Source organism: Mirounga angustirostris, unplaced genomic scaffold, assembly GCF_029215605.1.
Source record: "Mirounga angustirostris isolate CCGP_5_RB_7025 unplaced genomic scaffold, mMirAng1.0.hap1 SCAF_15, whole genome shotgun sequence".
Lineage (NCBI taxonomy): Eukaryota > Metazoa > Chordata > Mammalia > Carnivora > Phocidae > Mirounga > Mirounga angustirostris.
Window position 1 is genome coordinate 51033564 of NW_026991723.1, and position 60948 is coordinate 51094511.

General features: G+C 35.7%; 1 protein-coding gene across 1 annotated transcript; it reads right to left on the minus strand.

The window, feature by feature from the left end:
* Positions 1-13174: 13174 nt before the first annotated feature.
* On the minus strand, positions 13175-58981 carry CAAP1 (caspase activity and apoptosis inhibitor 1). Its single transcript, XM_045882495.3, has 6 exons — positions 58328-58981; positions 53842-54042; positions 52533-52617; positions 51174-51249; positions 32056-32129; positions 13175-16367 (listed from the first exon to the last, which is right to left on the minus strand). Exons 1-6 carry the CDS (start codon positions 58631-58633, stop codon positions 16021-16023), a joined length of 1089 nt encoding a protein of 362 aa, XP_045738451.1. The 5' UTR covers positions 58634-58981; the 3' UTR covers positions 13175-16020.
* Positions 58982-60948: the final 1967 nt, after the last annotated feature.

Sequence of the window (60948 nt, forward strand, 5' to 3'; positions counted from 1 at the left end):
CCTGCTTCTGCCTCTGACCCTCCCCCCTCTCATGTGCTCTCTGTCTCTCTCATTCAGTCTCAGATAAATAAATAAAATCTAAAAAAAGAACACAGTGAAGCAACATCTTCAAAATAGTAAAAGAAAAAAGGCAAACGATACCAAGTGTTGCGAAGGAAATGGAATCCTTATACATTGCTGGTAGGAATGCCAAATGGTGCAGTCATTTGGGAAAAAGTTTGCAAGTTCTTCAAAAACTTAAACATAAAGTTCCCATATGACCTAGTAATCCCACTCCTAGGCATATATCCAAGAGAAATGAAAACATATGTCCACATAAAAACTTGTGCATAAATGTTCATAGCAGCATTATTCATAATAGCCCCAAACAGAAACAACCCAACAGTCAACCACCTGAAGAACAGATGGACAAAATGTGATGTATCCATACAAAAGAAAATTATTTGGCTGTAAAAAGAAATCAAGCACTGACCTATGCTATAACATGGATGAACCCTGAAAACAAAGAAGCCAGATACAAAAAGTTACGTATTGTACGATTCCATTTATATGAAATGTCTAGAATAGGCGAATCCCTAGACAGAAAGTATATTAATGGTTATCAGAGGCCGAGGAAAGGTGGGCATGGGGAGTACTGCTAATGGGTTTTACATTTCTTTTTGAAGTGATAAAAATGTTCTGGAATTAAGATAGTGTTAATGGATGTATAATTCTAAAAACCTCCAAACTGTATGCTTTAAAAGAGCAAGCTTTGGGGTGCCTGGGTGGTTGAGCATCCAACTCCTGATTTCAGCTCAGGTCATGAGCTCAGGGTTGTGGGACTGAGCCCTGCATTGGGCTCTGCACTGAGCGTGGAGCCTGCTTGAGGTTCTCTCTCCCTCACTCTCTGCCCCTCTGGCCCCCCACTCAAGTGCTCTGTATCAACAAAGCTGTCAAAAGAAGTGACAGAAATATTGTGGAAGATACCTCAAAGGTGCAAGAGTATTGCAAATGATATGCTATGTACAAATATTATGCTTAAAAAATAAACTGTAAACAAATTTTTAAAAATGTAAATGGCCAGAATAAAAAGTAGAGACTACAATACTGGAAGAAGACCCAACCATATGCTGCCTCCAAGGTTGGAAAAGATACACTATACTAACACTAATCCGAAGAAAGCAGAAGTGGTTATCTACTACCAGAAAAAATAGATTTCAGAGCAAAGAGCACTACACCAGGGACAATAATGTTATTTCATAATGATAAAGAGATGAATTTTTAAAGAGGATATAATAATCCTAAACATTTATCTACCTAATAACAGCTTCAAAATATTTAAAGCAAAAATTATAGAATTACAGGGAGAAATAGACTAATCCACAGTACTGTGGAGATTTTAATATCTCTCTGTGGTGGACAGGATTCTAAGTGCATCCCCAAGATTCTCACCCCCTGCTACACATGCCCTGTATAATCCCTGGCAGAGACTTGTAAATAAAATGGAATTTCACTCCCATGATTAAGTTATGTTATACAGCAACAGTGATGAGATTTTAGAGATATAATTAAGGTCATTTATCATTAACTTTGAGTTTATTAGAGCAGAGATTATCCTGGGTGGGTCTGACCTCATCAGAGTCTAGAGACTAGAGATGGAAGTCAGAGACCTCGACCCTATTGGACTTAAAAAAACAGGCTACCACAAGCTCTACAGCTGCAAGGAAGTGAATTTTGCCAACAACCACATAAGTTTGGAACAGGTCCCCAAGCCTCAGACAATGCCACACCTGCAGCCAACACTTTGATGGCTGTCTCCTGAGACCCTGAGCAAAGAAGCCAGCTAAGCTGCCCCCAGATTCCCCACTCACGAAAACTGTGAGCTAATAAATGCATGCTGCCTTAAGCCCAATTGGTGGTAATTTGTTATGCAGCACTACAAAACTAATGTGACCTCTCTCAATAAATAAAGAAGATACAGATGAAAAATCAGTCAGAATATAGAAGGTTTAGCATTGGATTAACTAATCAGAATTTAAATAAAAACTTGGGGAAAAAAGATTATAGAAGGTTTGAACAACACTATTAACCAACTTGACCTAACTGACATTTATATAACACCCCACCATACAATAAGCAGAATATGCATTTTAACTGTGCAAGGAATACTTACCAACATAGACCATATATTAGGCCATAATACAAATCTCAATAAGTATCAAAGGATTCAAGTCACACAAAAATATGTCCTATGAACACAAAAGAATTAAATTAAAAATCAATAATAAGAAAGATCTTTAGAAAATCCTCTAATATTAGCAAACTAAGTAACACATTTCTAAATAACTCATGAGTCAAAGAAAAAATTAAGAGGTAAACAAACCTATCAGAATATTGTAAAACACCACAAAGACTGAGCAATTACAGCTTCACAAAGTTTTAGGTAAATGAACAACCAAATGTGAACTTAATTATTGTCTTTAAATACTTTAAAATGCAACTACTATAGAAAACCATGAGCTTCTATTGTATAAACAGAAATAGGATTGTTATACTATCAAATATTTTTCCTATAAGCTGACAAAAAGAAGCTGTCTCTTAGCCTGATGGCAATGAAAGACAGAAGATGAATCATTGCTTGTGGAAACCAATTTACTTAGTCACTTCCAACGGCTGTTATTTATTACTTGTCAGCACATGCTGTTAGTTCAATTAAATATAAAACCTGAAGTTCTCTTTTCTTCCCCACCCCCATCTTTTAAAACAAAAAAGGAAGAAAAGACATAGATTTAAAACATTAAAAGGACATTTTAAGTTTATTGTGTTTCTATTATTTTACTTAGGCTTTGTTTATTAAACATTCTGCAACAAAGATTATTCATTTCTTTGGCTAGTTAAATTTAAAAATTTATAGGGACTAGATATGAAAATATAATTTGGAAGCTCTCCTTTCAGGATATTACAAACACAAAAATTTAAAACAAGGCACCAGAGAAAGTGTTCATCACAATACTGCACTGAATTGTGAGGAAGCCCGAGACAGTGAACCCCCAGCTAATAAAAAGTTTGATTTTTTTTTTTTTTTTACTGTGGTGTAACTGAATTGTTTCAGATAAGTTATAATACTCATACTTGTTACATACAAAGTATAAGTCACTTTGACCATACCACAGGAGTCTCATCATTTAATTGCAATCAACCATAAAAAAAAAAAATCTTGTTCATATTAAGCACCAGATATAGGAGCACATGTTGCCATGGGGAAAAAAAAAGATATTTGGAGAATCTGTCAAGAGAGTAACATTAGGCAATGTATGTTAAGTAAATGTGCCGCTTACCCCTGTCAGGCATAAAAGCCCGTTATCTCTAATTATGTTCCTCATTGAGTTTACATCTTTAAAGTGTCAAACACAGCCCACTAGTTCTGGGGCTAATTTCAACTTTCAGTGATAAACATATCTTATCTTCAAATGACATTAACTGGCCACCCACCACAAAGTACACAAGTACATTTTCTTTATTCTATTGTTTCAGTGAACAGAAATTATATATTTTCCAGCAATCTTAAAAATTCTGACTGTAGATAAGACTCAAAGCGAATGTATGTGGATATTATAGGGTGTTTTCAAATAGTTGCCCGAGGATGACACCTCATTTAACCAGTAAATCAAGAAAAGAAGTTGCCTATCTAGTGTTCTTACACCAAAACATTTTTTATACATTTTTCCAACAAAACTTATTCGCACACAATTGCACAAGAAGCTCTGTCTTGCAGACTGAGATTCATTAGAAACATCAATTATTGTATTGTAAAGCAGTACTTACACAAAAACGGAGTGGGATACCATCTGCCCCTGCGCTAAATGGTATCCAAAGATCACACTCCCTCAGCTCCTTTCATTGGGTGCCGCCTTGCCCCATTGTATATGCCAGCCTCCACACATCTCCCAGCACTCACCCCTGCCTTCTCTGAGCCTGACGAATCAGCAACCATAGTTAATACACAATTCTAGGATACCGACACTTTGTGATTTCTTGATTATGTGTCTTAGATCTTGATATCTGAAGGGTATCAAATTTCATATTTGTACAAATCCTTTTCCTTCAGACTGTGTGCCTTTTAACTCCTTATACTCTTGCCAACCCGGAGTATCTCATGTAGTGTGTGTATGTGTGTGTTTACTGCTAATTTGATCAACACATGATTTTAAATTTTGGAGAACAAAGCAAAACGGCTAACAGATTACATCTAGAAAGATTTATGCAATCTGAAGAGAAACCAGAATACTATAGATTACATCTAGATAGTAGAGTTCCTCTCTATACTTTCCTCTTTTATGTAAGTTATTTGCATTCAATCTACAAATGCAATAAACCTGAAAATGAGAAATAAGAAATTAGGAAACAAAATTAAAAAAAAAAAAAGGCTTTGTTCCAAATCTCCTACTGTTCATGTACTTTTTTTAAAAAAAGATTTTATTTTTAAGTAATTGCTACACCCAATGTGGGGCTCGAACTTACAACCCCAAGATCAAGAGTCGCATGTTCTACCAGCTGAGCCAGCCAGGCACCCCAAGTGTTTAGGTACTTTTGATGATTTAAACTGAAGTTGTGAGAGAAAGGTAGGAGGAAGAGAATTAATATTTTAGTGACATATGCATTGAAATTATTGTGGGAAATGAAGGAAGGAAGTGGCATGACCAAAAATTTTAATCTTTTTTTGTAAGAGAAAAACACTAAAAAAGAAATTTTTTTTGACAATCATATGTAATAAACATTCAATTTCTTGGTATTTAAAAAAATATATTTTAGAGACCGAGTGCATGTGCGCACAAGTTGGCGGGGAGGAGCTGGGGAGAGGGAGAGAGAATCCTTAAGCCGACTCCCCACTGAGTGTGGAGCCCCACATGGGGCTCAATCCCAGGGGGACCCTGAGATCATAACCTGAGCCGAAACCAAGAGTTGGGCTCTTAACCAATTGAGCCATCCAGGTGCCCCTCAATTTCTTGGTATTTTGAAATAGATCTTTAATATCCCATCCAATTGGAAATTCTGTTTCTCTGGTTTTCTATGATTATACAGTTCTCAATTATCTACTCTAAAAATGAAAAACATGGGCCGCCTGGGTGGCTCAGTTGGTTGAGCGACTGCCTTTGGCTCAGGTCATGATCCTGGAGTCCCTGGATCGAGTCCCGCATCGGGCTCCCTGCTCGGCGGGGAGTCTGCTTCTCCCTCTGACCCTCCCCCCTCTCATGTACTCTCTCTCTCTCTCTCTCTCATTCTCGCTCTCTCAAATAAATAAAAAAATAATAATAATAAATAAAATAAAAATGAAAAACAGGTTATTAAGCAAAGTTTTTTGACATGTATTTTTATTTCTTTAAAGTGTATAGGTTGAGAAGAAAACAAAGAATAAAAAAAGCTTTTGTCTCAAATACTGATTAAGGAAGAAAGTATAGGATAGGAAAATGGCAGAAGAGCAAAGGAAAGAGTTAATAGTGAGATGGAAGAGCAAAGGGGGAAGAAAGGACAAAAAAAGATTTAATAAGAGGGTTGGTCAGGTAGGGCTGGTTTCAAGGCAGGCGTATCAACAAAGCTAATGTGGGTAAACTATACCCCTCCACCTCCTCTCCATAAGCTTGTCAACTCCATTTTTCTACCAACCAAAACTCTATTTTCTATTACCATCCAGCTATTAAAGGCACATAATTTCATAAATTTCATAATAAAATGCGCTTGAGATTGAAAACTCATGATGTTTAAATACTTCGAGGAAGAGCTACAATTCAAAGGTTCCTGAATTCCAAATTAATGTACCTAATAAAGGCTCATTTTGGGTATTAAAAAAAATATCAATGAAATGCTTATCTTTCACTAAAGGCTGGCAGACTTTTTTTTTTAATCAATTAACATTAATTAATATAGAAAGAGAAATGTGAAAACCAAGTTCTTATAGCTGTCTTATGTTGATACAAACATGTTCTACAAATGGAACTGATTTCACGTATTCAGCATGGAAAACACTAAGTTATCTAAGACTGATTTTTGCCGTAAGCTAAAATTCACATTAGGTTCCGACTAATGAGTCTACAGATTAGGTGGAAAAAGATATCTTAGGGTATATTTAAAAGAAAATACTAGGGTGCCTGTGTGGCTCAACTGGTTGAACAACCAACTCTTGATTTTGGCTCAGGTCATGATCTCAGGGTCATGAGATCGAGCTCCGCACTGAGTGCTGGTGCTCAGCAGGATCTGCTTGAGATTCTCTCTCTGTCCCTCTCCCTTTGCCCCTCCCCCTCCTCTGTCTCTCAAATAAATAAATCTTAAAAAAGAGAGAGAATAGCTGATAGTAGGAATATACTTAAAAAATAAAACAAAACAAAAAACCAGGGATAATTACTTGTCTTCCACAGTCTCACAACCGTGCTGTATATATCGTGATCATCTCAGTTCCTTCTCCTGTGACTACAGCAGCAGTCTGATTAACCAGTGTGCAGCAAAAACCTTTTTGTAGGCTTCAGAATGCAAAACTATTCCCTTTACATATTTTAATGTTAATGGCAAGAAAGACCTATAAAACATGAAACTTGACCAGGAAAAAAAAATGTGGCATTTTAACATTTAAGTTTGGCTGTAAATAAGATAAACAAATGTAACACACTTTTTTCTCTTTTTACACACTGCAGATTTGCCCTAGAAATAAACATGAAGGCTGAAATAATCATGAGTAAGCCAAAGGGTTGCATAATCAGATTTTAATTTGGTATCTTAGGGTTCTTGATATTATACTCTCCTCTTCCATATTTACTAATAAAAAAAATCCCAGAATAAATAAGCTATTTACCACAGGTGTTCAATACCAAAATTGTTTTATAGCTCTCAACTACATCAAGCTTTCGTTTTCACTAAGGGACAGACACAAAAACTTTATATGACTGGGTACTCATCCTTTCTGAATCTCATCTTGGGCAGAGTGCTTTTTGTTTGTGTCCCTGTTATGATAGACTGATAAACATGACAGGCAATAATACCAAATTTTCATTAATCTGGTGATTTTAAATATCACAATTAAAGATAGAATCTTATTAAAAATCTTACATCAAATATATTTGGAGGGGAAAAAAAATCAGTTGTCAAAACATGCAGTTCTCTTTTGGACTTTGAGAAAATATGTTCCAGGCAGAGAAAATATATTAAAACAGAAGAGTAATGAATAAATATCAATTGTTCAAAGGAAGAAACAATTTATCTTTTAAAAAGTGACACAGTGAATTCAATTCTTCTATTCCCCAAATTTTAAAACATTGAAATATTGGTCCTTTAACTCTATCATGTCATCTTTTTATTTTTATATAAATGACTTTTAATCTTAACAGATTAAAAAAATCTTTCAACTGGCAATAACTATCAATTTTGAAAATATACCTAATAAAGCCAAATTCCTTTGCTATTAGGGAGCAATATTAACTTGTTTTTCCTTAGGCTGACAACTGCTTCTACCCAATAAGATAAACAGGCTTTGTTTTTAGAATAACTTTAAAAACTTAAGGAAAAAAAAAAAAGACTTGTCAAACCTAATTCATTTTTTTAAAGTTTTTATTTACTATATTATACACCTGAAATATAACACTATATGTTAACTAACTGGAATTTAAATAAAAACTCTCATATCACTTTATATTTAAAAAAAAAAAGACTCGTCAAAATTCACCAAATAATTTTAAGAATACTTTGTAAATAATTCAGTAAGCTATTTTACATATAAATTAGTTTTCCTTAATATGAAATACAGAGTTCCTTAATCTCTTCAAGTCCCTACATAATACCAGGCTGATCAACAGAAAGAAAACCAAAAACCATAAAACAAAAGTATAGGTATCCTCACAACACCAAAATATAAGTAGGTTAGAACAAACCACTAACAAGTCATAAAACCATAGTATCAACACTTCTGTGGGAGAAAGAGAAGGGAAACCATTTGGGAATCTAATAAACCTGACAGTAGGAAAAACTAAGTAGAAATCATGGCAAATCAACTTGAGACAGGAACTGAAACTGGAAGGTGAAAATATCAGGTGAATGCAAGGTATAAGGTCTGAAGAAGCTGGGAAAGTCTCACCCCTAAGAACTCTTAAAACTGATCAGCCAGGGCTCCCTTCTAGGACAGAGTTCCACACCAAGAAGAATGAATCAACTGGTTATGGAATCAAATTGAGCAAGCTAGAGAAAAATAACAGGATGAAAAGAAAAGTCCAGGTAAAAATGGAGGAGGGGAACAGAGCCAGGAAATCTCAGAAAGAAAGCCACCATAATTTGAATATTAGGGAAAAAGAAACAGTCAAAGGGCCATGACAGTAGAAAAGCTAATCTGAACCAGGTTCCTTCTAAATAAAGTTCCAAAAAATGAGCTTCACATAAAAAATGGGAAATAAAAATATCAAGGTCAAATCCTATGCAATACTGTTATAAATTAAAAGAGAATAAATAAGGGGCAGAATAAGATCCCTATAGACAATAAAAAGTTCACCAGAAAGACAGACACACAGAACACATCAAAACTATTACTTGCATTTAAAATGGCAGTCATTTAAAAACTGATAAAAGCCATAAAAGAATAACCATGAATCAGAATTAGATATGAGGTGACAGAATTCAGGGAAGAATTAGAAATTAAAAAAAAAAAACATTTTGGACATGAAAACTAAACTAGAAGGAGCACAGGTGTGAATAAACACAAAAGATAACGCCTTAAATAGGTGAAAAGGGAAAAAAATTTAACTCAAAATGAAGATAACAATTCACAAAAAAGTGACATATATTGATGATAGACAAGAAGACCCAGTGCAAATAATAGAAAATCCAGAAGAAAACCAAAGCAAGGCAAAAGAACAAACAATAATTCAAGTAAATGTTCTTGAAATTAAAAAGAAAAGGGGGGCACCTAGGTAGTTCAGTCTGCTAAGTGTCCTTTCAGCTCAGGTCATGATCTCAGGGTTGTTAGATAAAGCCCTGCATCAGGCTCCACGCTCAGCACGGAGTCTGCTCGAGATTCTCTCCCTGTCCCTCTGGCCCTCCCTCCCCACCCTCACAAATAAATCTTTTTAAAAAAATAAAAGAGGGCGCCTGGGTGGCTCAGTTGGTTAAACGACTGCCTTCGGCTCAGGTCATGATCCCGGAGTCCTGGGATCGAGTCCTGCATCGGGCTCTCTGCTCAGCAAGGGGTCTGCTTCTCCCTTTGACCCTCTTCCCTCTCATGCTCTCTGTCTCTCATTCTCTCTCTCTCAAATAAATAAATAAAATCTTAAAAAAAAAATAGCCATTGAGGGGTGAAAAGAATGGCGTGATCTTATAAAAAAATAAAAGAAAAAGAAAAAAAGAAAAGGATGTGAAATTACATAATGGAAGAGTACATTGCATGTCTGAGAACATGAATACTGAATAACACCAACACATACTCTAGTAAAAATTACTGGAGTGAAAGAAAGAAGGAAATATGGCCACCTTTAAGCAACAGTGTTCTTGCCAGCCTCAGGTTATCACTGATTCTAATCAACTGTCATCCTTGTATATTCTCTTTCTTACACCTTTCCACTTATAATCAGTTAAGATTCTACATTAATCTAAACATGGAATTTAGAAAAGAAAAAAAATTTACAGTCGACAAAGGTAAAAACATTAAAAAACCAAGCAGTATCTGCTTAAAGCATACTAAACAGATTTGTCATTGTGCCTTTATGAAAGTCCACTAAAATGACAAGTAGAGATTAAAAGCAGTAATCTATTCAGATAGTGGCAGAAAAGACAGAGATGGGTCAAGAAAATTTGGGAAGCTGGAATACAAATACATGAGTGGGATGGATTTAGCTGGTGAAGGTTGCAACCTATGGGCCTATAGACAAATGAAACTAAGAAGCCACTTGATTCTAAACACAAACCCAAGTAAAGCTCAGTAACAAAGAGAACAGCAGATGAAACATGAAAGTTGGTTTCCTCAGGACGTCCAGGTGGCTCAGTCGGTTTGGTGTCTGACTCTTGGTTTCCATTCAGGTCATGATCTCATGGGTCAACGGACTGAGCACTGCATCACGCTCTGCGCTCAGCAGGGAGTCTGCTTGAAGATTCTCCCTCTGCCCCTCCTCCCAACCACACGTCTTCTGTCTCTAAAATAAGTAAATCTTAAAAAAAAAAAGAAAGTTGGTCTCCTCACAAAAGTCAACCATTCATTCACCAACTTCACAAAAGACCTGAGCAAAGTTGAAGCATGAAATGATAAACTTGGGCATACCAAGTGGTTAACAGCAGGGTTAGCCTATCGAAATTGGGGGTTTAAGTAAAAAGTCTTGAGAGTGAACTGTGGATATCCTTAGCCAACCCAAGAGAAAAGTGAACTACACCCATTAAAGTGCCTCATCCATAAACAGAACTCCCAATCAGCTTTTTAGTGTCTTACTCTTACACATGAAAGCAGCCAAATATTACTAAAGATTTAAGGAAATCTGAGAAAACAGAGAACAAAACAAGAAAAACATTAACTTGAAGAAAACAGAAGACAAAAAGAAGAAAACTTGAAAACAACCACTAAAATTAATGAACATCTTCAGAGAGGTAAAATGTTACATCCACCAAAGGCCAACCTAGGGGTTCCCAAATTTAGTTGGTTAAAAAAAAAACAATGAGCTCTTTTTAGATTCAGGCAGGTTATTACTTACGTAACAGTGAGAAAACAGTAGTCAAAGGTGCCAAGTCCTCATGGCCCTTGTGCAGGGAGACACCAAAGTAAAAGGGACCAGATGGTTTCAAAGAAACCAAGGTGGAGATGGGAAGACTGATTCAAGACATCTTTCTGCAAGACAGGGAGCCTCCCTCAAGAAAGAAAGGTAAATTAAATGTTCTTGTGAGACTCTTCACAAGACTACCTGTCTGGCCATGTTCCTAGGAGGACTGCAGGTTGTCGCACCAAGACGTAGGCTGGCTGGAGGTTCAAGCTCTGCCTGCATGGCCTACCAGGATATGAGCAAGGTCACCTGGACACCAGGGTGCAGCCACTGCCCTACAGACACAAGAGCATAATGCTACTTTTAGGAGGGAATATTCAAAAAAATAAATAAAAAATAAACTGGAATATTCAGAGAGTAAAAAATAAAAAGATCTTTGAGATATTAAAAATATGATAGAAATTTTTTAAAAAATCAGTGGAAGAACTGGAAGAGAATACTGAGAAAATATACAAGAAAGTAGAAGAAAAAGATGAAAAACAGAAAATATGAGATAAAAAAATGTAATAACCAGGCTAGGTACCGGTATCTTAATAAAAGGAGCTCCAAAAATAGATTTTAGAAAAAAAAAAAAGAGGGAAGGAACTTACCTAAAGTAATATTTAAAAATTTCCCAGACCTGGGGCGCCTGGGTGGCTCAGTCGTTAAGCGTCTGCCTTCGGCTCAGGTCATGATCCCAGGGTCCCGCGATCGAGTCCCACATCGGGCTCCCTGCTCGGCGGGAAGCCTGCTTCTCCCTCTCCCACTCCCCCTGCTTGTGTTCCCTCTCTCGCTGTGTCTCTCTGTCAAATAAATAAAATCTTGAAAAAAAAAAAAAATTTCCCAGACCTGAATGACATTGAATTTTCCCATTAAAAAAGTTCACCAGTGATTAACTCAATGGATGAAAAAGATCCATTCTCTGACACATCACCAAGAAATTTCAGAAGATCCTAATAGCTTCTGAAGAGAAACAAACAGAAGACACATTTAAGTATCAAGAATCAAAATGACAAATGACTTCTCAATAGCTTCAGTGGAAGTTGGAAGGCATGGGAGTAATCCTATAAAATTCAGGACAATGATTTCAGCCTAGACATCAACACTCACATAATCTTTCAATGCAGTGTATAGATAGAACCGAGCCATGCGGAGTCACACCAATGAATCAAAACAATTTACTCTTCCTGCATTCTTTCACAGGAAGCTGCTAGAAAAGGTACACCACCAAAATGAGGGAATAAACTAAAAGATGAAGACAGAAGATTCAGGAAATTGGGATATCCAACATGAAAGAGGTGAAGAATAACCAGTCCAGATTAGCATAGAACAGAGTTCCAGGAGGAATGTCTTTAGAGAAAAAAAAAAAAAAAAGATAGGTTATATAATGTATTTGAGCCTACTGAGAAAAGATTTTTAATCCTGGAGGACAGTTAGGGTATAAGTTAATGTGTGCTACATAGAACACTGAGCTATTGAAATAATAAGGTAATTACATTAATTCCCCAAAACTTAAAACATAACTGGACCCAAAAAGAAAATGTAATTACAGATACCACACAACCCAGTTGTGAATAGTACTTACATAGTCAAAATAGTGTTAATATTGAATGTTATCAAAAAGTGTGATGTAACTGCACCATTTTGAAAGGATGGAGGAGGAAGGTATGTGTTTAGGGAAGAGGTAGAAGGAATAGATCTTCATCTTCATATTCCAAAATAGATCAATAAAACCTAAAACTGAACTATCAAGAAAGAGCATAATAATCATGTTACTTAGAAATACAGAGATAAATAGAAAAATCACTAAAAGATTTGAAAGTGGTTATCTCTTAGTAGCAAAAGCTGGTATAAAAAGAATGGGGGGGGGGCGCCTGGGTGGCTCAGTTGGTTAAGCGACTGCCTTCAGCTCAGGTCATGATCCTGGAGTCCTGGGATCGAGTCCCGCATCAGGCTCCCTGCTCGGCAGGGAGTCTGCTTCTCCCTCTGACCCTCCTCCCTCTCATGCTCTCTGTCTCTCATTCTCTCTCTCTCAAATAAATAAATAAAATCTTAAAAAAAAAAAAAAAAGAATAGGGAAGGAGAGTTTTCATTTTAAGCCTTGGGGAAAAAACCCTTTACTAACTTAAAATTATATACTTATTATCTTGAAATTAAATAAAACAGTAAATTAAAGATAACTTACATTTATGGGCCAATGTGAATAATTCTAGACAGTGTACTTACCAAAAAATCCTGACAATAAAGACTCTAACAGGCAAAAGGAAAAAAGTAAAAATCCAAAAACTGGATTGTTCATAGCCAGCAACACCGTAGTACAAAAAAGGATTAAACAGATTGCTTCAGGAGCACCTGGGTGGCTCAGTTGGTTAACAGGCTGCCTTAGGCTCAGGTCATAATCCCAGGGTCTTCGGATCTCAGGCTCCCTTCTCAGTGGGGAGTCTGCTTCTCACTCTCCCTGTGCCCCTCCCCCCATGCTTGAGCGTGCGTGCGCTCTCTCTCAAATAAATAAAATCTCTAAAAAAAATAAACAGGCTGCTTCATTTTTGAATCAGGGAAAAGGGGAAGGGAAGTAAGAAATAAGTTTACCAAATTGTACAGCATTCTGTACTGAAATCACACAGTATTATAGCAGAAACAAATCTGATATATTATTGGCTAACAATTTATTTCATTTTACAGTTACTTTCCAGGGTAACACAGCTGGTTTGTGCAGAATCGAACCCTCTGCTCTTAACTCAAAGGCTTTTCACTTCATCACAATGCATTTTTAAAATGATTATCAAACAAATATATTTGCATTCCTATTGATAATATTCATTAGCTTTTTTTTGCTTTAAAAAGGGAATCTACTTGAAAGAAAACGTAGAGAGGCAATTGCAAATCCAACAAGGGCATCACATAGACAGGCTACATATGCCATTATGCCTTATTTCACTGACTGGAAATGTTCAAGAAAGGCATTTGATAGGGAAAAGATTAACATTAAAACAAGCAAATAACCTGTCCCCCCACCAAGTGTGTGAATTAGCAGGATCATCAAAAAGTGGCCCAAGGCCGAACGCAGAGGACCTGTTATTATCAGTTACCACCTATCATTCAAGTTCCTGATCAAATACCAGAATTACTTCAATTTGAATAAAAAATAAGGCTGTCAAAACCTTTTTTGATCTTCTAATTTACTAATTACACATTTCATAAAAATTCTCCTTACTTTGGCAAAAGGGAGAAGCATAAAAAGCAGTAGCACCTGTATCTTTACTATTACTCAGTCTATTCTGTGCTAAAATCTATACTGTAACATCCCTGAGTTTGAGATTCTGAACAAGACTAAACACCTCAGAGGTATTTAATAAATACCTAAGAGCTGACGATTTAAATGGCAACATTAGATCAATATATGGTATTCTCCCATTTACGTAGGCTTCCCTAAAACAAACATATTCCTATTCTCCAAAGCCATTCATTTTTCAAAAAGCTCTTGTGTCTTTCAACATTAAAAAAAAAAAGAGAGAGAAGAAGAGCTGATTTTCCAAGGTAGGAAACTAAGTGGCTTCTAATTTGTTAAGCTCATTCTACCTCACACATACCACTCTAGTCAAATGTCCTCTAGACCATTCTGCACAATGAACAGAGCAGACACACAATGCTTCATGAAGGTGGTAACTAGGCAGCTACAAAGCACTCAGACCCTTATCTACTGCTATATGTTTAATCACACAACTGTCATCTACTGCATTTTATAATTAGTAAGCAGCAATAGAGTTTGTTCCGTACTACTTTGTTATTATTTTAACTTCCAGTTGGAATAAAAAATTATTTTGCCATAATCAATGCTTTTTCATCTTGAAGCAGTACTCACTATTCGAATCCTACCCACATTCACCAGCCTAACAGAAGTACCCCAGATGACATAGGCCTGTGCTACATTAGAAAGATTCCCAGGGGGGTAGAAATATGACAGGATTATTTAAAGGCGTATTCAGAAACAACAAAAAAATAAATTTGTAACTTTGCAACTCTATGTTTCATAAACACTCTCTATTTCCACAAGAAACTCTCTAAAATTTACATATAATTAAGCCAGCTAATATAACACAATTCCAACAAGTTTTATGTATGAGGAAAATCCTCATACATTAGTAGAGCATGGTTTACAAATAAAATATAGTAATTTGTTAGCAAGTATAAAAACAGTGGTTTCAGATTTATATTTTAGAAAAAAATTAATTTATTTTAAGAGTCTCTACCTAAATTTCAGTATCAAACAACTACAATTAGTGATGGGGCAAAAAGCATCCATTATTGTGCAGGATGTTAATTTATTTACAAAAACTATACAAAATTAGATTAATTATAACATCGACTTATCAAAGCTTCCTGAAATTAATTTTACTTTTGGAAATGTATCAAAAGTCTTCAGATCCAGGATGATAGTCTTTATTATTTTTAATTCATGGAATTATAGCACATCAGATCTTCAAGCAAAAACATGAGATAAAAGCCTGTACAATAAAATATTCTTTTCCTAATAGCTTGGAATGTAAATGCAAATATGTTCCCTTTTTACTGAAGAAAAAAACTTGAACCAAGTGTCCAATAATATCAAATACCTGTTAGAATGGCTTGTCTGCTGGAATTAAAGTTGGGCAATTACTTCTACATTTTTAAAAATGGCCTTAAGTCCTTTTTTTTCTTTTATAAAAAACATTTTTCTCAGCCATTTCAGACCTCTAAGCCTTACAACAAAAAATGTTCTTCTGTTTTTACCAGTAAATTCACACCCACAGAAGGTGTCTCCAAGACAGACTTATTTTAAAAGTGCATATAAGCATGACTAAATTTCTTAAATTGTTAACAAATCTAAAAGCAATAATTTAATATTCTACCACAAAATATAGGTAACCTTAATAGCAACATGCTTGGTCAATCTTTCTTAAGCTTTTAGGTTTGATGCCAAAACATTTAAAAATGAAGGAAAAAATACAGTGACTCTTTGCTAATCGCTTTTCAGATATTAATTTGCAGACATAGCTAAATGCTCATCTAACAAAGTATCCAGGTTATCCAATGATATCTGCCATGAGTTCATAAAGCAATAACACATATATAAAAGTAACAACAGTAAAAAAAAAAAAAAACCACAGGTATTTTAGGCCTAAAATGAGTTTATCTAATAAGGATTACATGAGAAATATCACATAAGACTCAAAATAAACTTCATATACAAAATTATATGATGGGGCTTTGCTCAAACACACCTAGAACTCAGATTCAAGTCAAATAACTAGGCTGGTTTTTTTATATCACCAGCCTTCATTAGGGCTTTAATAGCTCTCGCCCTCATCTCAAGTTCTAGCAGCTCCAGCTGCTGTGCGGAAGGCTGAACATCTTCTGGTGGAGGAACAGTCAGGGTGGCTGCTTTGGGTTCCTTTGGGCTAGACTCTGCCAGTCCCAGAATCTCATTCACACTTTTCTCAATGTCTTTCTCCAGGTCATCTATCTGACCAGCTTCACTTTGGACTGTATTTTCTGGGACCTCAGGAGCAGCAGCTTCTTCGTTGCATGGGCCTTCTATGTCGCTGTCATAAGCATCTGCATTTATACTGAGTACATCACTATCTTCCCCTTTGCCTGTAACAAACAAAAAAGGGGGAAAGAACCATGTAACCTAAATGCCCTCGTCAAAATTTCCTTTCTACTTATGATTAAAAGGCTTCTTTGACCCCACCTCCCACCATGGAGTCCCAAACACATTCCACAATCTCTATCCCATCCCCTTTTCCCCTGACTCCTCAACTTTGAAAACAGATATAATTTAATGTAAATTTTAATGTATTTTCATTCCAATTTAGTAGAATATGGAAGCATTGGAAAATTTAATACCATCACATGGAGTTCCATGATCTCTTTCCCTAATTAAATTGTCCCAACACTTTATACCACAGGGAAGCTTCTACATTACAAAACGAAAGCTAATGTTGGAAACCCTGAGTAAAACACTGCTTATTAATGAAAAAGTAAAATTCCATCGTAGGAGGAATTTAAAATACTTTGCTTTATAAACTACAAAAAAGGAAAAATACCATTGGCAAGCTGGACACTATGTGCATTGCAATTATCCTAAATCTTTTCATATGCTTTTTCAAACACTTTGTTCTAAATCAATAAATTAAAGGAGAATGCCTAAGGCCAAGTTTTCATCAAGAGGATTTTAATTAATAAAGTTAGTACACTATAATTTTTAAAAATGCATTTGTTATAAAACCTCTGTAACTGATGCTAAAACCTTGAATATAGACAGATTATAGCCCCAACTACCTTGGCTTTGGACATTACTTAAGTCCAGATGTCATTTAAACTTTGGGTACTCACACCTCCAATGTATTTATCTTTTGAATTCTTAATTTCTTTTTAAAGTCATGAACCCCCAAATGTTAGCTTTGCTAGTCTTATATAAGAAAAAACTGACTGACTGACAGATGGAAAATTCAGATAATACAATGTATAGGGGAGGCCATAAACAATTCTACTCCACTGGTTTTATAATAACAATTTACTGAGCCTGACTGACCCTCCTACATCCTAATAATTAAAAAACTACTCCCTATTCCAAAATTAATGTGGAAAAATGAATCAATAAATTATATTTGTGCCTACAAAGAGAACTGGTAAAAAAAAAAAAAAAAAAAAAGGTTGCAATTTTAATTATTTGATGCCAAAGAATATTTTACATATCTCCCCCAAAGCAACACATATCTCCAAACAGCTTAAAAAAAAAAAAAAAAAAAAAGAATATAGCCTTTTGTGTAAAGAAATAATGCTTTACATAAGTATTGCAATTTGAGACAAAAACAAATTAAGAAATAAAAGGCTAAGTTGTTCATAGTCTCAAAAAGTTCATTTTCATGCTTAGCCATCTTTAATTTAAAATTCTAAATCTGTACTCACTGATTCTGAGCGAAAATCTGCAGTCTGTTTAAAAGATTTTAAAACATAAATTTTTGAAAAACGGTGATTTGTTTTCCAACTAGAAGTCATTGCCTGATCATGAAGTAAGAGCAGAAGAATATAATGATAGGTGGGGAGAGAGGTGGTCTGAAAGTTGGGATACCTGAGTTCTAAACCTTACTCTGCTATTAAGTATGTGATTTTGGGCAAATCCCTTACCTTCCCAGAATTTCTCTCCTGTAAAAGTTAAGGCAAATTGTCCTAGGATATCTCTGAAGTACAAGGTCTAGTATTACAGTAAGTTAAGTCTATATAAAAGTTTATAAAATGCAATACTTTATTTTTCTTTTTCCCAAGATATGTTTGCCACTTATCTTTCACTTGATACATTCATCACTTGAATAATAATCCAAAAGAATTTCTTATTGATAGCAGTAGCCAATGAAAGATAAGTAACACATGTCAGTAAATCACATTCTACTTAAAATTTTTTCACTCAACAACCTTTTTTTATTTAAGATTTTATTTTAAGCAATCTCTATACCCAACATGGGGTTCAAACTCACAACCCTGAGATCAAGAGTCATACTCTACTTGACTGAGTCAGCCAGGTACCCCCGACCTTTTTGATACCAGATTTTCTAGAAAAAAGAAGTACATTTACAACATCCAGGCAATATAATCGAAGCTCACTTATTATCCTCGGTCCAGGGTTCAGTGTGTAATGATACAACTCTGGAATCCCTTATATGCTAAATCACAGTTTTTGAAGTAGCTGTACTTTTATGAAATTAATTTGTTTTGAATTTATATGTGAGTAAATAAACAGTAATAGAAAATCTTAGAGATATTTTTATTAAATAAGTGGAGAATCTACACTAGTAGATCCTTAAGTCATACACGGCAAATCTTCTAGCTAATTATCACTGTCATATACCATTAGCCTATATTTCTTACTGAAAGACTACAGGAATATCTATGAATGTGTACAAATATTTTTTAATGGAATGTACCTTATGTTCATATTATTTTTGTGTGTTTTTCCAAACACTTCAAATGGCCAAGAACCACTGAGCTACATATATTGTCACCTAATTTTTTAAGCCTATAAGCTTAAGAAGCAACCACACAGCTACAGAGCTCTTCTGCCCTGAGCTTGTAATAGTAAAATCCTTATTTTATAAGGTTACCAGCACCAAAGATTCAGAATCAAAGTGTTTATACACACTCCCCATGTTTCAAAAGAGGTAAATCTTGACAAGAATTTTTTTTCATCTATATATTCTTTGGGTCTGTTTCCATCTTTTTAGTGGGCAGAAGGTGGGCTTTGCTTTATTTCTTTATTTTAAACAGCTATACATATCCTGTGAGTGAAGAAATGGTGCTTCATAAATTTGGCATTCTCTGTTTTACATGTAAAATTATTGAAGGTTGGGGTGCTTGGCTGGCTTAGTTGGTAGAGCACACAGCTCTTGATCTCAGAGTTGTAAGCTCAAGCCCCATGTTGGATGTAAAGATTACTTAAAAATAAAAACTTAAAAAAAATTATCCAAAGTCTAAGTGATTGAGTTCTCCATAACACAGTATTGGTGAATGTATTCAGAGATTCCATCTGCCCATTATACCTGCACCATGGATGCCAAAGCTTTGTACAATTTGTATCTGAAATAACTTAGCATAAGCACTTCATTTCACAAATGTGAAAACAAGTCAAGTGACTCATACAATGTAACATGACAAATTATTTGAAGATCAAGGATCAAACTTCAAGTCTTTTCACTATTCCTTAATTTTCATCACCCTACTGACTTGTTTTTTAAAGCATCATTTGCAAAGAACACCTGACTATACTTCCAAAGATAATTACCTCATCCTTAGTATTAGGAAATTATAAAGTTTTTTCTCATCGATTATGATCCTCAAGGTGAAAGGGGTGACATTTGTACATTCTTTCTGAAAAAGTAACTTTACCCCAAAATGCCTCACTCAAAATCCTTAAAATATCAGTGTTGTCATGTTCTGTCCTTCACACCCCCATTCTGCATGCATGCATGTGTGTTTGCTTTTTGTTAAAATAAAAGTTTTAAATACCGGGCGCCTGGGTGGCTCAGTTGGTTAAGCGACTGCCTTCGGCTCAGGTCATGATCCTGGAGTCCCTGGATCGAGTCCCGCATCGGGCTCCCTGCTCTGCAGGGAGTCTGCTTCTCCCTCCGACCCTCCCCCCTCTCATGTGCTCTCTCTCATTCTCTCTCTCTCAAATAAATAAAAATCTTTAAAAAAAAAAAAAAAGTTTTAAATACCCAACTGGAAGTACACAAACGTACAAGAATTATTAATCACAAAGATTTTTTTTTATCACAAAGGTTTTGAGGGATAAAATTGTAAAAGGATTTTTAAGTTATGCTAGTATATTTAAGCCTCAATAGAGCCTACATTCTACTTGCTAATAATTCAACTTAGAATAGTTTTAATGCGTAAAGTGGAAGTGTATCTAATGTTATGAGTGACTACATTCTTGTGAAACTTCTTGATACTGAATTATTAAATTAAACCAGGACACAAACCCTAGAACATGAAATAATTAAATATCTGTCTGAATTCCTGCTGAAGACAGCAAATTGAGCACACATACCTAATTCCCTTCCCTACCAAGAACCCACTGAAGTGACAGAAGACAGATACTTAAAAATACAATAATAGCACATAAAAACTGTAAAGTAACTGAGGATAAAACTAACACCAGTCCTACCTAAGTAAAACATAAAATGGAGAATCCATAAAGGAAAAAAAAATCAACAAATTTAGCTAAATAAATAGTAAGACCTCTGAGGAAAAAAAAAAAAGAAACATAAATAAAATAAGACAGAGGTACTCTACAAGCAACTATTAATGAAATACATTTTTTCATGGCAAATGTAAGAATACATACAATGTCTAGGTATCATTAAGAAATAACTAAAAACATGGGCAAAGGTAGAAACAAGTCAAGCATATCATAAAACATGAAATACAAATCATCAAAAAATACATTAAAAAATGCTCAACTAGGGACACATGGGTGGCTCAGTTGGTTAAGCATCTGCCTTTAGCTCAGGTCATGATCTCAGGGTCCTGGGATCGAGCCCCGCATCAGGCTCCCTGATCAGTGGGGAGCCTGCTTCTCCCTCTGCCTGCTACTCCCCCTGCTTGTGCTCTCTCTCTGACATAAATAAAATCTTTAAAAAAAAATGTTCAACTTAATTTCTAATCAAGAAATGCAAATTAAAACAATAAAATATTACTTTTAACTCATTAGTAAAAAGAGAAATTGTATACATCTGGAAAAAATTTAATAGATTCATAAGATGGAAAAATGATCAAGACATGATTAAGTCAACAAAGTAAGCTAACGAGTAATGATCATATTTATGTTAAAAATAACATAAGTAAATTATTAATAGTGGTTACTTCCAGAGAGGGAAGTTAAAGTTGTAGGGGAAGAGAAGAAAATGAGTGTTCCAATTTTGCTCTATGAACATATGTATATTTCTTCAACCATTTCCAAGAACGTAACCTTGTAAAAAGTTAAAAAAGAAATGAAACCATAATACTAGATGACAAAAAAGGGTATCATCTAAAAAGACATTTTGCCAGAGTCCTACAAAATGTAAACAAGCAGGATGAAATTGATAGAAAAATAAAAGCAAAGCAAAACCATAGCCAAAAGACACCACAAATAAACAGAATTCTTTCTTTGAGAGTCTTGGAAGCAAGGAAGAGTTGGCTGTGAAACACACAGCAAGATAATTAAATTAAATCCATTCAGAATAGTTGGGCCAACTGAACACTTCCTTCTTACCCTTCCGCTCCATGCCACAGGTCCAAGCACTCTACTGGGAGGCCCACTTCATCCACTTAAATGAAAGAGCTCTCCTAGAGAAATATATCTAAACAGTTACTGATGAAACCCAAACCAGCTTCCAGAAAGACCCAGCTACAATAAATAAAGAACCAAGATGAACAAAGGAAGAATAAAGAAAATTTAGGGATCAGAAGATAATCTAATGGGGGAGAAGGAAGGGTGGAGGAGTCTACTTAGTATCCCTAGACTGAAGTGGACCCTGCAGCCATTAAGTACATGGTGTAGTGAAAGAAGACCAGAGAACAAGAAATGTTAGAATTTAAACATACAGTTATCAAAAGCAAACATTCAGTGGTTGCTGGAAGATAGTGAAAGAAAAGAAACACTCTAAATGTAGAGAAGAAATAAAATATATTTAAAATATACTATAAAAGGGGCGCCTGGGTGGCTCAGTCGGTTAAGTGTCTGCCTTCGCTCAGGTCATGATCCCAGGGTCCTGGGATCGAGTCCCACATCAGGCTCCCTGCTCAGCAGAGCGGGGAGCCTGCTTCTTTCTCCCTCTGCCTCTGCCACTCCCCCTGCTTGTGTTCTCTCTCTTGCTCACTCTCTCTCTCAAATAAATAAATAAAATCTTTAAAAAATATATACTATAAAAGTTAAGAGATCAAGATGAATGACCCATGAGTCCAACAACCTAATATAATTAATTCAGCAAATATTACTGAGCACCTACTATGTAGAAGACAGTATTTTAAACATTAAGGAAACAGCAGTGAATTAAAAAAAGTCCCTGCATTTATTTAAGTCATAGGAGACTCGATAAATACATATCAGGTGTTATAAAGAAAAATAAAACTAGAATAAGAAGACAGTAGCAGGATGCTTTCACAGAGATTGATCAATGTGATTTGATAAGGTAACATTTGAGCAGAAAATTGAATAAAGTGATAGAGTAAGTCACAAAACAAAAAAAGAGACAGTGGAGAGGGAAAATAAAGAAATACAAGGAAAAAAGTGATCTGAGGTGACGGTCTTCGCGTTGAAAAGGCTTGCCAACTGCAGTGTCTCATACCTGAGACACATCCTGTAAAAAATCAGAACTCAGGGGTAAAAAAAAAGTTACTAAGAATTCCCAGAGGAAAAAAACTAGATTACTAAACAACAGCTAGCCTCAAGATATCAAGAGCATTCCTATCAGCCACTGTGGACAAGATATCACAATGGCTATGAACGTGATCACAAAAAAGAGAAGTAATGGTGTATTATGTGCCTCAAGGACACAACATTGCTTCTAAAATATTGTCAAAAACTTGAACATGAATCTGAGTAAGCCTCTATACCTAACTACCAATTTACAGAATATTAAATAAAACAATGGGATGCAATCAGCAAAATTCAAACTGAGAAACTCTGACAACCCGGTTTCTTCAAGAAATAAACTGCAAAGAGAGGGAGGTAAAGGAGGATGGGATGAGAAGGACAAGCATACAGATGAAAAAGAAACTTAGTGTCAACCAATTGTAATGTAGGGAACTTATCTGGATCTCCATTCATACAAATAGAGTTTTAAAAATATTCTAAGACAGGGGTGCCTGGGTGGCTCAATTAGTTAAGCATCCGACTCTTGATTATCAGCTCAGGTTATGATCTCAGGATCCTGAGATCAATCGAGACCCACATCAGGCTACATGCTGGGCATGGAGCCTGCTGGGATCCTCTCCCTCTGTCCCTCAGCCCCCCACCCATCCCTCTCTCTCTCTCAAAAAAAAAAAAAAAAAAAAAAAAAAAAAAATATATATATATATATATATATATGAGAGAGAGAGAGAGAGACAACCAGAGAAATTTGAACACTGGATATCTAGGGATTAAAAATATCACTATTCTGTAACCCTTAATGAAATATTGGATCTCAACAATAATTAATAGCTACTAAAACCATTAGGTGGTAGGGTGAGAATTCTTGTACCAATCCATCAATCTTAATATCACAATACTAACCAATGAGTAGTAGGTTAAATCTGAACACTTTCTGAATATCTGATATTAAGCAATGTTAACTTTTTAAGGCATTATGATCATGCTTAAAAAGAAATCTCTAGGGCGCCTGGGTGGCTCCGATGGTTGAGCGTCTGCCTTCGGCTCAGGTCGTGATCCCAGGGTCCTGGGATCGAGTCCCACATCGGGCTCCCTGCTCCTTGGGAGCCTGCTTCTCCCTCTGCTTCTCTCTCTCTCTCTCTGTCTCTCATGAATAAATAAAATCTTTAAAAAAAAAAAAAAGAAATCTCTAATTTTTGAGATACAAACATATTTAAATATTTACAGATGAACTGAAAATGCTTAGAATTTGCTTTAAAACAATCTAGCAATATGAAGCGGGTAGTAGTATGGATGAAAAATTAGTCAGAGGGGGATAACTGAAGATGGAGAGGGGGTACATAGGAGTTAATGCTCCTGTTTTTTTGTTATTTTTGTTTGAAAATTTCCAAGATAAGAAGTTTTTTTTAAAGAGTTGATTACTATTCAGAAACCTAAAGTAACATTTTTGAAATTATGTAAAAATATATATCCTGGAGGAGAACACAAGAAAATCAAAATCCAATATTCCTATTAGGCAACCCTATAGCTGGTTATCAAAAGGGTTAAACTATTTTGCTTTGTTTTCTCTTTCAGTTTTTTCCCATCTAATTTTAAGTTAATCACATTCAGTGGTTATGCCATTTAGAACAGCACATTTCACCATCCTTCCCTCTAGGTCCTTCCCTCTAGAATCTCAACTCTCCAAGGCTTCTAGTGTTATCAACCTGCTAGAATCTCATTAGTAACAAAGTCCATAGCTCACTGAACAGCAATGCTATGCCTCCATGGATTTCTTTCCTGAGACAACAAAAAACCTTGGTTTTACTAAATTTTAAGTGATAAGGAACACAATTCAGGGACAGAGAAAAAAACACCTACAGGTACCAAAAGAGAATGTGTCCACTATACAAATAGAGGGGCTGGTCTCAGTAACACAGAGTTCACCCATTTTGAGAGAAGAGACAGGGACTATATAATTTAAGGTCAGACACAGGTAGGTAGGAAAAATTAATTTACACATCTCTTTTCCTTTACTAGCGAAGTTCTTTCCAAGCCAGGCCATATTTTATTTAACTTTCTGGTGCCTAGCACAAAACTACAATTCATTTGTTGGAAGAAGGGATCAGCTTCAAAATCTGAACAAACATCATTTAGAAAAAGTATTAAATTCATTTTCCATAATCCAAAGGACACACAAGGACAAATGAGCAGAAGTTACATAATAGCAGCCTATGACTCAATATAGAGACCCTATTACCAATTAGAGACAGCAAGTAGGATATTGAGGGGATGAAGCAGAAAATTCTAATGACAACAATAACCATGGCAGAAATAATTATAACAAGAGCTGATATTTACTGTGCATCTACTAGGTACTGTTCACTTCTCTAAAGCGCTTTACATGTGTTAACTCATTTAATCCTTATGCCAACATATTGGAATAGGCATTCATATTTATTTATTTTTATTTTTTTTAAAGATTTTATTTATTTATTCATGAGAGACAGAAAGAGAGAGAGGCAGAGGGAGAAGCAGGCTCCCAAAGAGCAGGGAGCCTGATGCGGGACTCGATCCCAGGACGCTGGGATCATGACCTGAGCTGAAGGCAGATGCTTAACCATCTGAGCCACCCAGTTGCCCCAGGCATTCATATTTATTATCCCCATTTTACAAATGATGAAACTGAGGAACAGAGTTTAATCAATTGGCCCTATAGTTCACACAACTGAAGTGGCAGAACCAAAATCCAAACCCAAGTATATTTCAAAAATCTATGCATTTAAATATTCTATAGTGCCTCCCAGATCTTAACAGAACCAGAATGACCACTGAAGAAGCATCACGGATGAAAATGTTGGCTCAGACTGAATTTAACTTCTTCTCGTAGGTCCCTTAAGCCCACCTGAATAAATAAAATATATAAGAGACATGGAGCTAAAAAGTATGTATTATGAGAAATCATTAAGAGAAGGAAAAGACAAGACACAGACTGGGAGAAAATATTCACAAAACACACCTGGTTAAAGAACTCTTAAAACTCAAAAATTAGAAAACAACCCAAATAAAAAACGGGCAAAAGATCTGAAGAGACCAGTCACCAAAGAAGATACATGCATGGCAAAGAAGCACCTGAAAAGATACTCAACATCATATGTCATTAGGGTATTGCACAGTAAAACAATACGATGCCACTTACACATCCATGAGAATAGTCAAAATCCAAGTCACTGACAGCACCAAATGCTAGCAAGGATATGAAACAACAGAAATTCTCATTCACTGATGGCAGGATGTAAAATGATACAGCATTTTGAAGGACAGCTTGGCAGTTTCTTAAAAAATTGAACTTGGTGTTTATCCAGAGTTGAAAGCTTATATCCATACAAAAAACCTGCATACAAATGACGACAGCAGCTTTATTCATGATTGCTAAAATCTGGAAGCAACTAAGATGTCCTTTAATAGGTGAATGGATAAGCAAACTGCAGTAAATCTATACAATGGAAGATTATTCAGCAATAAAAAGAAATGAGTTATCAAGCCACAAAAAGATATGAAAGAACCTCAAATGCATACTGCTAAGTGAAAGAAATCAATTTGAAAAAACTACATATTACGTTATGGTGTTGTAACCAAAACTTCTAATTAAAAGACTGTGGTATAGGATGTGCAAAAAGTTCAGAAACTGGTAACAAAATCTGATTTCAAGCCTAATATTTACTATCTTTCCTTTGGTAGGAGTACTTCTATATAAGGAGATACTTTCGCTAATCAGTTGGACAAGAACATAATTACTGAAAAGCACAGTGAATCCAAAGGGGATCCAAACATCCGTTGAAGGCCTGGACTACGTAACCTCCAAAGCAGACTATGTGTAGGATCCTGTGAAATACATCACAAGATAGAACGGGTATAATTTAAAGAAACATGGAAACCAACATTTTCCTCATATACTAAATCAAATTCTTCATAATGTCATTCTTGATAAAACACACACAAAGCATTATGCATTCGAAAACCTTGCCAGTTTACTTTTTTTTTTTAATCCAGAAAAGTTGCACAATTAAATGTAACAGAGGGGTCTTCAAAAGGAAAAAAGAAACAGTATGGGCTAATCTGCCACATAAAATGTAATTTTCACCCTTTCATTCAACTACTTCACACAGAAAGAGACAGATGAAAAGGTGGGAGGATCCTGTTTGGTGTCACTGCTGGTAATAACTTGTGAAAAAGCTCAAAGGAATGAAAAGAGAAATGTAAATTCTTAAGTCGCACTGATGTTTACACCATAAATCTCTTTTTACTTCACCAATTGCTGAACTGGACGTCATTTCTCCAGAATGAGTTTCTAAAAATCCTTTAAAGAAGTTAACTCTTGTTAAGAAGCTGCATTCTGTGAATACTTATTTGTTAGAGCCAGTCAAGGAGATAATCAAGGGCTAGGAAAAAAGAAATTAGACTCAAACTTTGAGAACAAATCAGTTGTACATCTGCTTCTCTGTCTCCAACTCCAAACGACCTAAAACACTTTCTATCAGTTTCCCCTCAGCTCTCTCAGGCTCGTGCCTGCGATTTTGGTCTTGAAAGGAAGAGGCAACACAGAGTTCACTTGCCAATCCAGAGGTTTCTACAGCAATATGTACATATAAAACTCCTCCAAATGCTGCTTAATTAACTGATGATATTCATTCTCTCTTCCTTCACAAAGCAACAGAAGTCTCTGAGGGCATTTTTCTCATTATCTTCTTAACTTCTTATAACTTGTATGTATTCCTTCAGCTATGGTGAGGAAGTTCTTTTCAGCAAAACTCAACTCCATTTTAACTGCCAATTAAGTTCCTCATTCTTTTTTATTCTAGTCCCTCTACTTACCTCTGCTTCTCCTGGTACAGTACTACCTTAGAACAACAGTAACAATAACAGCAATAAGAGCACAAATCAGTTGAGGTTTTCCATTTATCCTTCACCTTAAGGACTCAAATGGTCTCATATTTTTAGAAGTAATAAGTGTGACCATCATCGATTCTTTATTATAGTCTATTCATTACTTATATAAACATATCAGTGAAAATGTTTTTAAGTACCTGTTCCAGTATGTATTTTTATTTACTTATAATATGTAGTATTATAAGTTAGTATATACTAATACAATTATATGGAATCAGAAATTTTTAAGTGGAGAGACAAATACATAAGTTTATATATATTTATTTACTTCAGAAGTATTGGTATTCTTTTTCTTGCATTCTCTGGAAGTGTGTATAATTACACTTCGGTGACCACTAGTCTAAAAGGCTTAAAAAAAAAGCCCACAGAAAATATCTAAACTTCCATCATACAATTTAACCACTGATAAACATTTTTCCCCTATAAAAGTCTACCTTTCAACTTTTTGAAGCTCTTGTTAACAGGAGAATTCTTAAAGCTGTCCATCCTACACTAATTTGTGAACTGGAAGGTCAAGACATAGTTACATAAGGCAATTACATTATTTATTCGTTTTTTTACATTATTTTTTAAAAAACACAACAACAATGGCAGAATTTGAGCCTAACCACAGCAAAATTTGGTGTGTATTTTATGCGTGGTTGCATGCATGTCTTTCTCTAATAGCAAGGAAGAATAATTTTCTAATAGAATAAAAAATACAGAGAAAGATAAAGTGCAGACACTGCACTAAGCCCTGGTCTTTACAAAATCTAACAGAAACCAACTTCAAGATCAAGGCCAAAGATCCAAACAAACACTGCTTCAATCTGCTCTACAACAGAGCCACCAAGTGGTGGTTTACGTAACCTGTGTTCAAACACCCTTCAGCAAAAGGAAAGCAGCCCACTCATTTTCTGGTACTTCTGATTATTTGAGATAAATAAATTGAACCAAAATCTATCTAATGATAACTCTATCTACTGGCCCTATTTTTATTCTCAGAGGTAATACAGAACAAGCCTAATCACTCTTCCACTTGACAGCTCTTCAAATATTTTAAAGTGAGTGCTAAAAACCTCACGTCCTCTTCAACCTAAGTATCCAAATCTGACTTAGCTATTTCTCATGTATAGTTAAAAAAATTTCTCACGACCACTTCCAAGAAGAAATGCAAAACTAAGAGCTAAATTTTTAAGTTACAAAGGAGAATAATTTGCAAAATTAAACATAGCCCTGGTTGTAAACCTTAAAGCAATAATTTAAATATAGACCATTACTTAAATATTACTGAACGTCTGAAGCAAATTTATTTATAGATATATATAAAGTGAATTCATTAATATTAGCAGAGATCCGATATTTTAAAAAAAATTTTACCAATTAAATACCTCTAACAAACAGCAGTTTTCATTTTTTTAAACTACTGCACAAACGACCAATTTAGAAAATTTACATAAATAATTATTATTTTAGGAGCACCTGCGTGGCTCAGTTGGTTGAGCGACAGACTCTTGATTTCAGCTGGGTTGTGATCTCAGGGTTGGGGGATCCAGCCCCGCAGCAGGTTCTGCGCTCAGCAGTCTGCCTGAGATTCTCTCCTCCTCTCCTTTTGCCCCTCTCCCCACTCCCACCCTGCTCACACGCTATCACACTCTCTCTCTCTCTCAAATAAAGAAATCTTAAATAGAATGATTATTATTTTAAAAACTTAGCTAAACCTTTTCAATAATACAAGCCCTGAGATCCTCCAGGAAATTAATCAAAGATCTCAGGCTTGTACATGTATATGTGCTCATGTACACAAACATAGCTGTGTTGAAGATAAAGAGCCAAACTATAACTGATGTTTCTTATACAGCTGCCCTCTTGCTAAAAATGAGTTAGGAAACTAATCCCAACAGAAGAGTTCCTATTTTACTATAGTACCAATCAATCAACCAGTAGATTTTATTTACATTTAAATAATGTTTGCACAATGAAGGAAGATCTTCAGCTATTAGTCCATCATTAAAGTATGGTAGAAGTTAGCCCACAATCTGATACTCATCTTCAGCACAGCTTGTTTCATAAATGATATTTCCTATCAATAAGAGAGATGACATGGGAACTAGACAAAAAAAAGTAAATTTCAATTAACTAATTCACCATTAATATTTCTCAATATTTGAGTATTTTAGAAGCTGAGAAGCTGAAAAAATTGAAAGTGTAATTTAAATAACATGTCAGTATCATACACTATGAATAGGTCATATAATAAGACTTACTTTATTCAGAAAGAGCAAAGAGAAAATTCAATGTTGCTTTATATTTTGGTCTACTGAACAAAGGGTTACTTTAATTCTAAATAAGCTTCCATGAATTTTCTTAAATGGTCAAGCCATTAAACAAAACGACAATATATTCACGAGGAGCATTCTATTCTGTTTTTATTGAGCTCACTGTGAGCAAGAACAGCTAGCTATGCAAGAAAAGTTAGAGATAATATTAAATCAGTTTTGCAAGTTTTGCATATTAAAAATAGGCAACATTAGTTTATTCAGAAAAAAAGACACCAATCTTTATTGAGACTACTAGGATTTCTATTTCCTGGTGTACCTCAGCTTCTTGGGGAATTCCAACCAAGTTACTTACTATCTGGTTCAGATTTTAGCTATACTAATATTTAGTAGAAGATGTTCTACATAATTGAATATTTTAGAAAACTTATGTTCATTCCACTATGCAACAAAACATTTTATATTTTAACTATTTTTATAGACATTTTTCTGGAAGATTTTACCTATTTCCCTCTTTTCTTAAAAAAAAAAGTGCAACTTAATTTAACCATTTCCTACAGATTTAGTCACAACATGCACATGAACGGTACTGCATGATGGTACTGCTGTGCTGTGATGTTATGTTTACTCACCTCTGCTTGCTGTCCCTTACTGATGACAGTGTGTTCTTGGATGTTTCTGATGCCTACGTGAGAACCTCAGAGTGGTCTATATAGGCTCCTGAGCATAAAAGACTTGGGCTTTGTGGTATCTGGCTACTCTGAGTTCTTTTTCTCTCCCTCTTTGCCTCTATGGCTGGTTTTTAAATGACTGAAGTTACTATATAAAATCACAGCAAAATAGGTTTTTGACACTGGGAAGTGAGTTCTAAAGAGTTCCAAGTACCTGAACATGAGAGCAGAAAAAACCTCTTCCCTTAGAAGGCAGCACTGGCTAATTTGTACAATGAGGTCTCCATTCCTTTCTCCCTAGGAATCAACCATGTCAATTACATGACATTCTTCTCTCCATAGATGATCTAATAGCATACCCTCCACAATGTCTGCTCATTAGATGCGAAGAATAGAAACAAAGACAGAAAGAATAGCACAGTTGTCCAATTACCCACGGGGTACAAGAGTTATGTGAAAATGATGTGTGCTTAGCATTTATTTATATATGACAAATAAATGTAAATGAAACTATGACTCTGACTTTATGTCTTTGGTGGGTGCTCAGAAGTAGTCAGAATATAAAGATGTAATTTTTTTTTGTCTATTTAAGAGGCTAACACAAAAGGACTTCTGAAAAACAATGGAATTCTTGAAACCATCAGAAATATTTATAAAACCCCAGAATACATAAATTGGAACTACAAGAAATCTTGATTTTGTTCTCTCTCCACATACATTGAATGAATCACAAAATTAGTTACCCAATTTTTTTCACTGTCAATTAAGCATTAATAACACAGACCACAAGTAAAAAAAGAAATTCTGCCTAAATAAACTGATGACCTACTTCTCTGTACCAAGTTATGACTCAAGTTTTAGAGAAACTATTCTAAGCCAATCAAAGATTAGTTGCTTACATAATAAATAAAACAATCATTTTGGCTACAGCAGATTCTCATTGCTCTGAAGTAATTTTATCAGGAGAAAGGAAAAATGTGAGGTGGTCTTTGAGTAACTAATAAAAATTTATTTTATTTTCAATTTTCCCTACAAGAATGAGAAGAAACAAAAAAAAGACATGTGAAAGATCAAACCCATTGATCTACTTGGCCTGAATAAATTACAAATTACCACTTCAGTTCTGCTGGCTGGTAATGTCAAAAACTACTGATTTACAGAAAATAAATAAAGAAGAGAATAATAACAAAGTATCTCTGCGGAAAAGACAAAGTCACCCCATAAAGCTTTTTTTGTTTTGTTTTTCCACATATAACCCAAAGCTATCCAGTTAATGTATCTCCAGTATCTGCAGCTGATGACATACAGTAGAGATTACTAAATTAACACTATTCAAGATGACTGCTTTCTGGTGACACTGTAACCATGTATCACTAACACAGAACTACTCCAGGGGCTAAAGGAGTCATGAAATAAAGAATATGTTCTTTACTCTTGTAATCTTGGACCAAATAAATTATTCTGTTCCCTTATCTGTAAAATGGGGGCAACCTGGAGCACTGAAAATTTATTACTGGTAAAATGTTTATAATCTTCAGGTAACGATATATAAAAATTAACTACTTGATTCATACCTTGTTTTAATTCTAAACCTTCAGGTTGCTTGTTCTCTCTCACAGTTGAAGTAGAATCTACACAGATGTCTTGTCTGAGGAATAAAAATAAATAAAACAATTTTTAAAACTATATTTGATCAAGTAATACTTACTGCTCAGGTTCCCAGAATTAAGTCACATACTTGGGAAGACACACTGAATTCTGAGCCCCCAGGACACCACTTAGTACACTTTGGAAACTCAGAAGCATGTATACAAGTGTCAAAAACAGTAGCTATAAACCACTACCAATTTAAGCAGTATATATCTTTGTAAAAATCAAGGAGCAAAAATGGAAGGAATATGGAGGTAACTTTTTCTCCTTTCCAATATCCTGCAGGATAGCTGGTGGGAGAAATCATAACTTACAGAGGAATCCAGTAACTTTTCAACTGTTAAATTTAATGAGCACTTTGGCATTCAAATTATTTTATATTCATCTAATTTCATACCCCAAATGCTTTGATGTCTACAGTGTATGCGAAATACATATTTTATATGTAATATACATATGTAATCAAAGTAAATGGATTAAAGTATAAGATCATAAAAAAGTTTTGTTTCACCATGTTCTCTAACAGAGCCGCAAACTAATGTTGTTTCTTAGAGGGCATTATACCATCTAAATATTAATGTTACAAATACTTTTCAGCAAAAGAAATTAATTAGTTGCAAATATTCAAAATGACTACCTTCTTTATAAGTAAGTATACCTTCTGGAGAATTTCTATACACACCCTAAAACTAACATATGAGAAACATTTCAGGAATTTTCCTACTCACAAAATTATTTCTATCCACTTAATAACAAATCCTTCAAATAACCAAAGGATAAAGACTTTTTATCATTTCTTTGAGTTTACTATATTCTTTCCCATCAACATATTGGCACTCATGTGTTTGTTTTGTATTAAAATCTGACTAATGCAAGCACAAACTCAAATAGAGACTATAAAATTATTTGGATCTGATATTAGGACCTATAAAAAATTAAAATTGAGATATGTTTTATTCTTCTAATATCACCGACTTAGATTTTATTCTTTCACCAGAATGACTGGCAGATCCCAAGAAGATATCAACAAATATTCTTTGGCAATCCAGGGACAGATAAAATGCCAATATAGTATATTAAGAGCTTTGCAAGGAATAAAGTTAAAATGTGCTACCTCAAGCGTTACAGTCAAATTAGATTTTACCTACTGGGAGCATTAATCTATTTCTAAGTATCTTCCTTTAGAGAAAATGTTTGTTTGCTCTTACACATCCTTGAATGGGCACCTAATTCTTCTTCTAAGCACATATACCTAAATGACTTGAACAAAAACATAATGTAACATCACCATTAAAAGGGCCATGGGCGGGGTACCTGGCTGGCTCAGTCGAAAGAGTGTGCGACTCTTGATCTCAGGGTCATGAGTTCGAGCCCCATGTTGGGTGGAAAGATTACTTAAATAAACTTTGAAAGCGGTGGGGCGCGGGGGGGGGGGGGGTAGTCATGGGCATATGTAATACCCTAAAGATACAACATCACCTATGCAATATTATAGCTGAGAATGTATGACCTATATCATGAAGAAATCATCAGTTAAACCCAAAATGGAAAAAAGTAATGTTCTATTAAAAGGGGGTGGGGAGTTAAATGTCAATGTTATAAAAGACCAAGAAGAGGTTGTGAAAATATTCCAGGTTAAAGGAGGCTAAAGAGCCATGACAATTAAATGTGATACTTGACATGACACTGTTGAACTGGAAGGGAAAAAATGTTATAAAGGACATTACTGAGTCCCAAATGACAAACTGAAATACCGATGGTAGACTGGATAAAAGTATCATACCAATGTTAAGTTTACTGAAGTTGACACTGTATTGTGGCTATATAAATAGAGCATCACTATCTTTAAAAAAGAAAGCACAAAATACTATTTAGGAATCAAGTGTCAAATGTTTTAAAATAGACACACACCTATATAAAGAGAGGTAAAGAGAGGGTGTGCAAATGGGATAAAATGTTAATAGTAGGTAAATCCAGGTAAAAGGTATATGGATGTTTCTTGTACTGCTCTTATTCTTTTTTTTTTTTTAAGATTTTATTTATTTATTTGAGAGAGAGAGAATGAGAGAGAGCACATGAGAGGGGGGAGGGTCAGAGGGAGAAGCAGACTCCCTGCCGAGCAGGGAGCCCGATGTGGGACTCGATCCAGGGACTCCAGGATCATGACCTGAGCCGAAGGCAGTCGCTTAACCAACTGAGCCACCCTGGTGCCCCAACTGCTCTTATTCTTATAACATTTTAATAACTGTGAAGTTATTGCCAAGTAAAAATTTTTAATAATGTAATAAAATACATTACTGTATGCATTATTTTATTTTCTCTGTGAAAGCCCCTTGGTTTCCCTTCAAATAAAACCGGACATCCCTATAAAGATTACCTGCTGCCATAAAGAATTTCTTTTAGTGCCCAAAGTGAACTTTTTTAATGTTTTATCTTAAGTTGGTTTGAACATGCTGTTGAAGAAAGTCACCAAACATAATTTCAGACAGTAGATGCAGTACAAGTACACCACCTTGTGGCTGAAAAATGAAATGCTAGATGCTTTTCCATCAGTAGTATCTAAGGTTGAAAAAATATTCCAGAAAATAGCTTGGAATTTTAAAATCTGTGTGAGCTCATTTTTCTAAGATTGTAGGCTTTGCAACTAAAATTATCATATACATACAGAGCTTTTTAATACAATTTAAAGATTTTCACCAAAGAGCATGAAAGAGAAGATACACACAAAAAGGAAATGTCTTAAAGTGTAAGAAAACTATGAGTACATATGATGTCTTTTTATTTCTAGTTTCATAAAAATAAAACATCTACTTCCAGGTAAGACATTCTAGTTGTCAGAGTTAGGAAAACTAAAGTGATTCTAATTTATATTTAAATGACATTTAAATATTTCTATCAAATACTTTAAGAATTTTATAACAACTGTAGGGTCGCCCGGGTGGCTCACTGGGTTAAGCTTCTGACTCTTGATTTCAGCTCAGGTCATGATCTCGGGGTTGTGAGTCCAGCCCTGCTTCAGGCTCCACAGTCAGTGGGGAGTTGGCTTGAGATGCTTGCTCTCTCTCTCTCTCCCCCTCTGCCCCCTCCCCTGCTCATGTACACACCCTCTCTCTAATAAATAAATCTTTTATAAAAAAGAATTTTATAACAACTGGAGAGAGAGAGAAGGCAAGAGAAAAAAGTGGGGGAGGGAGGGAACACACTGCTAAATCTGGTCTGGGTTAAGAATCTTGCAATGACTTTCGTATTTCTTTCATTAAGATGGAAATAAAAGCCCGTTTTTATTTTTCTAATTCCCTTCTCCCATCCACAGTACTCCTCCTTAAAGCAGCTTAATTTATGATCTTGGCTTTGAATTATAAGACAGCCATATACCCATCTCTGGGATTTAAGTCTTCAAGCCAGCATCAGTCTGACTTCCTTTCTTTTAACCCAAACACAATTCCACTCTTGATCTTTTCTTACAACAAAATAAAAAAATAAACTATCGGGACTACATCAAAATAAAAAAGCTTCTGCACAGCGAAGGAAACAAAACTAAAAGCGTACGAAATGGGAGAAGATATTTGCAAATGACATATCTGATAGAGGGTCAGTATCCAAAATGTACAAAGAACTTCTAACACTCAATGGATTTTTGTCTGTGTGTTTGTCTGTTTGTTTTCCAGAACTCAATGAATTTGTTGTTTAATTCAGAGTAATACACTAGGGAGATCTGTGGAACTTAAGAACAATTACACATGTGAATTACTAAAAGTTTAAAATATATTTCTAAAGAGAAAAAAAGTCAATTTCTTGTACAAATAAAAAATACAGAGAAGATACCTCAATGGAAGGATAAAGAAGATGCCAGCATCTTGCCATTTTGGCAAAAGTAACAAAAGGTAGGACTTTTGATTCTCCTCACTCTCCTGGGAATAAAGACGGGCTAAAAGAAGCCAGCCTATCACTCTATGAGCTTTCTACTATTAAAAATAAGAAACAAAGAAACTAGATTAGCCAAAACAACGTTGAAAAAGGATGCACATTATCAGATTACTATAAAGCTACAGTAATCAAGACACTATGATGTTGGAGAAAGGATAAGCTTACAGATGGATGGAACAGAAGAGAATCCAGAAATAAACTCACATATACATGATCAAATGAGTTTCAACAAAAGTGCAAAGACAATTCACTGGAACTGAACAAATGGTGCTGGTACACCTGGCATCCATAGGAATATAATTTCCAACCCGTATCTTGCACCATATACACAAACTAACTCAAAATGGTAACAGACCTAAAAAATGTAAACCTATAAAACCTCTAGAAGAAGATGCAGGAAAAATTCCTTTGTGACCTTATTAATAACCAAAGATTTCACCAAAAGCATGGTCTATAAATAAAAATAACTGATCAACTGGATTTCCCCCAAATAAAAAACATCTGCTTTTCCAAGGAAATGTTGAGAGCATAAAAGACTAGCGAGACTGGGAGAAAATATTTGCAAGCCACATATCTGATAAAGACCTGTATTCAGAGTATATTAAGAACTCTCAAATCACAATAATAAAAAAAACAAAGAACCCTATTTAAAAAACTGGTTCAAAAATTAAGTCACTTGACCAAGGAAAATGTACAGATGCAAATAAACGTAACAACAGACATGGTCAACGTCATTTGTTATTAAGGAAATGCAAATCTGGAACCACCACAATGCCATACCACTACACATATATTAAAATGGCTAGAATCAAAACAACAGACAAATGGAACTCTCAATTACAGTATCAGCAAGGATGCAGACATGCCTGTTAGCAACCCCCACTCATAGGTACTTGAGCAAGGACAATGAAAACTTGTGTTCCTATTGAAAACTTGTATGTGAACATTTATAGTGGCATTATTTTAAATCACCATAAACTGTAAACAACTGAAATGTCCCTTTATTAATTTTCTATTGCTGCCATAACAAATTACCACAAACTTAGCAGCTTAAAACAACATAAATGTATCATATTACAGTTCTGTAGGTCTGGTATGGGTCTGGTATGGATCTCACCGGACCAAATCAAAGTGTCCGCAGGCTGCATTCCTTTCTGGAGGCTCTAGGGGAGAATTCATTTCATGTTCATTTGGGCTGCTGGCAGAATTCTGTTCACTGAGGTTGTTGGACCAAAGTCCCTGACTCCTTGCTGGCTGTAAGCTGAGGATCATTCCCAGATTCTAGTCAAGTCTCATGTAAGATCTCTCTGACCTCTTCTGTCTTCCTCTTCAACTTTTAGGAACTCATGGAATTAAAGTGGGATAACCTGGGTAATCCAGGATAATCTTCCCACCTCAAAATCCTTAACCTTAAACAAATCTGCAAAGTCCCTTTTGTCAAATAAAGTAACATACTCTCAGGTTCTGAAGATCAGAGTGTAAACACCTTTGAAGGGTCATTATTTTGCTTACAAGATTACCTCAAGTGGGGAGTGGATAAATAAACTACAGTATGCCCACACAATGGAATACTAACTACTTAGTAATAAAAAGGAAGAATTATTGATATACACAACAATATGAATGAATCTCAAACACATTATCCTAAGTGAAAGAAGCCGACTCAAAAGGCTATATACTGTATTATTCCATTTATATGACACTCTAGAAAAGAAAAGGTATAAGGACAGAAATCAGATCAGTGGTTGTCAGAGATTGGGGATGGGAGGAGTGGACTACAAAGAGCCATGGGGGGGATTTTTAGTGTGATGGAACTATTCTATACTGTGATTGTGGCAGTAGATTAAATAAATCCATTTGTCCAAATTTATAGAACTATATAGCAAAAAAGGTGAACTAAATGATAGCTTAATTTTTAATTGAAACACCACAAAAGTCTTAGAGCAGACTCAAAAAAATGAAATTATATGGTGGTAAGATGTAACCTTCAAACACTAAGAAATGAGGCAAAACAATCTTAATTTTTTTCAAAGGGCTTTTCCAAAGAGCAAATAAATCCACATCTCCACTGTTTCCCTGAGCAACTTCCTTCTGCAAAAGACAGCAAAATGTAACTCTTATCTCCATTTCCTCTCCCCAAATATTATAATGCAAAGAATCACAGGTACCACACTCATTTTTCTCTGATCCATGATTCTCTAAGAACTCGTGTTTATTGTATAAACTGCTCCCCTGCAACTCTGTGTTTATGAACAGGCAATTCCTTAAATAGGGGGTTCTATTCTATACAAAATGACTAAAGGAAATCAAAGGGGTTTTTCTCTTTGTTTTATCCCTATAATCCTGCATTTTCAAGAAATTAGCAAGAGATCACTTTGTAGGTACATTTAAAGGTACAAACATATAGGATGTGCAAACATGCTACTTTGTGGAGTCTAAGCATTAGGTCACAATCTTGTCAATGATTAGTAATACTTTCTGTGAAGGTTTTCTGAAAAACCAATCCTTTCATTTCTGATAAACTTACCCTATTATGTAGAATAATCTACACCTAAGTATTATAGCCTAACAACAATTTATAAAGGACATGAGACCATAAATGGGGTACAGATACCCAATTTATTATTACCCTTTACCAGCCTAAAAGTACAGTCAGCTCTTTATAATTCATATGTTTAAAGGAACTGAGTTTATAAAGAGTAATGTCAACATAACAAATTGATCTCACTTGTGATAAAAATCCTTTTATGCTTGAAAACATATATATAATAGTTTTCTCCTAAACTTTTTTGTAATAAATGAAAAAATTAGACCCTTGTAAGCAATGAATTGTTTTTTAAAAAGCAACACAGTAAAGAACATTAAAAAACACAATGAATTATTTCACTTTCTTCAGGCTTTCATAAAAAAAAAAATGTGGGGAAAATCCCCAATACTCATTAGCTTAAAGTGGAATTTTAGGAATAGTTATTATTACAGATTCAGAGTAAAAATCCCAAAGCAAATACAGTAATGTTTTTTTCGATGCTTACCATATTACAGGTACTATTCTAAGCACTTTATGATCCTTTTCTCACTTAATCATCACCACAGTCTTATAGGATATGTAATGGCATTACCCCTATTCTCCAGATGAGGAAACTGAGGCCCAGGAGGGTTTAAGTAACTTGCCAGGGGCGCCTGGGTGGCTTAGATGGTTAAGCGTCTGCCTTCGGCTCAGGTCATGATCCCAGCATCCTGGGATCGAGCCCCGCATAGGGCTTCCTGCTCAGCGGGGAGCCTGCTTCTCCCTCTCCCTCTGCCTCTCTCCCTGCTCATGCTCTCTCCCTCTCTCTCTCTCTGTATCTCTGTGTCTCAAATGAATAAATAAAAAAACTTTAAAAAAAAACAAACAAACAATAAGTAACTTGCCAAACATCAGAGAGACAGCAAGCTGTGGAGTTATGATGGCAGGCATTAAATTTAAATTAAATTTGAAATGCAGACAGTTTAATTCTAGAACCTTCACTCTTCACATTTATTTGGACTTTCTATTACCTACAGAGATACCTCTCCAATTAGTAATACCTAAAAATTACATGTAGCCAGGCAACCCTCTCTCCCCTCCCTCTTCGAGAGCTTTGTACTATCGCTCAATAAACTTTGCTTTGCTGCCACCAAACAAAAACAAAAACAAAAAAAACATGTAGCCATAGCTATATACATATTCATAAGGCCATATATATCTCAAAGCATAAAGTCAGTTTTCATTCAGAATTTGACCTCACAGCCCCAGAGAAAAATTCTTCTTTCTAATTGGGTAAACTAAGATAAGCTATTAAAACATCCAGACAGAAATATTTTAAATGTTGAAAATTTCAATGAAAAGACAGACATAAGCAACAACAACGAAAGACGCATAATCCTCAAAAAAGGGCCCGAAAGGAATGGGAATGAAAAGGGAGGAAGGAAAACATTTCAAACTGTATACCTTTTTGTACTATTTTGTACAAATAGTAGTTTGAATTTTTTTTCCTCACTGAGGCATATTATTTGCACATACGTATTACATCCCTAGAAAAAGAATCCCAGGACTTTCCCCCATGTGTCTTTGTCTTGCTTCTTCATGGTCCATGATGCCAGCTAAGGTTTTTTCAGCGCAGTAAAACCAAGTTGGTGGGATGGGAGCAGATTATTCTGCCATTTTTCTAGATCTCTGAGTTGTATATCAAATCTGGGGCTGATTGCTCCATACTTGATTAACCTGCCCATGAGGTTCATTACAATTTTCCCAGCTTTGTAATCATCAATGATTTCAAATTCGCCAATATAACCATGCTTCATCATCACAGTTAGAAACTGAACAATGACTTTGGAGCGTGGCCTAGTAAGAATTTGGTGTTTGCCTCTCTTTCTGGCACTATGGGGCTTTTTTGTTTTTTTGTTTGTTTGTTTTGACATTGTTAATGCTCTTGAGAGCATGTGCCAAGACATTCATGAGCACCATTATGGCAGCATGGAAAGATGGCAGAAAGAGTACTATTTGTGTTTTTTAAACCATGCCATTGTATTTGGCTATTAACTTTAAAAAAAACAGTTAATGAGCGGCTCCTGGGTGGCTCAGTTGCTTAAGCGTCCGCCTTCGACTCAGATCATGATCCCAGGGTCCTGGGATCGAGCCCCGCATCGGGCTCCCTGCTCAGTGGGGAGCCTGCTTCTCCCTCTTCTGCTCCCCCTGCTTGTGCACTTGCTCTCTCTCTCTCTGTGTCAATTTTAGTATATGTGCTGCCAAAGCGAGCACTCTCTCTCTCTGTCAAATAAATAAAATCTTTAAGAACAAAACCAAAAAACGGTTAGGGGAAGTACAGATTCACACAAGTTTGTAACAGAAAACGAGGGGAATAAAAGGAAATAAACATACAGAAGAAATTTACTGAATAACAGCAGTCTAATCAAGAGTTGTAAAAATCATATTCTAAGTGAATTCTTCATAGTTGTAAAGAAGAATATGGCAAAATGAAAATTAAAAGGGGATCTTAGAGCCCTACCTTAAAACTTAGACCAAACTAAATTTCAAACGAATCAAAGATTTAAACATCTAAAAAATCCATAGAGTACTAAAAGAAAATATGAAGAATACTTATTAACTTCAGAATAGAGAAGGCCTTTTCTAAATATAAAATCCAGAAAACATAAAAGACTGCCAAATTAGACTACATAAACATAAAATATTTATGCATGCAAAAAAAAGGTAAAAGTACTTAAAGTATAAAAAAAGAGCAACAAGCAAAAAATAATTGCAACCTGTACCACCAACAGTGGACTAAAAAGACCAAAGTTGGGGCGCCTGGGTGGCTCAGTCGCTTAAGTGTCTGCCTCCAGCTCAGGTCATGAGCCCAGGGTCCTGGGATGGAGCCCCATGTGGGGTTCCCTGCTCGGCAGGGAGCCTGCTTCTCTCTCTCCCTCTGCCCCTCCCCTCTTCTTGTTTTCTCTCTCCCTCTCTGTCAAATAAATAAATAAAATCTTAAAAAAAAAAAGACCAAAGTTCCTCCAACTATATACACAAAGGGTAAATAAATGCCAGAGTTCACAGAAAACTCCACTAACTCCATAATATATATATAAAGATGGTTAATTTCACTCATAGAGACTACAAATTAAAATTCCAATGAGATATTATTATCTTTTGGGTGAACAAGGGTCAAAATGTTAGATAACACTATATTAAGTAAAGTGTATGAACACATGTTCTCCACATTTAGAGGTACAAATCAATTTAAACTCTGTAAGTCAATTATGGCAAAATCTTTTATGCCTCAACAATTAACCTGTAGGTATTTATGCTACACATAATCACAGGGGAACAAGATTATATACAGAAATATTTATATCATTTGTGGTAACAAAAGAGTAAACAACTTAAATGTCCATCAACAGACTTAATGTTTTGCTACATCCGATAACGGAATAGCATACAGGTATATATAGGAAGCCTTATATGTACTAGGTAGAATAAAACCCATTCTTTGTAATCAAGAAAAGACATACTATTATACAGAAAAAATTAAATGGAAAAGGTATGGAATAGTTTGCACAGTATGCTCAATAATGTGTGAAAAGAAAAAAATACACATACACATAAATTTGTAAACTATGTAATATCTCTGGGAGGATATACAAGAAACTGGCTTACTGTGGTTGCCTATAGGAAGGGCGAATGAGGAATAGGAAAAGGATTTATTTTTACTATATACTTTAAAAATTTTTGTACTATGTGCATGCATTTACCATTCAAATAAATAAGCTCTTAAATAACAGACACTAGATACATGGTTATGTGGGAAAATGTCCTTATTTTCTGGAAATTCAAACAAATATTCAGAATTAAGATATCTATAATTCACTTTATAATACTTTAAAAGATGAAACAAAAATGGAAAAATGAAAATTGCTATAATCAATAAATCTAGCCAACATGTATATGGGAGTGTCGTTACACTATTATTTTAATTTTCTATACCCTTGTCATTTTTCGTAATAAAAGTAAAAAAAAAGAAATTCTTTTACCTAACTCAGACAAGTAATGTCGTTTACCTGAAAAAAGTTCTTATTAACATAGGAAAACACCTTTAAAAGTTATATAATCTAAGCATTTTAGGTTAACATAAAACAGAAGTGTTACCTTCCTTCACCAATCTTTGGATCTGATGCCACAGCCTTACCTTTATTAGGAATCCATGGAAAACAGTTCCATTTCATCCTACTCACATAAACCATTTCTACTTTTGGCTTATTTAAAATACAAACATCTGAGTGCAAAAAAAATTACCCTTTAACGATGTTCCCCAAACTTTTATTGTTATCCCACAGCTAAATGACGACTTTTTAATAATTCCACTCGGAGTTTTTCCAAAGCAATCAACTTAATCAACTCTTTTCATATTGATATTTCATCTGTTTATATATTTCACTAAATTATGCAACTACAAAAACTGAACTGGAAACAACATAAATGACTCTTGGTAAGCAAGCACTTCAAATGGTGGTACAAGCTCACATGTGTATTAGAGGACAGTCTTTTTTTTTTTTTTTTTTTTTTGATTTTATTTATTTGACAGAGAGAGAGAACACAAGCGGGGGGGGGGGGGGGGAGAGGGAGAAGCAGGCTTCCCGCGGAGAAGGGAGCCCAATGCAGGGCTCGATCCCAGGACCCTGAGATCATGACCTGAGCCAAAGGCAGACGGTTAATGAATGAGCTACCCAGGTGCCCCCGAGAACAGTTTTTTTTGTTTTTGTTTTTTTTTAAAGATTTTATTTATTTATTTGAGAGACAGAGAGTGAGAGAGAGCATGAGAGGGGAGAGGGTCAGAGGGAGAAGCAGACTCCCCACTGAGCGGGGAGCCCGATGTGGGACTCGATCCTAGGACTCCAGGATCACGACCTGAGCCGAAGGCAGTCGCTTAACCAACTGAGCCACCCAGGCGCCCCGAGAACAGTCTTTAACAACCGGTTTAGCACACTGTAAACATCAGTGAATTTCTTTTTTTTTTTTAAGATTTTATTTATTTATTTGAGAGAGAGAGAGCAAACGGGGGGAGGGAGAGAGATAAGCAGACTCAGGGTTGAGCACAGAGCCTGAAATGGGGCTCAATCCCATGACCCCGAGATCATGACCTGAGCCAAAATCAAGAGTCCAACGTTCAACTGACTGAGCCATCCAGGAGTCCCGTGAATTTATTTTTCAAATGAACCAGAAAGGGCAATTAATACAACGAGAATCAGGTAAATGATTAAGAAAAACTTAACTTTTCAAAAACAGTGATAAGGAAATAGCAGAAAAGAAAAATACCTGCTGTCATCTAACCCAGGCTTCGAGCAGCAGGATAAGGCAGTAAACTGACTGACAGAAAAATCACAATAGATACAATTTAAAAATTAAGAAAACTAAGGCAGCTGCTAATCTCTGGCTTTTTATTAAATTAACACAGGATCACTATCACTGCCAAGGTTCAGCAACAGAAGAACGGTCATACAGTGCAGTTCTAGCTGTTGCTCTTAGTAAGACAACTGATCAAGCCAGAGTAATAGTTCAATATTTTCAAGAATAAACATCTTAATGCAAAGTAGTCATTTACTCACCTACATCTAAGCAATATGCTCTTCTTTTCATTCTATCTCACTAAAGTGCCTAACCCTACTATGAACAGCAGTAAATAGGAAGCTACTCCTATTTGGAAGGGTGAAATAGCTTTGTAGACTACTTAAAAAATATAATTATTACAATGTACTAAAACCTAGTACACTGTAACTAGTAACCACTACACTGTAAATAGTAACTAGTAGTAGATGACACCAACTTCTCTTTTCAACCACTTATATTTAATACCCATATATTCCATTTTGAACAAAAATATTCACATTTGAAATTCATAAAACAGATGATTAAATGGAGACTTAAAAATAATTCCTGCCAAAGAATTATTCACTTTGCAAAACAATTTCCTGTGAATTTTATTCACTAGTTAAATATTCTAGTGACTAAAAATGGTTCAACTTATATCTGTTATCTAAAATCTCTAAAGTCTATTTAGGAATCTCATTTTTTTAAAAAAAGTTAATCATCTAAAACTGGAATCCAATAATAGCTATTTATTTTTTTTAAAGACTTTTTATTTATTTGACAGAGAGAGACACAGAGAGAGAGGGAACACAAGCTCAGGGAGTGGGAGAGGGAGAAGCAGGCTTCCTGCCGAGCGGGGCTCGATCCTAGGACCCTGGGATCATGACCTGAGCCGAAGGCAGATGCCTAACAACTAAGCCACCCAGGCGCCCCAAAACTGGAATCCAATAATAGCTACTTTAGAACATGACTGGGTGGCTCCGTTGGTTGGGCGACTGCCTTCGGCTCAGGTCGTGATCCTGGAGTCCCGGGATCGAGTACCGCATCGGGCTCCCTGCTTGGCGGGGAGTCTGCTTCTCCCTCTGACCCTCCCCCCATCTCATGGGCTCTCTCTCTCTCAAATAAATAAAATCTTTAAAAAACAAACAAACAAAAAGAACATGCCTATTATCTGCTAAGAAAGTAGCAATGACCAGGAACAGTATTTCCATAACGCTCATATAGAAACTACTCTGCAGTATACCTTATTTTGAGAATCTGGATTTTTAAATTTCTTTATCTTCTAGAACTGTGCTATTATCTCAACAATGTTTATTATCTATAGGGAAACAGTTTCATTTCCATCAAATTCTCCCTCAATATCGCTCACTAAAAGCACATTAATTTAAAATTCATTAAAATATATTAGAGCAATTCTAAAATACTGCAAAGATCTCCCTAACGTATTTGTATTTTTCATATATAAAACCTCAATCCTGATTATTTTATTGCACTATTCAAGCTTTAAATATCATTACAAACATATTCTTTAGAGCCTAATCATCTTACATTAAAGGCCAAGCTAATACCTGGTCTCATTTTTAGTGCTCTTTTAGCTATAAAGCTTCTTTTCCAGCCCATTTCTAAACGGAGACAGCACTCTAATTCCAGGCCTCTATATTGACTTATTTATTGAAAATTGTTGTCCTTGTTAAGCAATTGTCATCATCTGTAACATTTGCAAATCCTGTCACTATACCTAACAGTTTTAAAACACTGCAAAATCATAGATGCTGAGGTTTTTAGACTATCTGTAACATAATATAAATTTGTTCATTTGCTTATCTAAGGTGAACTGAAGTGACAATCCCATCCCTCACGCTTTTGGAAACGAAGATATTTAGAAACTATGGATGTTTTATCTTTATAGTTCCTAAATCTCATTCTTATAAAATTTGTTCTAAGTTAACACTCATTAATTTCAAGTTTTAAAGTAGCACACTGTCAAAAATTTCTTATAACTAATGCTTCTGCTTTGTTATTTTTGGTAGTTAAATAAATTTCTGTTGTCTATAAACTAGTCTGTGGTATTTTGTTATGGCAGCCCCAACAGATTATTGACACATTAAGTCTTCACCAAATAGGGAGTTTTACTTTTTCCTTCAAATCTGTGTGACTTGTATTTCTTTTTCATGCTTTGTTAAACCTGTTGGGACTTCTAGTACATTGCTAAATAGGAGTGATGAGAGAAGATATTTCTGCTTGGCCCTATCTTAGAAAGAAACCATGCAGGTTTTTACCTTTAAGTATGCCATTAATTCTATGCATTTGCTTTTAAGTTTATTTTATTGTTCTTTTTTCCCCTAACTTCTTGAATATTCAGTTCACTTATTTTAATTATTTGCGGATCAGTAATTATATTTAAGGCTAAAATTTTCTTCTGAGTACTACGTTAGCTGTATCCCATAGAGCTGGTTAATTTTTTATTTATTGTTAGTTTTTAGACAGTTTATAATTCCTCTTCAACCTAAAAGCTGTTGAGCTTTAAAATATGTAGATAGTGAGGTTCCACAGCCTTTTTGTTCATTTTACTTTACTGCTCTAAAATCAGGACAATAGTTCTTTGAGAACTTTATCGACATTTTATGACCAAACTTATTACCAATTTTTGTGGATATTCCACAGGAGGTGAGTTCTGTTTTCAGAATACAGAATATGGTCTATACCAATCAATTCATTTAGGTCTTCCATATCTTTACTTATTTTTCATCCAGTTAATTTATCATGATAGATGAGAGAGATAAAATCAAGTTCCTACTACTCATGCACTTCTTGTTTCACATCATGATTCCCATAGTTTTTGCCTTATAAAAGCTATATAGAGGAAATACATAGATAGATGGCACAGGTAAGGCATATATTCCTGTTAGATCATCTTTGTGGATTTCACATTATTGTAAATTGCCTTTAATTGTCTTGCATAAATCTTTTTTTTTTTTTTAAGATTTTATTTATTTATTTGACAGAGAGACACAGCGAGAGAGGGAACACAAGCAGGGGGAGTGGGAGGGAGAGAAGCAGGCTTCCTGCTGAGCAGGGAGCCAGATGCGGGGCTCTATCCCAGGACCCTAGGATCATGACCTGAGCCGAAGGCAGATGCTTAATGACTGAGCCGAAGGCAGACGTTTAATGACTGAGCCACCCAGGCGCCCGTCTTGCATAAATCTTTTTGCCCTGAATTCAACCTTCACTAATATTAGAATTGTTATACTTTGCTTGTAACTATTTCTTCCAGATCTTTTGTTTGGTTACTGACTTTATTTAAGACAAGTAATACCCAAAATTTCTTTCTTTTATGGTTTCTGGGTTTTTAGTCTTATTTAAGAACTTCACCAACCACCACAATAGATTACACAATTAAAGTACACTGTTTTTTTTCAGATCATGATTTTCTTGTCTTTTAGTAAAATGTTATGGTTTTCTTCAGAAGTTTCCTGTTAAATGTATTTGAAAGCATATCATAGTTTTTACAACTAGTATTAATAGAATTTTTTTTCTAGTTCCTGGTCACTGGGCTGAAGAATGCGAGTAAAGCATTATTTCTGTGTGTCTGTGAGGATGTTTCCTGAAGAGATTAGCATTTAAATTGGTGAGCTGAGTAAAGCATATAGCCCTAGTGGGCAACATCTAATCTCTTGACTGGAATAAAAAAGGCAGAAGGGCAGGGCACCTGGGTGGCTCAGTCAGTTAAGGGACCAATTCTTGGTTTTGGCTCAGATCCTGATCTCAGGGTCCTGGGATCCAGCCCCACATCAGGCGCTGCACTCAGTGCAGAGCCTGCTTGTCCCTCCCCCTCTGGCTACTCCCCGTGCTCTCTCTCTCAAGTAAAAAATCTTTAAAAAAAAAAAAAAAGGCAGAAGGGCAAATTAACTCTGTCTGCTTGAGTTCAGAAATCCATCTGCGCTGTAACAGGGGCACTCCTGGTTTCTGGGCTTTTGCAGTTAGACTGGGACTTACACCACATTCCCTGGCCTTCAGACTAAGTCCGTGCTTTGCCACTGGCTTTCCTGGCTCTCCAGCTTACAGACAACAGACCAGCAGATCATGGGACTTCTTGGCATCCATAAGCACATGAGCCAATTCCTATAATAAATCTCTTTTATATACATATCCTACTGCTTCTGTCTCTCTGGAAAACCCTAATACATTCCCTTTATAGATGTTTCTGCTGTAAGAGAGAACAGATGCTAATTTCCTTATGCTTATATATTATTCCATCTTACCAATTCTAGGCTTTTTTAAAAAACCTAGAAGCTCTCAGCTATTCTAGGTTTATAACCTTATAAACTAAAAAGATTGTATAAAAATTAATTCTTCTCCACCACCCATCTTTCTTTTGGTCTAACTACATTTGCTAGAACCTCTAAGAAAATGTTTAAAATTAATGGCCATAACAGGCTTCCTGTCTAGTCCCTCGTTTTAATTCATTAAGTGGGTAGGTAAGTTTGGTCAAATGTCCTCATCATATCTGAGTAGTTTTCTCTGTTACCTTTTTTACCTATAGCTTATATTAGAAATGACTGCTGAATATTATCAAAGGCCTTCTTAGTACCTACTTATCTGACCATATAATTTTTCTTCTTTAATTTGCTGATACAAATTATGCTAATAGACTATCTAATTAAATTTCCTGTAAATTCCTGGAATAAATTCTACTTGGTCAGTGGTGTAACTATTCACATGATACACTGCTGGATTCTACATGCTAATATGTACTTATAATTTTTACATCTATATTCACAAGTGAGAACACCTATAATCCCCCATATGCTTTTTTCTCACTATTTATGAGATTTGGGGTATTAAAGCTATGCAGAAGTCATAAAGTAAATTGAAGACCTTTTCATCTTTTCCTAGGGCCTGGAATAATTTAAATAACACAGGTGTAATGTGTTTGAAAATAACAACAGATGGTATTAATATTTTATTAGATGTAAACACATTACATGCATTGACTCACGTTAAGTAATAATTCAGCTGTGAATCCACCTTGTCTTGGTATTTTCTTCAATAGATCTCTATTCACCGTTCCAATTTCTTCTATGTTTAATCTCCAAGTTTTCTACTTTTGCAGAAAGTTGACTTGGTTTATTTGTATTTCAAAAAAAACCATCTATTTGCTAGTGTCAAGAATGTTTATACAACGCTGCATGTGGATTCATACCAGTCTATGATTATGTGATTATATCTCCTTTCTTCCTAATCTCAGTTATAATGTTTTCCATCTCCTTAATCAGATCCAAAAGGAGTTTCTCTATGATCTGAACTTTACAAAGACACGTTGTGGGCTTATTCATTTCTATTTCTTTAGTTTTTTTTATTTCTTTAGTTTTAATGTTTACATTTGTTGTTTCATTTTTCCAACTTTCTTTTGGTTTCCTTGTTATTTTTTAAATTCCTTTAAAATGTGCACTGAGTTCCTGGACTAGACATTAAACCTATTATTTCTCATATTTAAACCTTCCCTTCAAACTCAGCTCTGTGATGCTAACAATCAAATGAAACACATGAACTCTAATTGAATCCTGGATCAGAATCAGTTTGTTAATTAAAATAAATACACTCTAAATATTTTGTTTTAGTAACTGGGGAAACTTTATATGGCAAATATATTAGAGGACATTATTGAATTACTGTTTATTTTCTTAAAAGTAATAGACTGTCATTTTTAGGAAATGCATACTGAATTGTTTAGGTATGAAATGTTATGACATCTGCATTTTTAAATGATTTATGGGCTGAACTATGTCTCCTCCCTAAAAAAATTCATAGGCTGAAGTCCTAACGCCAGTATCTCAGAATATGACTATTCTGGAGACAGGACCTTTAAAGAGGTAATTAAGTTAAAATGAGGTCACTATGGTAGACTCTGGTGTCTGACTGGTATCCTTATTAAAAGAGATTAGAACACAGGGAGAGGGCGCCTGGGTGGCTCAGTTGGTTAAGCGACTGCCTTCAGCTCAGGTCATGATCCTGGAATCCTGGGATCGAGTCCCGCATCGGGCTCCCTGCTCAGCGGGGAGTCTGCTTCTCCCTCTGACCCTCCCCCCTCTCATGTGCTCTCTCTCTCTCATTCTCTCTCTCAAATAAATAAATAAAATCTTAAAAAAAAAAAAAAAAAAAGAACACAGGGAGAGACACCAGGGGGCGCATACACATAAGGGCAACCAAATCAAAAGGCAGCAAGCAACAAGGGGCACCTGGGTGGCTCAGTCGGTTAAGTGTCCAACTCTTGGTTTCAGCTCAGGTTATGCATGGTCTCAGGGTCCTTGGATCGAGCCCCACATCTCCCATGTCAGGCTCCCTGCTCAGCAGATAGTCTGCTTGAACCTTCTCCAGTTCCGCCCTTCCCTCCCCCCACTTCTAAATAAGTCTTAAAAAAAAAAAGAGGCAGCAACAAGGTGGCCATCTGCAAGCCAAGAAGAGAGGCCTCAGAGGAAACCAACCTTGCCAGTACCTTGCTCTTGAACTTCCAGCCTCCAGAACTGTGAGAAATTGAATTTCTGTTCTTTAAGTCAACCAGTCTATGGTATTTTGCTATGGCAGCCCTAGAAAGCTAAAACAAATAGCTCTGGGAGAAAAATGATAAATACAAAGAGAGAAAGCAAAAATAGCAAAATGTTAATGTTGCTGATTTCATTCTATGATTCTTTCAATTTTTAGATAAATTTGAAATTTTCCAAAATAAAAAGGTTTATATTAGCATCCCAAAACTCTGGACAGTTTTTATCATCACAATAGTCAAATTTTATGTACCTATATAAAATGAACCACCTTACTATCTCAGCTGTGAAATGAGACAATTATCAACCTGACATTAATAGATACTAGAGAATTTTAAGTGTTCTAAAACAATTAACATAATACCTGGTAGACTAAGTACTTAATAAATAATGAGTATCACTAGCAATAAATTCAAATTCCAAATGAGAGATGTGATTCTGCTTCAGGCTGGCATCATTGTTGTCAAAAATGTATGAGTAGTAGTTTAAGAAAATCATCTTAATCCTGAAAGCAATTAACTGTATTCTCATATATACCAAATGGACCAATCATTACAAGTAAACAAATCAATTCTACACTGTTGAATCATTTTATATAAGTACAATACAGAAAAACAAACACATTCTTGAGGTAAGAAATCATGGAAGGAACAACAAAGAAATTTTGAAATGTAAATGAAAGTTTTTAACTTACTGACTGACTAAATCAGATCCCATCTTAGTGCCATCATCTGCTTCCTCTTCCATATCAGAGTCCATACCATTGTCACCTTATAAATAAAATAAACTATTGAAAGCAGGCTTATAAAATGTCAGAACAATTTAATCATTACACAAAGTGCCATCTATAAAAGTGATGCAGATTCAAGAACTTTATAGTTGTTGAAAGATGAAATTATTAATTGCTTATATTTAAAATGAGTTCCTTTCAATGCCTTATTAGGTATTTCTCACTGCCTTCCTGTTACCTATTTTATAAACACACACACACACACACACAAAAAACGTGTCTGTGTGTATATGTGTGTGTATATATATACTTATAGGCTACACCCAGATGTATACATCTATTAGCAAAGTTACAAATTCCATTAAACCATTCTAATTTTTTTTAAAGATTTTATTTTTAAGTAATCTCTACACCCAACGTGGGGCTCAAACTCACAACCCTGAGATCAAAAGTCGCATGCTCTACCAAGTGAACCAGCCAAGCGTGCACATTAAACCATTTTACATTTAAAAGAGATATTATCTCTGGAAATCGAAAGTCTCCATTTTTTTGCTTCTTCTCTTGTAATGCTAATGTTAAAATCCTTGTACAGTTCCAAAAGAAAAAAAAAAGCCTGAAAATCTAAAATTCTGGGGCGCCTGGGTGGTTCAAATGGTTAAGCGTCTGCCTTTGGCTCAGGTCATCATCTCCGGGTCCTGGGATCGAGCCCCACATCAGGCTCCCGGCTCAGCGGAGAGTCTGCTTCTCCCTCTCCCCCTGCTCATGCTTTCTCTCTCTCTCTCTCTCTCTCTCTCCTCAAATGAATAAATTTAAAAAAAAAGAAAATCTAAAATTCTACAGGTAATAGTGTCACAAAGAAGAGTCACACTTTAGGCAGAGATAAATGTAGGCAAATTGCAAAAATTCTTCCAACTCTGCAGCCAGGTCTTATTAGAGCAAAAGTAGTATAGCAACAGGCAGTTACAAGCAATAGGGATGTAAAGCAGAAAATAAAAAATTATTTTAAGAAAAGCCATCTCAATAATTAATACTTCTTTACAGCATTTTGGGTAAAATTTATTTCATTTTATTATTGTATACAAACTTATGCTCTTATCTTTGATTATATTTGATTTGAGAAAACGAAATACACATCAAAAAGTCTATTCTTGAAAGGCTCTTCTGCTATGTAAGCTATATTTCAAAGTACAAATAGAAAAATTACTCAGTGATTACCCAGTAATGAAATTAAATAATCAAGTAAAAAAAAAGAATAACTTAGGATTTATGATAGTTATATGTTAACTAGTAAAGTTACCAGAGTGCAGAAATACGTATTCTTACCCTCGAGAATCTTCAAGATTTTTTTTTCAGAGAGGAGCTCTAACTGTTCCTGGCACAGTTTTTTAATTTCTTCTATTGAACAGTTCTAAAGAAAATGACATTAAAAAAATACATTTATGTAATATAGTGCCAATTGAAACTAGAAAACAGTAATCATAAAAAATGTCTGGTTAGCAAACTCTTACATTAAAACAAATTAAAAGCCATATAAATCTTTCCATGAGATGAAATCTGTAAAACGGTCAATAACATGTAAACGTTATAATTTATAGACATTTGATGAAAATAAAGTCATGTATAGATGAGAATAAAGTCATGTTTATTATGGGGCGCCTGGGTGGCTCAGTCGTTAAGCGTCTGCCTTCGGCTCAGGTCATGATCCTGGAGTCCCTGGATAGAGTCCCGCATCAGGCTCCCTGCTCGGCAGGGAGTCTGCTTCTCCCTCTGACCCTCCTCCCTCTCATGCTCTCTGTCTCTCATTCTCTCTCTCTCAAATAAATAAATAAAATCTTTAAAAAAAAAAAGGGCGCCTGGGTGGCTCAGTTGGTTAAGCGACTGCCTTCGGCTCAGGTCATGATCCTGGAGTCCCTGGATCGAGTCCCGCATCGGGCTCCCTGCTCGGCAGGGAGCCTGCTTCTCCCTCTGATCCTCCCCCCTCTCATGTGCTCGCTCTCTCTCATTCTCTCTCTCTCAAATAAATAAAATCTTTAAAAATAAATAAATAAATAAATAAATAAATAAAGTCATGTTTATTATGAAAGAACAAACTAAAGAGTAAGTCAGGTGTCCAGATATTCTTAATAGCAGTCTATTTGTTAGGTAATTCCTCTAAAGATTTACATACTCAAGTGCTGGTTCTATACATCTTAGATCTTCCATGCCCTATTTCCATAACTGTAAAATTAGAATACCATAAATAAATATATGAAAATATTTGTGAATTTAATGAAATGTAAGCTTTTACCAACAAATATTGTATACTGTTACATAGCAGAATATTATTTAAGACACCAGAGTCATTATACCGCTAATTTTGTTACTAAAATTGCCTGCATTTAATAGAATTATTTCCAAAAGGTTAATAAATTCTTTACCTAAACACAGTATACTGCTCCATTTTTTCTTGGCAAATTTTTAAATATACAAGGCCATTTATACTTCTCCAAGATCCCATTTTTTAATCTTTTTGATGTAGCTTGAGTTGAAAACATCCAATTATAATTTACATGAAGTAAAATGATTACTATAAAAAAGGTGTTTGTGAATTTCTATATATATATATAATCCAATAATATGTGTAATGAAGTACCTTTAACACATCAGGAAGCATCTTCTGTAACTTTTTCTCGCCTATGATACAGAAACACTGCTGAAGCATTTCTTTTTTGTCTGATATATAGAAACTAACTGGTTTTAATGACACCGTCAGGTCCAGTCCCCCTTCTTCAAGGTCACTGTGCTCTGCCAAGAATAATTCTTTTTCCAAAGTCGGCAAAAGGTATTTGGTATCCTAAAATTAAGAGACAACCATTAAATAAAGGAGTATGCATATGATGTCATACATTTACATTTAATAACTACTTCTTCATTAAACATTTCCAAATTCTTTCTTTGCATATATTATTTACCTAAACCAGTGAAAATATATTTAATTGTTCAATATTCTTTGATCTTACTGTCTGTACTACAATTAACTTGATCAGTTGATATAAAGTGAAGATATTATCTCAGGACACACAAGTGAAAATATACTCAAAATTTAAAAAAAAAAGAAAATATACTCAGTATTGAGTGATCTACAATTTTAGACTTCTGAACAATTAGGATATTCCTCTAGCATGCCACTCAACCCAAAATTTTATGTATGCATTGTTATTCTTCTTAAATTCATAAAAAGAAATGGGATGGCAGCAAAAATGTTGAAGATCACAATTATGAAGTATTACTGCTTACCACTCATTTTTAAAACTGCTATGTAATTTAATCATATTCAAAGTAGCCAAGTCATTTAATACATTTCTGTCAATTTTACCTCCTATCTCCAAAATCTATCCAGTCTCTCCAAATCTACTTGCCATAATCCTGGTCCAAGGTACCATCATCTTTTGCCTAGATTATCTCAACAGCTACTTAACTGGATGTCTTGCATCTAATCTGAGGTCTCTCCAAAAATACACATATACTCATCCTTTTTTTTTTTTTTTAAGATTTTATTTATTTGACAGAGAGAGATACAGCGAGAGAGAGAGAGACAGCACAAGCAGGGGGAGTGGGGAAGGAGAAGCAGACTCCCCGCTGAGCAGGGAGCCCAATGCGGGGGCTTGATCCCAGCCAAAGGCAGACGCTGAACAACTGAGCCACCCTGGCGCCCCTGTACTCATCCTCTTTATTTATAACCTTTCAACGACTTTGCACTAATCTTGGAGTAATAAAGCCTATCTGGGCCAAAATGTTCATTGTTTGTGCTACAAACACAACCACCTCTGAATTACTCAAATATAACCTGTTCTCCCTTCACCTCATTTAGGGAGGGCTTTTGTACGTACCACTCTGCCTCAGACAGCCTTTCCTCCCCATTCCCTCCCCAACGTTATACTCCTAAAATTAACAAATTCAGGTATCAATTCAAAAGTCATTTCTTTAAGAAAATCTTCCCTGACTATATAGTTCAGGTAAATTTCTTTATTATATTTTCTAATAAAACTGTTTTAGGGGCGCTTGGGTGACTCAGTCGGTTAAACGACTGCCTTCGGCTCGGGTCATGCTCCCAGGGTCCTGGGATCAAGCCCTCCATCGGGCTCCCTGCTCCGTGGGAAGCCTGCTTCTCCCTCTCCCACTCTCCCTGCTTGTGTTCCCTCTCTTGCTGTGTCTCTCTCTGTCAAATAAATAAATAAAATCTTTAAAAAAAAAAAAAACTGTTTTAAAAGTGGTCCATCAAGTGACAAATGGAAAAACCAACTGTGGTATAGCCATACAATGAAATATTACTCAATTCATATAAAATGTCCCGAACAGGGAAATCTATAAACTTATAGAGACAGGAAGTAGTGACTGCCTAGGGATGGAATGTGGTGGAGGTATTAGGGATGATAGCTGGAAGGTACACATCAGGTTTCTTTTGGGGGTAATGAAAATAAAACTGACTATAGTCATGACTGCACAACTCCATTAATATGCTCAAAACCAGTGAACTGTATACTTGAAATAGGTGAATTGTATGGTATATGAATTACATCTCTATAAAGCTGTTACCAAAAACAACAACAATAATAGGGAACACAGTACACACCAGATGTAATGGCACTCTCAGAATTCTGAGATGTTATCCACATGCCTAATATATAATGACTTCTTTTTTCCTTTATAAATTAGAACTAGGGTTTAGTTCTGCATGGAAATACTAATATTATTAATTAATTTTAAAAAATTTTAAGACCCACAGAGCTATACAGCCCAATAGTCCAGTTCTAATAAGAAAGTTCTTCAAGAAAAAGATAGCAACTATTCTGGAACACATCCCAAAAATGCAAAGCTTTCCAAATCAATCTATTAGGCTAGCATAATCTTGATACCAAAACCAGACAGGATAACTACAAAAATAAAAACCATAAGCTGATTTAACTTAGGAACATAGACACAAAAGGAAGAATACTGAATTCCAGCTGAGTACAATAACCAAACCAACAAACCAAACAGGATCTATCCCAAGACTGCAAGACAGTTTGACATGAGTTAATTTACCAATTTATTAAAAATTACATTGTCAGATTGAGGGAGGAAAATTATGTGATCATCTCAACAGAATGCCATAAAAGCATCTGATAAAACTCTACAACCCTCAATGAACTAGGAATTGAATAAAATGTCCTTAACTTGATCAGAAGTATCTTTCACAACCTTTGGCAAATATACTTTTGGATGGAACATTAGAAGGGTTCCCATTAAAAAACCAAACAAGAAAAAAATGCCTACTATCGGGCGCCTGGGTGGCTCAGTTGGTTAAGCGACTGCCTTCGGCTCAGGTCATGATCCTGGAGTCCGGGGATCGAGTCCCGCATCGGGCTCCCTGCTCGGCAGGGAGTCTGCTTCTCCCTCTGACCCTCCTCCCTCTCATGCTCTCTGTCTCTCATTCTCTCTGTCTCAAATAAATAAATAAAAAATCTTAAAAAAAAAAAAAAAAAGCCTACTATCATTGCTTCTGTTCAACACTACACTAAAAGTCTTAGTTAATGTAAAAGTACAAAAAACAAGAAATATCAGTGCTGAAAAAAAAAAGAGACAAAATCCCCTGTTAGCACAAATTTTTCTGAGTCAATTTTAAACTAGTAATTAATACTGTGGCTAAATACAAGAAAATACATAAAAATAAATGGCTTTCTGTGCTTCGACAACTCCCAATTTAGAGATGTAATGTTTAAAAATATTAGAAGAAAACAATAGTTTTAAGATAGGTTGGGAGTATGGAAAGATCTTTCTAAACACAAAATCCAGAAGGCAAAGAATAATATTATTAGTCCTGACCACAAAGAAATAAAAAACTTCAGTACACCATGGACAAAGTTACAGTAACATTTGCAATATACCTTACACACAGGATTAGAACCCAGACTTTATATAGATTCAGAACTTATCAGTAAAAAGCTCAAAACAACCAAAAAGAAAAATGGCCAGAGAATATATTTATGCAATTTACATAAGAAGGAATCAAATGGTAAATAAAAATATTAAAATGTTCGATTAATCAGTATATAAATCAAAACAAATGAAAAATTGATCTCACCCGCTGACAAACTTTTCAAAAATGGATATAGTGAGTATTTGCAGAAATGGGTATTCTTCTAATGTTTAGACTATAAATCAGTAAAATAGTTTTTGGAAAGCATTTGGTGGTACCTACCAAACCTTTTTAAATGCATAAACTTTGACCCAGCAATTTCACTTCTAAGAGTCTACCTGAAGTATTTGTTGGGCAATATATCCGTACAAAGGGTTCATTTTCACATTCTCTGTAACAGCAAGAAAACTAAAAATCTAAATATTCATCAATAAAGATAAAATGGAATATCCCGCAGTCACTAAAAAATAAGACAATATCTAATTCAATGGGAGGTAATATCACAATAAGGCTTATGTGTAAGAACTTAAATACATATACTTGACAAGAGTTAATGAAGAGGCTGCGTAGCAAATAAAGGGGAGGTTTAAACAGATTCTCATGCTTTCTCCTTTATTTCTGTGTTGTATAACTATTATGTATTCATGCTTTCGTTTTATAATACAAGCAAACGGCTTTTTTTTTTTTTTTTAAACGGCGGTATCTTGGTAGATCGATGGAGTGTAAAAAACATGGCTTTTATAGTCAGATACTGGATTCAAATTTAGATCTCACTAACAAACTGTGACTGTGGGTAATCTCTCTGGGCTTCAATTTTCTCATCCTGTAAGGCGGAATTAATCATAAACTACTAAAAGGTGAAGATGAAGAAGTAAGTAAACCGTGGCTCTCAAGGGCGCTGAAGGCTAGTTCCCGACCCCTACTTTTCAGGTAGACTGCTACTGGAGTGGAAAGGGGCCAAGAGCAAAGAGGTAGATGATCAGCATATCCGGAAACTTTAAGTTAAAGGCATGGGAGTGTGCGGTTCACCGGTATTCAGTAACATGAACCTCAAGGAGGGGTGGAACCTTGGGATCGTAGCGCTAGGTGAGCTACAATAAGAGCCCCATCCGCCGCCACAGTCCGCTCCCCGCCAGTCTTCGTCGGAGAACACAGAGCAGCGAGAAGGGCGCGCACGCACCTGCTGCAGGGACCCGGAGACGCTGGAGGATGAGTCAGTGCTCCTCCGCTTCCGGCGCTCGCTGCGCTCCACGCTGCTGCCTCCCCAGCAGCTGCCTCCACTCCCGCCGCCGGTGACACTTCCACTGAAGCTGGTGTTACCACAGCAGGTGACGCTCCCGCAGCCGCTGGTACTCCCGCAGCCGCTGGTGCTTCCACTGCCGCTACTGGCTAGGGCGGGCGCCAAGTCCGGCGCCGTGAGCGCCACGGCCGCTTCCTGACCGCTTCGTTTGCGCCGCTTCTCCCGGGAAGACTTCTTCCCCGTCATGATCCCCTGCTGCAACCATCCGGCAAAAGCCGGCAGTCTCTGAAGCTACCTAAAACCCGCAGCGGCAGCGGCTACGGACGGCGAGCGCTGGCGTCGCAGCTTGTGCGTCACTTCCGGCCTCGTCGCAGAGGCCGGGGGGCGTTCCTGGAGGGCGTGACTGGCACCAACCGTGCTTCCTTGCGGAAGGTGGAGGTTGGCTTGAGTTTGGGGGAGCGTTAGCAGGTTGTCTTGAACGTTAAGGTTTCTGTGCTTTTCTGCAAAGGACAGAGGTGGAAGTTTACAGTAGCAGTTTGGCTTATTGATACTTCTTTTCAGATTTTGTCCTATACACATACGCAGTAAGCTATGCTGTAGTTTTTTTATTTGTCTTCCAGTGTTTGTTTATGACACTAAAATGTAACAGAACTTGGGGAAAATCTCATTAACATCATCAGCGGGGCACATTTTTTGAAGTGTATTTTAGGGAGTTACACAGGAATAGAGTTTTGTGCTTCCTTGTTTTTCCCCATTAACACTAATATTTAGGCATGTTTCCTTTTCACTTCTAAAGGCATTTGGGTCTAGTATTTCACCATATTTCTCTTAAATGCTGGCATTTAGGTTGTTGCCAGTCTTACATTTTACAATGTAAACAGCTATGAACAGCTTAAGAAAAAAAACTACATTATTTTCCTTATGGTATTTTGTCCCCCCAAAACAAATTGATCAGCACCTTCTTTTTCTTTTTTTTTAAGATGTTATTTAGTTAGTTAGTTAGTTAGTTAGTTAGTTAGTTAGTTAGTTAGTTAGTTATTTGAGAGAGTGAGCGAGAGAGCACACGAGCAGGGGCAGAAGGAGAGGGAGAAGCAGACTCCCCTGCTGAGCAGGGAGCGGGATGCATGCGGGTCTCCATACCAGGACCCTGGGATCATGACCTGAGCAGAAGGCAGACGCTTAACGGACTGAGCCACCCAGGTGCATAGCACCTTATTTTTCTTGTCCTATTTAATCAGATTCCTTTGAGAAAGATTAAGCTAATTTAAAATGTCATCCATACACTGAAACCTTAAAATTTTTTCTAATATATGATAATAGAGTTTTAACTTGCATTTTTAATTTTATTTTGATTCAAGTATAATTAATGTACAATGTTATATTAGTTTCATCTGTATTATGTAATGATTCAACAATTCTGTACATTTCCCAGTGCTCATTAAGATGCGTGTACTCTTAATTCCCTTTATTTATTTCACCTATACCACCACCCATCTCCCATCTGGCAACCACAAGTTTGTTACCTGTATTTAAGAGTCTTTGTTCTTTCCTTTGCTCATTTGCTTTGTTTATTACATTCCACATGTGAGTGAAATCATATGGTTTTTGTCTTTCTCTGACTGCCTTATTTCACTTAGCATTATACCCTCTCGATCCATTCATTTTGCTACAAATGACAAGATTTCATTCCTTTTTATAGCTGGATAATATTCCATTACATGTATATAATATATATGTATTATATATATATTTACCACATCTTTATCCATTCATCTATCAGTGGACATTTGGGTTGCTTCTATATCTTGGCTATTGTAGATAATGCTGCAGTAAACATTGGGGTGCATATATATCCTTTGATTTACAATTTTGAATACTTTACCATTAGTTGGAACACTATTTCCTCATCATCAAGTGCTAATAAGTTTAACCATTTATCTACTGAAATCAGTGTGTTGACCTGATAAATGTACATAAATTATTTATGTTGGTGAGATGGGAGAAGGGAGCAGGGATAAAATACTGGCAGATCAGTGTTTCTATTTTTTCTCTCTCCCTTCCTTCCTCAAAAATGCCTTTTCAGACTAGTTCTTGGTTTTCAAAGGAGAAGAAGATAAGAAGGCTTAAAGGAGAGTTTAGGAGTACACAGGATTGGTAAGGAAGTCCCAGGCCACTTTCAGAAAGAATTTGAGGCAAGAAATGCAAAAGAAAAGCAGCAGTGCATGAGGGCAACAAATGGAAGACAACTGAAGAGAATTTAGGGAGTATTTCTGGAGATTATTTATTTCCTGCATCGAGTGCATGAGGGACAAATAAAGGACTTAAGTGAGTTTTTGAAAATTGAGTATGTGTCGTAGGTTTATCAGTGCTAGATTTTGTGGGCTGCTGTGTAGGATTTTGGAAACACAAACCAGGTTTTAAAATCAGGATCAAGAATACATATTTTAAAAAATTGCCATCATGTGGCAAGGGTGGTCTCAGCAGGGGCTTTAGCCACAGAAGAAAAAAGATAGGGCCTGGGGCAACACTAGCTGAGTGATAGTAATCCTAAAATTACCACT

Excerpts from the sequence above, each read along its gene's own strand:
- CAAP1 (XM_045882495.3), bottom strand. The coding sequence starts at position 58,633 with ATGACGGGGAAGAAGTCTTCCCGGGAGAAGCGGCGCAAACGAAGCGGT. Across the intron at positions 54,043-58,327 it reads TCTCCGGGTCCCTGCAGCAG|GATACCAAATACCTTTTGCC; the intron begins GTGCGTGCGCGC and ends TCTTAATTTTAG. Across the intron at positions 16,368-32,055 it reads AGGTTTAGAATTAAAACAAG|GCAAAGGGGAAGATAGTGAT; the intron begins GTATGAATCAAG and ends TGTTTGTTACAG.